Source organism: Malania oleifera, chromosome 6 (genome assembly GCF_029873635.1).
Source record: "Malania oleifera isolate guangnan ecotype guangnan chromosome 6, ASM2987363v1, whole genome shotgun sequence".
NCBI classification, from domain to species: Eukaryota; Viridiplantae; Streptophyta; class Magnoliopsida; order Santalales; family Ximeniaceae; genus Malania; species Malania oleifera.
In genome coordinates, this window is record NC_080422.1 from 6,214,798 (window position 1) to 6,286,886 (window position 72,089).

General features: G+C 35.1%; 2 protein-coding genes and 1 long non-coding RNA gene across 5 annotated transcripts; all 3 read right to left on the reverse strand.

The window, feature by feature from the left end:
* Positions 1 to 37,667: 37,667 nt before the first annotated feature.
* LOC131158193 (putative anthocyanidin reductase) lies at positions 37,668 to 46,369 on the reverse strand. 3 transcript variants are annotated; one of them, XM_058112879.1, is made up of 6 exons: positions 45,828 to 46,369; positions 45,575 to 45,747; positions 39,672 to 39,884; positions 38,547 to 38,658; positions 38,273 to 38,447; positions 37,668 to 37,987 (listed from the first exon to the last, which is right to left on the reverse strand). In XM_058112879.1, the coding sequence occupies exons 1-6, from the start codon at positions 45,946 to 45,948 to the stop codon at positions 37,816 to 37,818; spliced, it is 966 nt and encodes a 321-aa protein (XP_057968862.1). In that variant the 5' UTR covers positions 45,949 to 46,369; the 3' UTR covers positions 37,668 to 37,815. The 3 variants fall into 3 exon arrangements, with proteins under 3 accessions (XP_057968862.1, XP_057968863.1, XP_057968861.1); XM_058112880.1 differs by having other exon boundaries at positions 37,668 to 37,977; positions 38,273 to 38,658; XM_058112878.1 differs by having other exon boundaries at positions 38,273 to 38,658.
* LOC131158194 (uncharacterized) lies at positions 43,105 to 44,993 on the reverse strand. Its single transcript, XR_009137427.1, has 2 exons — positions 43,888 to 44,993; positions 43,105 to 43,456 (listed from the first exon to the last, which is right to left on the reverse strand). It is a non-coding gene; the product is annotated as an uncharacterized LOC131158194 (long non-coding RNA).
* Positions 46,370 to 47,455: 1,086 nt separating the features above from the next.
* Positions 47,456 to 56,366, reverse strand: LOC131158195 (protein SEH1). The gene is made up of 8 exons (XM_058112882.1): positions 56,081 to 56,366; positions 53,437 to 53,548; positions 52,991 to 53,091; positions 52,259 to 52,336; positions 51,572 to 51,727; positions 49,962 to 50,074; positions 49,521 to 49,647; positions 47,456 to 48,042 (listed from the first exon to the last, which is right to left on the reverse strand). The coding sequence occupies exons 1-8, from the start codon at positions 56,246 to 56,248 to the stop codon at positions 47,911 to 47,913; spliced, it is 987 nt and encodes a 328-aa protein (XP_057968865.1). The 5' UTR covers positions 56,249 to 56,366; the 3' UTR covers positions 47,456 to 47,910.
* Positions 56,367 to 72,089: the final 15,723 nt, after the last annotated feature.

Consider the following 72,089-nt stretch of genomic DNA (forward strand, 5'->3'; position numbering starts at 1 on the left):
TTAACTGATAAATCAAGAAAAACTGAACTTATACATATACATATCTGAGGAAACATACTTTTCTTCAATTTTCAAAACATACTTTGGTTTAATAAATTTCTCTATGTGAGTAAATCATCATAAAAATATATATACATACATACATACATACATACATACATACATACATAAAACTTTCCCTGGGACATTCATATATCTTGTCATGTAATAACCCCACATTACCTGGTTGTACGACCCGAAGACTGGACTTAACCATGGATGACTTACCGGCTAAGTCAAACGTGTCATGTTTGTAGTACGATTTCCCACCCAGTCTAGTTCGAACCCATCCTACTCTCTACAACACTTCTCGGGTCGGACTTAGGGGTATCGTGCTCTCCCCAACACTTCAGGCTAATCAACTCTATTACCAACACTTCCTCAATAGTGTGGTTGCACTGTCAGATCTGTACACCTAGCTTGGTCTGAACCCATCCTACTCTCTGCAACACTTCTCAGGCCAAAAACAGGGGGGTTACACTGTTGGATCTTGGTAGCTAGCTACGGTACTGTGCTCTGAACATAATTAGTCCTTCGGGTTGAAAAGTCTAAAGGTTCTCAATATATATATGTGAGAAATATTATTATGGCAAGTAGTGTTTAAATCTTTGCAATACTCAAAGTCTTTTATTTATTCAAAGATTCAACTTCACAAATTATTTGATAGCAAGAACTTAGATCTTCATAATATTCAAGACCAATTTTTAATAAGATCACATTCGATATTCTTGCATCTAATAAGTTGAACTAAAACCCTAAGTTCTCCAAAACATTTACTTATATAATTATTTTGGGAGATTTGATTAAAGGGAAATTTTTTGAAGCATATAATTCATATAACGATTACATTGTTGCATACATACTGAGTTTATCATATGGATATGTGTGAGGTTTTCCATTGTACTCACTAGCTTTGTTAGAAGTAATATTGAGTTGTTTTGTAGATTTGAAATTCTATATTGTAATCACGGTTCGGGTTGTGAACCGGGTGAAGAGGAAGTTATGTCTCTTGTAAGCAGCATATGTAAGGGAAGCTCCATCCCGGTTAAAGGAGCAGGGATTTAGTAGAATCCTTAAGTGGGTTGCTCAAGGCGAAGACGTAGGCCGAGTTGGCTGAATCTCGTAAAAATTATGTTTGTCTTCTCTCTCCCTTTACTCCTTTTTTAATTTCCGCAACGTATTTCATTACCTATCTTGCATGTGTGTATGTTGAATAACCCCACATGCACTTGATAATTAATTGGGTAAAATAGAATTTATTGAGATAATAATTTGAATCAATTTCAAACCCTTGCAATTAATTTGTTAAATATAGAAATAAGGATTAAGTGATAAATAATCTTAAAAATTTTTAAAATACCCAATTCACCCCCCCCCCCCCCCCCCCGCTTTTGGGATTGCACCTAAATTAACCAAAAGATTCATAAATTGAAGGCTCAAATTCGGAATTGGGATCAATAATAATTTAGTAGTGAACGTAGGATGAGCACAAGAGAGATTGAGAGCTTTGAGAGAACTTTGATTACTGGAAAATTTCTTGGTATAGAAAATCATTGTATTTGGGGCTATTTATAGATGTTTAAAAGATAATTCATTGCCCCCTAAGTTTACTTGGAGTAAACATTAAGTTTTCAAAAAGAGTAGAGCTCAAGACCTGGCAGTCGCCCGTCATAGTCAAAACTATATATCCAAAAGGCTAGCAGTCACCTGACTTGACCACCCAGGTGCCTAATAGGGTTCAGACAGTCGCCTGGGACCCTACTACCTCCCAAGTTAAATTCCCTTTATTTTTGGCAGTCTACTGCCTATATTGGGTAGTCGCCTGACTCTCAGAAACTCCCTTTTTTTACTTTGAAAACTTTCTTCCTTGGAGACCTTTTTCATTTTGATTTAAAAACATATTTTAAGGTCTTTCAAAAATGTGTTTCTTAGTTTCTTTTTATTTGTAAGAGTTTTAATTCAATTTATATTAAGGTTTACATGAAATACTTGCATAGAGACATCCTTAAAACTCTAATATTTTGATCTTCATGTAAATCCTTGCTTTTCCATGATCATATATCATCTTTGAGCTTTCAATTAACTTTCATTCTTTAAAGTATGTCCATCATGAGCTTTATTTTGGCTTTGAAATGCTTGAACTTTATCTGCTTCCTGAAACAATTTAACTTGAAAACCATATCAAACTTATCTTGATTTGTTATCATCAAAATAAGAATTGTAAACTTTGTTAGGCCAACAATCTCTCCTTTTTTGATAATGACAAATCTAAAGCGAAAATGAGAAAATACTCCTTAAAGTACTCCTTTTTGTACAATAGTTATGACTCCCCTTTTCAATAAGCATGAATGACAAATGTTTTCAAGCATGAAGTACAATCATATTTCTCAAGTATCAAGCATCAAACATATGCATCAAATTTCATCAAGTATCGAGCATCAAAGATATGCATCAAGTATCAATCATACTCCCATCAAACATAAGCATAAAGGATAAAGCATTAAGTACTTCAAGTAGTGAATCATATGTCAGCATAAAGGATCAAGCATTAAGTACTTCAAGTGTTGGGAATTAAGAACAAATTCCAAAAACCCGTGAGAAACAAAATAGAGAAAGAGCACGCCAAAGAAAAAAATAATCAATCACATGCACAAGACAGTATTTATGTTGTTTGGCAATTTTGCCTACGCCCACGGAGTTGCATGGATTTCACTATTATCAGGAAGAAAATACAGAGAGCACGGTGGTACAATGCTCTCCCTCTCGCTCTCTTGCAAGTGCGACCGCTAAACCCTAATCACCTGAAAATAATGATTTTATATGCTGTAGACAGGGTTTTGAACAGGCTACAAAACAAGCCCAAAAAATTTTCCCGAGGTCGTTGCCCTCGGACCCCTACGAGTACGGCCCCAAGCCTTCTCTCCATGGACTAAGCCTTAGGATAGGAATCTCTCGTTAAAGAAAGGTCGGGTCAGAATCCAAAATTAACGTAACTGGGCTCCACAAAAAGCCCAACATCAAGTAGTCAATCATATGTGTCTTTTTGCTCTCTCTCAAACACTCTCCCCATTTGGACATCAATCAAAGAGGAAAAGAGGGTGATTCATCATAAAGCATAGTGAAGTTTTGAACTACAAAGTACTTAAGTTCTTCCAGAATATGATACAAACATAAAATGTTGTCCGGTGAAATACGTAGAAAGATTAAGGACTAATACATAAGATAAAGCAATAAGAACATCATAATGATCAAGCACATCATTCACAATCTTCCTTGGATCCACTCCTATCTTCTTCTTCTTCTTGTCCCTCAAAATTTTCAGCAGATTCATCATCACTAGATGGAACGGAGCTGATATCCATCAGTGTCGTACCTTTAGAAGAGTTAGCCAAATGCTTTTCAATTTTATCAACCCGCTGAGTAAGAGTGAAGCAATGAGTTTCCACAGTGGAAACCTTCCCCTAAAGTATACCAAGACCAAATTGCATCCCATCGCTGAAGTTCATATAGTGAGTGTAAAATGGTAGAAACCAAGAGGGAGCATCTGGGTCTGGCTATGCTGAAGTAGTTGGCATAGAAGGCTGGGGTGGAGGCGTAGATGTGGGGTTTCGATGACCCTTGTGAAACCATCCTTGAGTGGTTTTCTTATAACCCATGCACTTAAGAATTGTGTCAGAAAATATGTCGTAATGGGTTTTTCGAATGAAGTTGAAAGATGGTGTGAGTATGTTAAAATTTGCAAACACCATATTCAAAATTCCAATATATGGTAGAATAATGCGAGGAGCATCAACTTTCATATTAATCCATTTTATGAGAAGATTAGGAAGATCCAGCTTTTTCCTTTTCAAAATACACCACATGATGAAAAAATCTAGAAAGAAAACATGATCATGTGAACCAGATCGTGGTAGGATATTATACGTAATCAGTTTATGCAAAATTATAGCTTGAAGATTGAGCTGTTTGTAGATGGGTGGATTTCCAAAATAAGTGGGTGTATCATTCATTACAAGAGGTAGAAATGCCTCTGGAGTGAATCCTTAGACCATTATCCATTATTTTTCAACAATTTGAATTTCAAAATCTTCTGGTTTAACACGAAGGATTTTTCCTAAAGATATGGAAGTGAGATGGATACTATGCCCTAGGAGATTCATTTTTAACCCATGGTCTTGTTTCTCCATGTTAGCATAAAAGATCCTTAGCAAGTTGGAATAATACCCTTTGGCTTGATATGCGATAAATCTTTCCAATCCAATTTCTTTAAAAACCTCTAAGATTTTAGGAAAATCAGAATTGAAAAATGCAACATTGAGTACTTTGCCTAGAATTGGTTCCGATGAAGCGATTTTATTTCTATAGAGAATTTTGGTTTGAGGAGTCACTAACCATTTTTCTACTTCATCGTTGTTGATGCGTGCGGAGGAGGAAGCACCCTTGTTAGCAACCGATTTTGTTCGTGGCACGTTTTCTTTGAGATTTGAATATAAGAAACCCTAGGAATTTGGCGAGGATGATGTAGGTTTTGGTTATGGATCTTGATCTTGGACGGATTTGGAGGAGAAATAGGTTTGAAGAAGAGTAAGAATGAGAGGATTTATAGTGGGAGGAGGAGTGGCAGGCGCTTGCGGGCTGTTAAAATGAAACATAATAGGGTTTTAAACCCTTACCCGCCGTGAGGCAGTCGCCTGCCACGAGGAGGTAGACGCCTGTCAACCCAAAAGGCACCAAGTCAGTAGCATGACATTCGTCTGTCACCTAGGTGGTAATTGCCTACCAAGCAGATTTTTAAAAGCTTTTCTTCAGACAACTTCTCAAACATGCATCATTCCTAATTCTCGTCTAATGATTATAAATTGATCCTCAGAGAGTGGTTTTGTGAATATATCTGCTAATTGATCATTTGTATTGACAAATTCTAGAATTATTTCCTCGTTTTGTATGTGATCCCTCAAGAAGTGATGTCTTATGTTAATATGTTTTGTTCTTGAGTAACACACCAAATTTTTTGAAATATTTATGGAACTTGTGTTGTCGCACTTTATTGGAATTGTTTGATATTGAATTTTGAAATCTCTTAATTGTTGTTTCATATATAACGATTGGGCACAACAACTTCTAGCTGTTATGTATTCTACTTCAACTGTGGATAATGCCATAGAATTTTGTTTCTTTGAAAACTAGGAGACTAGTGAGTGTCCTAAAAAATGACAAGTCCCTCTAGTACTCTTTCTTAAAAATTATTTCAAAACCTTTGTCACTTAGTTGACTAATACTCAAAAGATTATGTTTCAAACCTTCTACCAACAACACATCATCAATTGTAAGAGAGGGTTTTTACCTATTTTACCAATGCCAACAATTTTACCTTTGGCATTGTCACTGAAGGTCACGTATCCCCCTTCTTTTTGTTTTAGTGTGGTGAACTTGGTCCTATCTCCGATCATTTGTCTTGAACACCCACTGTCCAAGTACCACTTTTCCCTTGATGGTGTTGACCTAAAGCACAACTACAGTGAAGGAGTCATGGTGTTAGTTTTCGGAACCTAAATTTTCTTAACTTTCTTTGAATTATTTCTAGTTCCATTGTTTAATTTCCATTCATTTTGAACTTTAACATATTTCCTTTTGAGTGGGCAGTTAAACATCACATGTCCTTTATTCTTGCACATGTAGCAAGTAGTATGTTCATGTATATTGGTTGAGGAAGTACTAGCATAGTACTTTACTTCTTTAACAAAATATCCCATGAATAACTTCTTACTTCGTTTATTTGTTTTTCCATTATATCCAATTCTTTCTTTATTTCTATGCAATTTTTGTTGTCCAATCATCTTTTCAAAATTTTCTTTGCCTTTGGTAAAGTTATAAATGGCTTTCTCTTTATCTTCTATTGACTTCTTAAGTTCAATTATTTCTAAATCCTTTTTATTTTGATCATCTACTTCTATTTTGACTATTTCTTGAGTCATATCTTCTATTTTTTTCTTCTAACTTTTCAATATGAGATTCTTTCTCCTTTTCAATGGATTTAGAAAGTTCAAGTTGTTTCATTAATTTTTTATTTTGTTCTTTCAAGTTTATGTTTCTTTTGGAGACTTTGATAAACCTTTTATGTAAAGCAAATAACTCAGCTCGTAGTTCTTTATAGGAAGGCATGCTATCACAAGATTTATAATAAGATTCGTTAGTAGATTCCGTTGATGAGGAGTAGTAAGATTTTACCTCTTCATTATTTGCCATGAAGCACATATTTGCTATCTCTTGTCCGCTTGACTTGTTTTCTGTTTTGCTTGAGCTTGAATCATCCCATGTAGCTTTCATGGCTTCCTTCTTCTTCTTTTTATCCTTCTTGAGTAAAGGGCAGTCCGGTTTGATGTGTCCTAGTTTCTTGCAATGATAACATGTAGGAGGGTAATTTTTACTTTTGTTTTCTTTCTTACTAGTTTCCCCTTTTTCAAATTTCTTTTTACTAAACTTTCTAGGGAACTTTCTATTTCTCCTATAGAACTTACCAAGTCTTTTAGTGATGAATGCTAATTCATCTTGGTCTAGATCACTATATTCACTTTCATCTTCACTTGAGCTTTCACTAGCTACTTTTAAGGCAATGGACTTTTTATGTTTAGGTTTAAGGTTTCTTTCTCTTAATGTCATTTCATAAGTTAGTAGTGAACCTATAAGTTCATCTTGTTAGGTAGTCTTAAGGTTCCTACCTTCAGTTATTGCAATGACATTTGGTTCCCATATGGAGGGAAGGCCTCCTAGTATTTTCCAAATCATTTCATAGGTGGTATAGGTTTGTCTTAAGGCACTTAGAGAATTTATTATGTGAGTAAATGTAGTATACATACTAGTGATTGTTTCATCTGGACTCATTTTGAAAGCTTCATACTCACTGGTTAGCATGTCAATCCTATTGTCTCTAACATCTATCATTCCTTCATAAGTTACTTCTAACTTGTCCCAAATTTCTTTAGCTATTTTGCAAGTCATAACTCTATTGAATTCATTAGCATCTAAAGCACAATACAAGGCATTTATGACACTTGAATTTATTTATGGCATTTTGTAGTCTATATCGGTTAAGTATTTTTTCTCTTTAGGAATTTGTTTTTCATCCACTATTTTTGTAGGAAATAGATCTCCATCCATAACAACTTCCCAAGCTTTCCAATCCATATATTAAAGATAGATTTGCATTCGCTCTTACCAAAAAGTGTAGTTATGTCCACAAAAGATAGGTGGTCGGGTTGAGGATTCGCCCTCTCTGAAGGGAGCTGCTCCTAAATGAGTCATTCGATCTTTTTATAGCTTCTTGCTAAGATTTACTATAACTAGGCTCTGATACCAATTGAAAATAGGATATAGTTCCCAAGAGGGGGTGAATTTGTAGAGATCCAAATAATTAACGAAATTTAAATAATAAGGGAAAGGAGAGAGAAGAAAATCATAATTGGAGTTTAACAGGGGTCTTGTCAACAAACACAAGACGTTCGTCAACGAGCACGCTTAAGGGGATCATCGATGGGGAGGTGTCTCATCGACGAGGAGATACCGAGAGGCTATTTTTCAGTTCTGAATTCCGTCAACGAGGAATAAGTGTTTGTCGACAAATTTCCTTCATGACCTCGTCGATGAAGTGACGTGTCTCGTCGACGAAGGCCAGTATATAAATAGCCTAAACTTGAATTTTCTGCAGAATTTTTACGCGCAAACCCTCCTCTCTCTCTCTCTCTCTCTCTCTCTCTCTCATGTTCGTCTCTCTCCCCTTCTTTCTAGGATTTCGTGTTGGATTCTCGTCGGTTCGACGATCCGAGGCCACCATGACACTCCTGGGAGAGTTCTCTTCAATTATGCTGGAGTGGATCGCTAGTGGGATTAACTTGGATTTCATTCCAACTTCAAAGTAAGGCTTTTTACTCAATATTTTTCTTTCCTACAGTTGTAGAAAATGTAATACTCGAAGGAATACTGAAGTTTTGTTCTAAAAAATATTGTTTTCAGGGTGTTGAACGGGGAACCTTGCGGGTGTAGGGCTAAGCACTGTAGGGGCTTTTAGTAATTAGGTAAGAGGATACACTAAAGCAGGAGTTTTTCCATGAAAATTATTATTATTTATTAATAGATTTATGTTTAGAAAGCATGTATTACATCTTGGTATTTTTGAGAAAAAATTATATTTGAAAATATACTGCTATTATACAAGAAATACAATTTCAGAACAGTGTGTATGATTTTATTTAGTATTGTGTGGAATGAGTATTAATTTTACGCACATTGTATTATGTTAAGTCAATTGTACAGATAAAACATGTTTCAGAGATTTTCAGAAATAGCAGGATAATGCAATACATTATGATTTCAGAATACATGATAAATAGTACAATTATACAAATCAATATGTACGTTATATTCGGCGCAAGGCCGTGATTGATAGTTGGCGTAAGGCCGCAGTTATGAATGTTATCGGCGCAAGGCCGTATTTATTTATGTATTACAGAAATCAGAAAATGCTATCAACCTATTTATGTGCAAACAGTATATTATCATGTCTTATATCTTATCAGAACCCGGATGGTAGTTCAGTTCAGTTTCAGGAGCACGATATCGTAACTATACAGATCAGTTCAGTTTAGACTTGTGCTAACCGCCCTAGCTAGTAAAGGAGGTGGGAGATGGATAGTCGATGTGACTTTCAGTGTAGAGTTGTAGACATCCACCTAGCAGTCCAAACTAGAGTGTGGAGGGCCCATCGTACTTACAAACATTTTTGACTCGGTAATGGTCGGTTAGCCATTGTCGGGTCCCGCCTTTGGGCTACACAACCCGTCATGGGGTGATAATACATGACATCAGCTAGCTATTCATCCTGGGTAAATTTCAGAATTACTAGTTATTTCAGATGATTTCATGAACAGTGAGATACAATATGATTTAGCAAAATTATGAAATTCTGTGCTTACTCAGTTATGTTATTATCAGTGTTTTCAGGTATATGACATGTATTTTATAATTATTATAGCACTAAATATTCATGTTGTCACACAACTGTATTTAGTTTATTTCCCTTACTGAGAGGTGTCTCACCCCAGCTTAAACCATTTCGGGGAACCCAGAAAGACCGGCGGACAGAAGTCGTTGTTGAGGTAGTGATTACTAGCCTACTAAAAGGGTGAGTCTTTTGAACTAGGGTCGATAGGTTTTTGATTTTAGGTCCTAGTTTTATTGTAGTGACCCGAAAAATATTAGCATTTTAATAATAAAAAGGAGAGAAAATAGAACTAGAAACAGAAGGACACAAGACTTCGTTGACGAACACAAGGTCTCGTCAACGAAGATCTTCAGAATTTCGTCAACGAACACAGGGCTTCGTTGACGAATTTTGTGAAGGGCTCGTCGTCGAAGTGACGTATCTCGTCGAAGAACACAGTTCTATAAATAGTGGAAACCCGGGATTTTGTCATTCACTTGCCGCTCTCTCTCTCTCTCTCTCCTACGACTCCCTCTCCCTTCTCTCTTCATTTTCAGCCCCACTCGTCGCCAGATCGACGATCCGAGGCTACCACGACGCTCCTGGCAGAGTTCTCTACGCATCTACCGGAGCGGATCGTCGGGAAATTAGAGTTGGAAATCATCCCAAATCCAAAGTAAACCCTTTTAGTCTCCTTTTGGCCTTGTGGCAGTTAGAAAAAATGTTATAGACAGAAAAATACTGATGTTTAGTTCTGACAAATATTGGTTTCAGGATATTTTGTAGGAGGCCCTGCGGGTGTTAGGCTTGTATTCCCTAGGGGCTTTCCACTAGTCAGGTAAGGGAAATATGCTATACTTGGAAATTTTTAAATATTATACAGTTTATTTATTTACGAAAATTATATATTTTAGTATGGTGTGGCTTATAATTATGTATATGGTACGAGGATATGTTTATGAATTTAGTTTCATGATTTTACAAATTTCAGTATTATGATTATACGCATTTCAGTTCCATGATTATACGAACTTCAATACCATGATTTTACGATATTTCAGTACCATGATAACACGAATTCCAGTATTACGAATATGCAGTTTCATGTTATAATTATTCAGATTTCAGTACGTTATGCAGTATCATGATTATTTCAGTATTTCAGAACCATGGTAAATCAGATAGACATATATATAGAAATATATTATACGATATCAGACCCTGTTGGACTTGCAGCTACAAAGTATGGTACCGTTGCTACAGATACTATGTTACTTTATGAGTGCAACCACCTATTCAGATATACGTGGTACGGTCGACCACCTAGGCTCTAGAAGAGGTTAGGCTCCCCATCCAGATATGGGTCGAGGAGGGCAGGTCGACTGACGGAGTTCAGTGATTTATTCCTGGTTGGCCAGCCAAGGTAAATCCCGCCTACGGGCTGTACAACCTCGTAATGAGGGGCATGTCATGACATAGATAGCCATAGGGAACAGTTTCAGTTACTATTATTTACGTATTGATTTACAGAAACAGGGATCCTACTATATACACTAGAAGTATTTTGAATTATAACCATAATACTGATATGTTAAGCAATAGGGAAAAAGGGGTGCTGAGCTTTATTATTTATACTGTACTCTTGTACTCAGTTATTCATGTTTATATGAAACAGATTTCATAATATATAGTAGCTCATTTGCCATACAAATAATAGCATATTTTCTCTTACTGAGCGTTGACTCATCCCAATGTTGATATATTTTTCAGGTGATCCAGGTACGTGAGCAGATTAAGCTCGCAAATAGAAGGGCTTCAGTAGTGCCCTGACAGAGAGTGAGTATCATTTTTAGGAGCATTTTTGTATTGCCCTAACTAGTTGAGGGCATTTTTGGAGATACAGTTATGTTGTGTATATATATATATATATATATTGCAAAACATTTCAGAACTCTGGTAGTGAATGTAATGGTTCAGGTTATGTTTATATGATTATGCTTCTCACTGCTTAGGATAATGTTATGGTAATTATTACAGTAGAAAAAAAATCAATTAATTAAGCAGGTCGTTACATTTATCTTTAAGGAATGTATATTTAAATAGTATATGGTGGAATATAGGTACTCTAGTATATTTTGTTTTTATGGTTGAGTGTATGAAATTTATATTTACTACTGCTTATGTTTCCGCTGTATATGACAGGTGTGTCCCCTTTACCCACGGGTTCGGGTTGACTTCGTTATGTTTTAAGCTAATGATAATTAATATGGTTGATTATGTGGTAAGTTAAGTAAGTTGTTACAATTTGGTATCAAAACCTAGGATGCTAGGTTCTGTAAACTCTAGAATACAGCAGTAACAATACCAGAAAATAGGATAAGGGAATTTGAGGTCTGGTCTTGTAGTATAGATGCAGGACTTCCATGATGGTTTGTGTGTCTTTCTTGGGGTGACGATTTCAAGAAAGCCATGATAAACTATTGTCAAGTTGGGTATCTAAGTTGTAGGATTGAACCTTGAATTAATATTATGGATGATGAATCAGTTAAGGATATAATATATATTAGTTAGATGATATGTTATAGTAATAGGGTCCTAAGTTAAGTTTATTGTATTTTCGGGATGGACCCTGGAGATAGTAACACCCATGCCAGTGGTAAAAAAGGTGCTAGGTCCTCAGGCACTGCGGGTGGTGATTCAGATGCAATACTGCGCAGCATGGCACTGCAAGTCATGACTGAAATTGCTAAGAACTCCAGAGAGTTGGGTGGTTCGTCTGCAGGCCACGACAGCTCGATCAAGAAGTTTATTAAGATGAATCCTCCGACTTTCTCAGGAGGAACTGATCCTACCGTCGCTGAAAACTGGGTACAGGAGATTGAAAAAGTGTTTGCAATGCTGCAGTGTACTGAGGAGCAGAGAGTGTTGTTCGCTACATATAAATTGACTCGAGAGGTTGAGAGATGGTGGACGGCAGTGAAACTCCTAAAACAGCAGAGGACAGTGCCCATAGAGTTGACATGGGGGCATTTTAAGGAGATATTTTTTTATAGATATTTTCCAGCCTCGTCTAGGGAAGTTAAGATTGAGGAGTTCCTGAATCTGAAGCAGGGACAATAGACAGTGCAGCAGTACGCAGTGAGGTTCATTGAGCTATCTCGCTTCGCCCCGTACATTATTCTAGATGAAGCGAAGAAGGTACGATAGTTTGATAGGGGTTTGAGGAGTGAATTATATAAGCAAGTGTTGATACTGAAATTGTAAGATTTTGTCGAGCTCGTAGACAGGGCAACTATGGCGGAAGTTGGAGAGCAGTTGGAGGTTGAGGAGCAGAGATAGAGAAAGAGATCCCTGCCTTCTGGTTCCCAGCAGGGATCCAGTCATGGTTCGTGGAAGAGAGGTAGCTACTACAGAGACTAGAGGCGAGGTTGGGGAGTCGTGGTTTTCAGGGTATGCAGCCTTTTCTAACTTGCCCGACTTGTGGAAAGAGACATCTGAGCGAGTGTCGTGTTGGGCAAGGTATCTACTACCGTTGTGGGGAGCCAGAACATATGATGTGAGATTTTCAGGCTCAGATTGGAGCTACTCCCGCTCCTAGACCTGCTCGGGGAGGCTATCTGGCGCCACGTGGAGGCCAGCAGAGAAATATGGCTCCAGCCAGAGTTTTTTCTTTGACACCGGGTGATGCTAAGACAACCGGTGACGTGGTGATAGGTATGATTAGTATGCTTTCATTTAAAGTTATTATATTATTTGATTCAGGAGGCACACACTCATTTGTGTCTATGGAGTGCATTAGACTGTGTGGGGCAAAAACACAGTTATTAGACACTGAGTTGCTAGTAACTACAACGACCAGGTCAGCAGTGAGGTGTAGTAGGGTGCTTTGAGGCTGTCCAGTTGATATTTAGGGAAAAATTTTGTCTGCTAATTTGATAGTGCTGGACATGCACGGGTTTGATGTCATATTTGGCATGGATTGACTAGCAACTTACTTTGCCAGTATAGATTGTAGTTCAAGAGAAGTGATATTCAAACCTCCCGAAAGATCAGAATTCAATTTTATCGAGTCGCGAGTGTAATCCCTACCTCAGTTAGTATCAGCTATTCAGGCGAGGAGAATGCTCCTGAGAGGTTGTCAGGGGTTTGTGGCCTTTGTGAAGGAAATGTCAAGGAATGAATTGAAGCTCACTAGTACGCCAGTAGTAAAAGAGTTTATAGATGTTTTTCCAGATGAGCTACCAGACTTGCCATCTGATCGTGAGGTAGATTTTCTTATTGATCTACTTTCAGGTACAATGCCGATTTCTAAAGCACCTTACCGAATGGCGCCAATAGAGTTGGCAGAACTAAAAATCAGTTGCAAGATTTGCTTGATAAAGGTTTTATACGGCCTAGTGTATCTTCATTGGAAGCTCTAGTATAATTTGTGAAAAAGAAAGATGGGTCAATGAGGATGTGTATAGATTATAGGGAAATTAATAAGGTGACAATTAAGAACAAGTATTCTTTATCCCATATAGATGATTTATTTGATCAACTCCAGGGTACACAGGTATATTTTAAGATTAACCTCAGATCAGGCTATCATCAAGTAAAGGTAAGGTCAGAAGATGTATCGAAGAAGGCTTTCAGGACCTGGTATGGGCATTATGAGTTTCTTGTTATGCCTTTTGGTCTGCTGAATGCTTCTGCAATATTTATGAATTTGATGAATAGGATCTTCCACCAATATCTAGACCATTTTGTTGTTGTTTTTATTGATGATGTACTAGCCTATTCAAGGAGCTATGAAGAGCATGAGACGCGTTTGAGGCAAGTCTTACAGAAGCTCAGGGAAAAGAAGTTGTACGCCAAGTTCAGCAAATGTAAATTCTAGCTTGAAAAGGTTGTGTTTTTGGGATATGTCATCTCAGGGGATGGAATTTCTGTGGATCATAGTAAAATTGATGCGGTAGTGAATTGGGCTAGACCGAGGAACGTTCGGGAGATCAGGAGTTTCATGGGGTTGGCTAGTTATTACCGTCATTTTGTTGAGGAATTCTCAGCGTTATCAGGGCCTCTGAAGTGACTGATTAGGAAGAACATCATATTTGAATGGGACGATAGCTGTGAGCAGAGCTTCCAAGAATTGAAGCAAAGACTTGTTACGGAACCAGTACTGATCATCCTGTCAAGTGGTGAGGGTTATGTTATCTATAGTGATGCGTCCTTAAAGGGACTTGGCTGTGTATTGATGCAGCATGGCAGGGTGGTAGCGTATGCTTCTAAACAGTTGAAAGAATATGAAAAGAACTACCTTACCCATGATCTTGAATTGGTTGCAGTAGTACATGCATTAAAGATTTGGAGGCATTATCTATATGGCAAGCGATATGAAATCTTCTCCGATTATAAGAGTTTAAAGTAATTTTTTCACTCAGAAGGAACTGAACACAAAACAGAGAAGTTGGTTGGAGCTAATTAAAGACTTTGATTGTACTATCAATTATCACTTAGGGAAAGCAAACGCGGTAGCTGATGCGTTAAGCAGAAAGTCTGTGGGACCAGCGCTGGCAGTTATGGAGATTCAGTATCCAATTATGATGGATCTGGAGAGACTCAACATAGAGTTGGTTGATAGTGATCCTCAAGTATGTATTGTCAGTTTAGTAGTGCAGCCTACTCTGCAAGAAGGAATTAAAGTTGCTCAAATGGACGATCCAAAATTAGCAGAGGTAATAATCAGAATACAGAGTGGTTAAGGAAAGGAATTTTGTGTGTATTACAAAAGACGGAACTTTGCGATTTCATTCTCGGCTGTGTGTTCCTGCTGATGCTGATATCAGGAAGACCATCCTAGAGAAAGCTCAAAGATCTTTGTACACAGTTCATCCCAGCAGCACGAAAATGTATGAGGATCTACGAGAGTCTTATTGGTGGAGTGGTATGAAGAAGGAGATTGCCGAGTATGTAGCACAGTGTTTGACGTGCCAGCAGGTAAACACTGAGCACCAGAGGCCAGCAGGTCACTTGCAGCCACTTTTTATCCCAGAGTGGAAATGGGATCACATATCTATGGATTTTGTTTTAAGACTGTCGTCGATATCGCATGGCTAGAATGCGATCTGGGTGATTGTAGATTGTTTGACTAAAACCACCAATTTCCTTCCTATCAAGATCAGCTACTCCATGAACCGACTAGCAAAGTTTTATATTCAATAAATAGTCTGTTCTCACGGTTTTATAGTGTCTATGGTGTCAGATCGAGACCAGCATTTCACGTCATGTTTTTGGAGGAGTTTACAGGAGGCTCTAGGGTCTCAGTTATCCTTCAGCACGACGTTCCATCCTCAGTCGGATGGGTAGACTGAGAGGACGATTCAGATATTAGAAGATTTGCTTCGAGCATGTGTGTTGGACTTTGGGTGTAATTGGACATAGTTCATGTCACTAGTGGAATTTGTGTATAATAACAGTTATCATGCCAACGTTGGCATGGTACCATTTGAGGCACTTTACGGTAGGAGATGTCATTCTCCTTTATATTGGGATGAGATAGGAGAGTGATGTGTTGTGGGACCAGAGTTAGTGCAGCAAGCGTATGATAAGGTTCGGCTCATCAGAGATAGAATTAGTGCAGCTCAGAGTCGACAGAAGAGTTATGCCGATAACCACCGCAGGAAATTGGAATTTGATATTGGTGATCATATGCTTTTGAAAATAGCTCCGTTAAAAGGGGTTATAAGATTTGGGAGGAAAGGGAAACTTAGCCCTAGGTTCATTGGCCCGTTCGAGATTCTAGAGAAAGTGTGGCTGGTTGCCTATAGGTTAACTTTATCACTTGTATTGTCTAGGATACATGGCGTATTCCATGTTTCTATGTTGAGGAAATACATCCCAAACCCTTCTTATGTGACAATTATGGTGAATTAGAGTTTAGTGATTCACTAGTTTATGAGGAGGTACCATTACAGATTTTGGACAGGAAAGAGCAGGAATTGCGTAATAAGAAGATTCCTCTAGTGAAAGTCCTGTAGAGAAATCACGTAATAGAATAAGCTTATTGTGAACTCGAGGAACAAATAAGACAAAAATATCCACAATTGTTCCATGGGATTCAGTTATAATCAGGTACAGTATAAGTAAATATGTAATATTTCTTTTGCACGTTAGTTAGTGTATGTATTAGTTTAGTTAGTTAGTAAGTAATATTTTGGTATTGGGGAATTTTATTTGATTATATGTAATCTCTCTGAACTCTGAATGTAATCACAGTATTCCCCCGCCATAAGTGAGAGTAAGTAATAAAATAAGTAGACTGTTTTCTTTAAGGGATGATGAATCGTATGGATAGCAAATTTTGAGGACAAAATTTTATAAGAAGGGGAGAATGTAGAGACCCAAATAATTAACGAAATTTAAATAATAAGGAAAGGAGAGAGAAGGAAATCATAATTGGAGTTTAAACAGGGGTCTCGTCGACGAACACAAGATGTTCGTCGACGAGCACGCTTAAAAGGATCATCAACGAGAGGTGTCCCGTCGATGAGGAGATACCGAGAGGCTATTTTTCAATTCTGAATTTCATCGATGAGGAATAAGTGTTCATCGACAAATTTCCTTCATGACCTCGTCGACGAAGTGACGTGTCTCGTCAATGAAGGTTAGTGTATAAATGGCCTAAACTCGAATTTTCTACAAAATTTTCATGTGCAAACCCTCCTCTCTCTCTCTCTCTCTCTCTCTCTCTCTCTCTCTCTTGTTCATCCCTCTCCCCTTCTCTCTAGGATTTCGGGCCAGATTCTTGGCTGTTCAACGATCCGAGACCACCACGACACTCCTGGGAGAGTTCTCTTAAAATCTGCTGGAGTTGATCGCTAGTGGGATTAACTTGGATTTCATCCCAACTTCAAAGTAAGACTTTTTACTCAATATTTTTCTTTCGTACAGTTGTAGAAAATGTATTACTCGTAGGAACACTGAAGTTTTGTTCTGCGAAATATTGTTTTCAAGGTGTAGAACGGGGAACCCTGCGTATGTAGGACTAAGCACTGTAGGGGCTTTTCAGTACTCAGGTAAGGGGATAAACTAAAGCAGGAATTTTTTCATGAAAATTATTATTATTTATTAGTAGATTTATGTTTAAAAAACATGTATTACATTTGGGTATTTTTGAGAAAAATGTATATTTGAAAAAATATTGCTATTATACAAGAAATACGATTTTAGAACAGTATGTATGATTTTATTTAGTATTGTGTGGCATGAGTATTAATTTTACGCACATTGTATTATGTCAAGTCAATTGTATAGATAAAGCATGTTTAAGTGATTTTCAGAAATAATAGGATAATGTAGTACATTATGATTTCAGAATACATGATAAATAGTACAATTATACAAATCAATATATATGTTATGTTCGGCGCAAGGCTGTGATTGATAGTCGGCGCAAGGTCGTGGATTATATATGTATTTGGCGTAAGGCCGCATTTATGAATGTAATCGGCGCAAAGCCATATTTATTTATGTATTATAGAAATCAAAAAATACTATCAACCTATTTATGTGCAAACAATATATTATCATGTATTATATGTTATCAGAACCTGGATTGTAGTTCAGTTTAGTTTTAGGAGCACGGTACTGTAGCTATAAAGATCAGTTCAATTCAGGCTTGTGCTAACCGCCCCTGCTAGTAGAGGGGGTGGGAGATGGATAGTCGATATGACTATCAGTGTAGAGTTGTAGACGTCCACCTGACAATCCGGACTAGGGTGTGGCGAGCCCATCGTACTTACTGACATTTTTTACTCGGTAGTGGTCGACCAGCTTTTGTCGGGGCTCGCCTTCGGGCTGCACAACCCGTCATGGGGGGTAATACATGACATCAGCTAGCTATTCATCCTAGGTAAATTTCAGAATTACTAGTTATATCAGATGATTTCATGAACAGTAAGATACAGTATGATTTAGCAAAATTATGAAATTATATGCTTACTCAGTTATGTTATTATCAGTATTTTCAGGCATATGACATGTATTGTATAATTATTATAGTACTAAATATTCATGTTGTCATACAACTGTATTTAGTTTATTTCCTTTACTAGAAGGTGTCTCACCCCAACTTAAACCATTTCAGGGAACCTAGAAAGACAGGCGGACTGAGGCCGCCGTTGATGCAGTGATTACCAACCTGCTAGGAGGGTGAGTCTTTTGAACTAGGGTCAATAGGTTTTTGATTTTAGGTCCTAGTTTTATCTTTTGGTGACTTTGAGGATTGTATATTTAAACAGTATATGGTGGAATATAGGTACTCTGGTATATTGTATTTTTATGGTTGAGTGTATGAAATTTATATTTACTATTGTTTAGGTTTCCGTTGTGTATGATAAGTGTGTCTTCATTACCCACGAGTTCAGGTTGACTTTGTTATGTTTTAAGTTAATGATAAATAATATGGTTGATTATGTGGTAAGTTAAGCAGGTCGTTGTAGAATAGATTTTTAAAAAAAAATTATATTCTTTTTTTTTAAAGGCTTCTGAATTATAAAAATAAATACAACCCAAATACAATCACAAAATACGTGTAAAACAGTCAATCCAAATTAACCACAATCAAAACGAAATAACCAAGCACTTGATTCTTGTAACAATAGCCCTGTAGTAATATGCAATGCTTGTTGGATTTGTATAAGCCCTGTGTTGAAAATCACAATCACATTCTTCCCAGTCCTTCGATTAGGCTGGAGCCTGCCTCTCCAAACGATATCCCCTCTCTTGGCACAACGATCCAACAGTCTTGAATCGTCTATAAACAAAAAATAAGTAGAAGGAATTTTGTGTACAAGAAACACTCTTACAACAGAGCTTGATCAACACAAATATACTTCAATGTAAATCAATATAAAGAGATTGAAGTTCAATTGAATTGAGATCACCGAATATATCTTTCGTGTATTGAAAGATTCAGACTTTGAAGGCTCAAATTAATAATTGGGATCAGCAGCAATTCATCAGTGAACGTAGGATAAGCACAACAGAGATTGAGAGCTTTGAGAGTACTTTGATTGCTGGAAAATTTCTTAGTGTAGAAAATCATTGTATTTGGGGCTATTTATAGATGTTTAAAAGATAATTCCTTGCCCCCCAAGTTTACTTGGAGTGAACATTAAGTTTTCAAAAAGAGTAGAGCCTAAGAAATCCATTTAAAAAATCTTCTCATTGATTTTTTAAAAATCTATTCGAGTAGCAGTCGCCAACCACGACCTGGCAGTCACCTGTCACAGTCAAAACTATATATCTAGAAGGCTGGAAGTCGCCTGCCAAGACACAGGCAGTCGCTGACTTGACCACCTAGGTGCTTGACAGGGTTCAGGCAGTCGCCTGGGACCCTACTGCCTCCCAAGTTTAATTCCCTTTATTTTTGGCAGTCTACTACCTATATTGGGCAGTCACCTGGCTCTCAGAAACTCCTTTTTTTTTTTTTTACTTTGAAAACTTTCTTCCTTTGAGACCCTATTCATTTTGATTTAAAAACATATTTTAAGGTCTTTCAAAAATGTGTTTCTTCTAAGTGGTGAATATTCATCAAGGTGGACATTGTTAGGTTTGTGGCTCATATTTTGAGTAGAACACATGTATCAGGAAAGCATCGTGAAGAGAGGAACAAGAGAGAAGTTTGCATGAAGGCAATCATCATTGATTTACTCGACGGTTTGAGGGCTAACCGTCAACAATTTTGGTGTAACCATCAATGGTTTCAAGCATAATGCAGGGAAATCTTCTCGGCTTCAAACCGTCGATGGTTTAACCTAAACTATTGATGGTTTCGTTTAGCGCAAGTCACAAATTTTGAATCGGAGATCAGTAGATTGGGAGATTTTTTAGGATTTTCCTCTGGGAGATTCCTACGGAAGTGTTTTAGATATATTAGAAGTTTTCTATATGCATAGGATTAGTATTTAATCATATTATATAACCCTAGTTGGGTAAGCTTGATGTAAGCTTCATTGTGATAGTGATAAACAGCCACTACTCCCGTGGATGTAGGCAAATTTCCTAACCATGTAAATTCTTGTGTCTTTGATTATTACTTTCGTATATTCTCATTGTTGAGTAATTGCTTATTTAGTATTGTTCACCATTGAGTGATTGCACTGCTTGTTTGTTGATTAATTCGAATTTGTGTGAGGGCTTCCGCTGGACATTCGCGATCAACAATTGGTATTAGAGCGCCGATAGTGCACCAACAATTTCAAATAGGAATTTTGTTAGGTCAAATTGGGTTCTTAGTTTTGGCTTCTGCTTCTTGAAACTTTGTGGTTTTGTCTGGGGCTTTTTTTAGACACTATTTAGGGGCTTTTTGAAATTAACAATTCAAAAAAATCAAAACTTTGAACCCCTTATAAAATGATATTGAATAGACCAATGATTCCACCCAAAATAAAACAAAGTTATAGGAGGAACTAACCTCCGGACCTTCTCTTTTCTATTTCTGCCCAATGCACTTCCTTCAAAGCTTCTGAATTATGCTCTTAAGACTTCTACACTGTTGCACTCCTTCAATTTTTTTATTTTGCTCCTTTTATCTTCATTTGCCTTCTTTCTCAACAGTTCCCACCTATTCCTCCTGCACTTCAATCTCTCTACCTCACTTTCTTTCCTTCTTAATATGGAAAATCCATTTTTTCTCCTTCCTCTTTTTGTTGAGAAGCTTCTATTTACAGGCAAAAGGGAAACAACCAATCAATTTGATTCATCAATCAATTTTAAACCAATTGATAGTGATTAATCTAATTGATTGGTTGATTTTTATTTATTTAAACCAATTGAGAGTGATTAATCTAATTGATTGGCTGATTTTTATTTAATTTATTTACATTCATTAACTCACCACTACCTGAAAATTCCATCCTTTTTGTGCATGCAAGTATAAACATTGGGAGGCTAGCCCACTAGAAGGTAAAGTGAAATTGATTTTCTTCTTGTTTTCTTTTCTATTCCTTTTTTTCAAGAAAAGTCCTTCATTGTTGTAGGAAGTCACTGCTTTTCATAAATGACCAAAAATTAGTTACACTATATTTGATGACTTAGGCATAATTCATTTGCTGAATTTTTACAACTAATTAAAATATGCAGTTCACTTCATTTGATGATTGCCCCCATATATTACTATTCTGTATGCATTGTGATCATTAATGAGCAGAAATGCTCTTGATATTTGAATCCAAAGAATCTAAGTGGCAAGCTAATTAAACCACTTCTGCCCTTTCAATTCATAGATTAAAGTCATTAAACTACATCCAAACAGTCATTAAATTATATGTTCATTCAATTGGTTATCAAGTAGGCTTGTTAAGATGTGGTTCAATATTAAACCCATCAGCATCAAATAAGATGCAGGCTGCAGACTCAAATTTTCACATTATTCTGCAGACATGGCACTTTCTGAACTTTAAAAATGGCTAATTTCTTATAAAGAAAATTCAAAAGTACTAGCTACAACTCCTAGGAAGTAGCCTGGCAACCCATTGAAACCCAAGCCCTCCTTCGCAGAGACAGTACACATTGCACTAGCTTGAGACAAGAATGTCTTCTAGACTAATGCAAAACCAAGTTATCTGATGGCTGCTACATTTGCTTAGTTTAAGGGGAATATATATTGTCCTCGTGTTATTCTAGCTAGCAACTTATAGGAGATTGAGGCCAAACGATCCATTCCTCTTTAATAAACTAAAAATAATGGTCTTTCAAAGAAGTGCCCATTCTGATTGAGCATCTGGAACAATCAACTTCCACAGAATTATGAATCATAAAAATATCAAAAGACAACTGAAAAATAAACTGCCAATCAAGTTTGGGATATGGGCTTTCAATGCTGCTGCAAATGCTAAACATCAAAAGATATGATAGGGTTAGACATTATGTTAGCTCCTGTACTATTAGAACAATAATAGAAAGAGAATATTATATTTGTTGGGGTTATATTCATGCCATGAAGAAAGAAAGCACACAGAAGAATGCGAGCAAATAATATGATTTCCCTTGGCCTACTCCACCAAATGATCCACTTGGAAGGTCCTAGAGTGTATCTATCATGCCTTCAGCAGACCATTTAACAAGTAGCCCACTGATGTTTTTGGGATTCCATGGAACATACAAATGGATAGCATTATACTGGGCAGGATTGCTAAACTACATCTCAGTCATGGAACATAGAAACTCAATCAACATGGGAAACTTGAGAAACATTTGAAGAAGCAGAGCTTCAATGAGGAACCAAAAAGTTTACTAATTAATTTTAGAAAAATGCTATAACAGTAACGTAATCAATGCATGCATGGAGAAGGGAAGCAAGGGCACGAGCCATGAATTGAACTAGCAAGTGGCTAAACTACAGCTCATGGTTGCACTGTTGAATTGAGCCATTAAGCATTTAAGCCCTATCTTAACAGTGTTCAGATTATGTGATAATTATCATAAACATTAGAATTTCATTCATTCTTTAATCAAGTAGGTTTGTTAACACAGGGTTTAATTTAACTAGGAAACCTCCCACATGGAGCAGTATTGTGAATTGAAAAGTACCCATCAAAACCCTAACCATAATTTGCAGAGAATCTAGCCTGTAACAAGGATATCTTATAGACTTTTGAGAACCTAGGCCATGACAGCATGAATACAGTATTAAATTTCTCCACCTATACTCATTACTCTTGGCTTAGGATGGACCCTAGAAGGACATGAATAAATGTGAAGCCGTCAACTAAAAGTGATTCAGTTTTTGGCAAGGGAATTCTCGAATCTATATGACTATTTAATCCTCTAAATGGCTTCGTTTGTAGTGTTGCAAAATAACTTTTCTTACCAGCATTGAGAGCACAATATTTGTAAGATGCCAAGAAAATTGTTCTTTGTTAACCTAATTAACTTTGAATACACATTACAATGACCTGATAATCTATTTAATCAAAAATTTGAACCAACCAACTTCCACAGAATGATCAATCGTAAACCAATCAAATAAGATTGATAAATGAACTGCCAATTTGTTTGAACCAACCAACTTGCACATGCACATATGTTTTTAGGTTCAAAGAGGCACTGAACCCATGAAAATTGTATTTGAGATTCTCTGGTAATTCCTTATTCAACAGGTGTCATGTTCTGTAAGCCATGACACTTATTCGGGAAGTGCTTCGTGTTAGAGATGGAGCCAGAAACACAGCTGGAAACGCGTTGAGCTGAGTCAGAAAACGCGTGCTTTTATTCTCCATACTTCCATTTGTGATTAATTTGATTGTTTTGTATTTAATCATGATGTAACTTCCAAGCCTATATAAAGAGGGCCGTGGAAAGTGAATTAGTATAGCACAGAGAGAGTGCAGAGAGAGCAGAGAAGCTCAGGAGAGCTGAGAGGAAGAAGGGAGGAAGTGAGAGAGAGAGAGAGAGAGAATTGTAAAAATTTTTCCGGAGAGTTAGTGAATTTTGGTGTGTGCTCCGTGGACATAGGTCGTTCTTGACCGAACCACGTAAAAATCTTGGTATCACTTTGATCTGAATGCTCACAGGTTCCTAACACTTCGAGTCATGGGCCCATGATGGTCAAGGGCTCAAGATTAGTATTACTCCATTTATTCCCATGGCACTGATAAGGAAATAATATGAATGACCAAAGCAACGTGTCTGCAGAGCCCGGGGCAGGCCTAGTTTTGTCATTGTCCATCCATATGAACATGTTAAGAGCCTTTTCATTTAATGAACCATTTTGGAGGCAAGCATGTTAGTTGTACAATATCACAAACAACAGTCACTAACGGGTTTTATCAATTTTTAGGAGCCAAAAATGAAAGGGATTTCTACTGATTCACAAGTCAAAGGAAGTGCTTTCTGCAGAAAGAACTCTTGTTTGTCCACACTTAGACAAGCTGCTGAAAGTCTTAACCGATGGCAGCTAGAAATTCTCTGAGAACATCTTCTCCCAATTCAGTTGATATAAAGGCTTTGTTTCCTAAATAATTAGGTCAAGATTGCTTTTGCCAAATGTTCCTAAATGGAACAGAAGCAAAAATCCACTGTAGTTGTTGCTTTTACAAAAAAAAATTTCCAAGAACTGAACTTTTATAGCTAAAGATGAAGCCCAAAAAAAAAAAAAAAAAAAAAACTGAATTATTGCAGATTTCTCCAAATATTATGACATATGAAATAAAGGGCTAGTAACTAAATTATGAAAAACTGATTAAAGCACACAAAAAAAATGTAAAGCAAAATCCATGATGCACCATAATATTGAGTTGAAATGACAAAAAAAAAAAAAAAAAGGATGAAAATGCATTATTTGTTATTCTGCTAGGTACCCTCCATTAAGTTGCCAAGAACAAAGATCGCCTTCCTTCACATTCTCGAAGGCAAAAGTCCTTGCGCTTGAAGTCTTTAAGGAGAAGCGAACCGTCCACCATGGAGATGAAGAACTTCAAAGTTGCAGTGAGACTCAATTCCATCTTCGATCTTCGGGTAACTTTTTTCACACACAAACCCTTGAGTTGGGCATCAGCCAGTAGTCCTTTATATAGACTTGGGGGAATTTGGAAAGCTTTGAATGGGCAGATTTATTACTACTATTTCAAAAATATTTTCTCATCATTTCATTCAATAACTAAGCTGTATTTTTCCCCTTTCTCCTCATCCACATGCATGCATCCACAAAAAATTTCTATTTTTGATCCAGTAATGTAAAAACTTTAATGTGATTATTAATATTTTTTTCTCATTTTGAATAAATTTTTCTTTTAAGTACCTTCTAAAATTAATCAATACATTTATTGATTCAAATGAAATCTTTTATACCAAGCCAACGTGATTGGCAAGAAAACACCAACTCAGAAATTCTCAAAATTTTATTCCTTGATGAATGTTTAAGGAAGCATGCATTCCGAATTCAAATGTGTGTATTATTTTCTCAGAGAAGAATTTTTTAAAGATAATTCATGAAATATAAGTAAGTTCAAGTAAGATTTGTATGAAGAAGCTTATAATATAACCTATGCATTTAAAGTATTAGACTCCTTGGCAGATTTTCCTATATTAGGATTTAGGCAAACACATTTGCCAAATAAACATTTGAATAAGAAATTTGTTTTCATATTTTTTTTGAAGTTTTTAATAAATGATATTGGAAACTTTTTAAACAACTTTGTAATTAAAGATATATTTTCTTAAATTAGCATTCACTAATTGGTAGTACGAATTAATACATTGGGCCTATGACGCATTCATTTGCTTAAATTGATTTAAGCTCTATTTAGATCAAGGAGTTTTTTTTTAAATATAAATATTTTTTTGTTCACTATATTTTCTTTCTATTTCAAATGCCATTAAGAATAAAAAATAGTTTTAATATAATTTAAAATTAAGAAAAATACATGTTAATTATAAATTAAATCAAATTTTATTTTTTTAACATGACAACAAATTTTACTTTTTCTCGCTTTCCAATAATTAGGCATGAATTCTTTTTTTTTTTCTTTTATTTAGTATTTTTCCAATTAAAAATGAGTCTTATCGTTGTTTGGACGAAGTCACTATCTCTCATAAATGACCAAAAAATAGTATTACAATATAATGATTTTGGTCCTATTCATTTTCTGAATTATTACAATTAATTAAATTATGCATTTCCCTTTATTTGATGATTACCTCTATGTACAACTATTTTGTTACAAATGCATCATGATAATTAATGAGCAAAAATGCATATGCAAACCAACAAATGCTTTTTTCTTTTGTTTTTGTATCAATTGTAAGTTTACAAGCAACTCGTTTTTCATTCTACAACCCTTTCTACTAAACCTTCATTATAAATGTTCTAAACTTTAATGATTCGAATATCCCTAAAAGAAACAAATACATGATTTTCTCATGAAGATTATACATTAGCTTTACAAAAGTCATGTACTAGCTTAAATGAAACCTTGAGACCTATTTTATTACATAGTTTTGGCAACATCCAGGCATGTGTATGCCTTTTATAATTATAGATTAGTATGTGATGTAAGACAAGAAACAAGACCTTGGGAAGATCTTTGTTGGACAATACTTAAGAAGAATTGGATCAAGGAAAGTTGGGTTTAGTTAGTATTTTATGTTGTGTGTTTAGTATTAATTAGTATAGGATTATGTGTATTTAGGGGGGGTTGTTTTTATTATTTGTGTAAAAAAGGGGGTTGTTTGTAATCTATGTATTTATATGGGTATGTGTGTAATTTTATGTGTTTAGGCTTTCTTATAAAAAAGTGTTTGAAAACCACATTATAGACAATTGTTGATGAATTTGAGTTGAATTGAAAGTGAGATTTCCTCCCTCGTATCTCCCCCCTCCTCCCTTCCCCTTCCTTCTTCTCTTCTAATTTTTCCGTGGCTACAAAACATTCATGCTGCTCCTACATCATTTGGTATCAAAGCCCAAATTTGATTTCCATACTCCCATTTCAATCCAACCATTTTCCCTTCATTCTTCTCCTTTTCCCTTCTTCTTCCTCCTCTCTTCTTTTTCTTTCTTTTCTCTGTTCTGATCTCCTATTTTGGCCCTAATCCCCTATTGCCTAGCAGCATTCTGCCTTCTTTCTTCTTCTTTGTTTCGATTCTCCTTTTCTCTATTTCTCTCCCCGTATCTCTCAATTCTCTTTGCTTTCTTGTTTGTTGATCTCAACTATCCTTTCTACTATGATTCTCAATTCTTTTTCCTCTTCTCACCTTCTTCTTCCCTCTTCTCTGTTTTCATATTCATTCTATGTCTTTCCCTTGTAGTGAAAAACAAATTGCACAAGAGAATAAAACGATCATACAACGCAACACTCAATGGTGAAATATATATAACAACAAGCACGCAGATTATAATGAAAGTAATAACAATAACACAAGGAATTACGTGGTTGGCAATTCCTACATCCACGAGAGCAATAGGCAATGTGATTTTCACTATCCTGTGTCCAAAGACACGAAACATCATAATAGTTACAACATATAGAACGTATATATAAACTTCCCAAAGGCTTTCCCTCCAAAACCCAACCTCTCCAACGTCCTAATTCAAAATTTAAAAACAAACGCCGAGTTCCCGAGCCAAACCATCGACGGTTTGTAGAGATACCATCGACATTTAAATACCGAGAGCAAATAGTCAATGTAAAAGATTTAGAACCGTCAACGATTTCTTCCCGCAAGTCAGCATTCATATTTTATTCATGTTTTATCTTTGTACGTATCTTCCACTCAATCATATGAGCCATATATTATAACAATCTCCACCTTGGAATATATGCCCCTTAGGAGAAACTAAAAACATAAACATGCTGCTCCACCTTAACCTTGGGATATTAGGTTGGGACCATCTCTCATCTAGTTACTGGAGACAAAAACCAAGTCCAAGCTATGTGTAGACACCCTAATTTTTACCAGGTCTCCCTAATTGGTGAGGTACATGAGATCAATGAAATTTTCAAGCCCCCATTTGGAACATTCATTTGAATCCTAAATCTAAAAACAAGATCCTATCCATGGACCCTTGAGAGCAAACTTAGTTATAAAGTCCCTCACATTTGGGTTCAACCCATAGTCCATGTCTACGAAGAAAATGATGTCTTATTTCTATATGTTTAGTTTGTTGTTTTTTGTCCCACATTGGTAGAATATTTCCACATTAGTATAAAAGGTTATTTTGAATTTTTTATATTATTTGTCCCACATTGGAGAAAAATGTTTTTTTAGACTTGAGGTTGAAGCTATATAAAGAGCTCAACTCTTCATTGGTAAAACACACCTCAAAGTTGTACTTTGTCAAGAAGTAGTGGATTGATCATTGGCGCCCGAGGACGTAGGTAATTCTATACCGAACCTCGTAAATTTCTTGTCTTATTCTTTTTATTGCTTTATTATTAGTTTCTGAATTACTTTAATTTCTTATATATTCAATAGCAATAGTTGTAATATTGGTTTGGCATAAGTGGGGTGCCCGTCACAACAATTGGTATCAGAGTTAGGTTGAATAGTGTTGATACGGAGGTGTTCCTCTGTTAGGATCCTCGATTCCACGTTTGATGCCTAAGAAAGACTTTATCTAAGCGAGTGCTCAGAGACCATTGCGGCTCAATCGCTCCCTGGAGGTCGGCCTGGTCAAAGTGGAATTTCATAGGATAAAACAAAGTAAACACAGTTGGTACGTACTATTCATCCTAAGCCTTTTGCTTTATTGGTTGCTATTAAATATATAGAAAATGGCAGAAACTAGTGCAGCAGTAGAAAAAACTTTGTCCACACGAACTCCAACCCCTTCGGCTTCGACATCACCATCGAAAACGATAGATAATGCTCGGTTTGAGGTGGAGAAATTTGATGGTACCAATAATTTTGGTATGTGGCAATGTGAGGTGATGAACATCTTGTATCAACAATAACTAGATATTGCTTTGGATGATAAACTGGTAGATATAGGTGACAGAGATTGGGAAAAGATCAATCGTCAGGCATGTGGTACGATTCGTCTGTGTCTCGCTAAAAATCAGAAATATTGTGTTATGAGGGAGACATCTGCAAATAAATTGTGGAAGACATTGGAAGATACATTTATGACCAAGAGTCTGGAAAATCGGCTCTATTTGAAAAAGAAATTGTTTCGCTTCCAATATCAATCAGGTATTTCGATTAATGACCACATAAATGCTTTCAATAAAATTTTGGCCGATTTGTTAAATTTGGATGAAAAGGTGAAAGATGAGGATAAAGTCATATTGTTACTGAATTCTCTCCCTGATGAGTATGAACATTTGACCACCACTTTATTGTATGGGAAATATAAAGTTACTTATGATGCTGTTTGTATTGCATTGATTAGTACTGAATGCAGAAAGAAGGATCAGAGGGTCCATAAGGAAACAGCAGAAGCACTAACAATAAGGGGATGTTCTCAGAGTCGTATACCTGGAAGGAAGAGTACATCTCATGGGAGGAGTAAATCTCGTGGGAGACCTGCTAAAGATGAATGAGTCTTTTGTCGTGAGAGAGGGCACTGGAAGAAAGATTGTCCTAAATTACAGTAGAAGAATAAGGGCAAAGCACATTCTAATGCCAATATAGCCAATGATGATAAAAGTAAGTTAGATTTTTCTCTTGTTGGAACATCTTCGTCACATTATTTTGGTGAGTGGATTTTGGATTATGGTTGTTCCTATCACATGTGTCCCAATAGGGAATGGTTTTCTAATTTTGAAGAATTAGATGGTGAGGTTGTTTTTATGGGAAATGATAATACTTGTAAAACAACTGGAATAGGATCAATACAGTTGAAATGTCAAGATGGAACTATTAAAACCTTGACTGATGTTAGGTATGTTCCAAGCCTAAAGAAGAATCTGATTTCATTGGGTGCTTTAGAATCTAAAGGGTTCACTATCACTTTGAAGGATGGAACCTTAAAGATTAAATCAGGTGTGCTGGTGGTGATGAAAGGAATAAGGAAAAATAATTTGTATTATTTACAAGGTAGTACAGTTATTGGCTCAACAATTGTTGTTTCTGAGAAAGATGCAGGTTTAGATACAATCAAGTTATGGCATATGCGATTAGCACATGCAGGAGAAAAAGCTTTGCAACAATTAGCTAAACGAGGTTTGTTAAAGGGTGCAAAGGTGTGCAAACTTGAATTTTGTGAGCATTGCATTCTGAGAAAATAAACTAAAGTGAAATTTGGCACAGCAATCCACCAGACTGAAGGTATTTTAGACTACATCCATACAGATGTATGGGGGCCCACAAAAACGGCTTCGTTGGGTGGTATGTATTATTTTGTCACTTTTGTTTATAATTTTTCCAGAAGAGTTTGGGTGTATTCTATGAAGCATAAAAATGAAATGTGTGATATTTTCCTTAAGTGGAAAAAATTAGTTGAAACTCAAACTGGAAAAAAGATTAAACGGCTCAGATCAGATAATGGTGGTGAATACATGAGTGACCCATTTATGAAGGTATGTCAGGATGAAGGTATTGCTCGACACTTCACAGTTCGAAATACACCACGGCAGAATGGGGTGGCAAAGCGCATGAATCGAAATTTTCTGGAGAAAGTTCGATGTATGTTGTCTAATGCTGGGTTAGACAAAAGGTTTTGGACTGAGGCTGTTAGATATGCGTGTCATCTCATCAATCGTCAACCATCATCTGCAATAGGGGGAAAAACACCTTATGAGGTATGGTCTGGAAAGCCTGCTAGTGATTATGATTATCTACATGTATTTGGTACTATGACTTATTATCATGTTAAAGAATCTAAGTTGGATCCAAGAGCCAAGAAAGCAATATTCTTGGGGATAAGTGTAGGAGTCAAAGGATACCGTCTTTGGTGTCTAGAGACGAAAAAAAGGATTTTAAGTAGAGATGTAACTTTTGATGAACTTGCGATGATGAAGAAAATAATACGCAAGGAGTCACGAGTTGAAGAGAAAACCAGTGGTACTCAACAACAGGTTGAGGTTGAGACAATTTTGGGAAACCTAGTGAGAAATGAGACTACACAAGATAACTCTCCAGTTACGGTGGGAAATATTGTACAAGAAGAGGAGATTTCAATTTGAGAATCTTCACAACAACAAGAATCAATTGTTTCTCAAAGGCCAAGACGAGAAATTCGAAAACCTGCTCGGTATACTGATATGGTGGCCTATGCACTTCTAGTTGTAGATGATAATGTTCCTTACACTTTCAAAGAAACAATGAGGAACTCTGAATCAGATAAGTGGAAAAAAGCAATGGATGAAGAAATGCAGTCTCTTCATCAGAATTAGACTTGGGAGCTAGCCTAACTGCATAAGGGTAAGAAAGCAATTGGTTGCAAATGGGTTTATGTAAAGAAAGAAGGATTTCCAGATGCAAATAATGTTCGCTTCAAAACTAGATTGGTAGCTAAGGGATACGCACAGAAGGAAGGCATTGATTATAATGAGGTATTTTCTCCAGTCATTAAACATTCTTCCATTCGAATTTTGTTGGCTTTGGTAGCACAATTTGATCTTGAACTAGTTCAACTCGATGTAAAAACTGCATTTTTACATGGTGATTTGGAAGAGGAAATCTGTATGACTCAGCCAGATGAATTTTAGGTTGCTGGAAAAGAAAATTGGGTATGTAAACTGGGTAAATCGTTGTATGGTTTAAAACAGACTCCAAGACAGTGGTACAAACGATTTCATCAGTTTATGATGGGTCAGAAGTACATCAGAAATAAACATGATCATTGTATTTATTTTCGTAGACTACAAAATGGATCTTTTATATATTTACTCTTATATGTTGATGATATGTTGATAGCTTCGAAGAATAGGGAAGAAATCAACAAGTTGAAAAGTCAGTTAAATCAAGAGTTTGAGATGAAAGATCTTGGTGAAACAAAGAAGATACTTGGCATGGAGATTCGCAGAGATAGAATGAGAGGAAGAGTTAGTTTGTCTCAAAAACAGTATTTGAAGAAAGTAGTACAGAGTTTTGAAATGTCTAAGCAATCAAAACCAGTAAGCACTCCTCTTACTCCTCATTTCAAACTTAGTATTGCTTTATCTCCTAAATCAGATGAGGAATGTAAGTATATGTCACAGGTTCCTTATGCAAGTGCTGTTGGTAGTCTGATGTATGCAATGGTTTGTACTAGACCTGATATTTCACAAACTGTTAGTATGGTGAGTAAGTATATGCATGATCCAGGTAAAGGACATTGGCAAGCTGCGAAATGGATTTTGAGATATATTATGAATACGATTGATGTTGGTATAGTATTTGAAAAAAATAATACTATTGATCAACGTGTTGTTGGATATGTGGATTCAAATTTTGCAGGTGATTTGGATAAACGTCGATCAACTACTGGATATATTTTTACATTTGCTAATGGTCTAGTGAGTTGGAGGTCTACCTTACAATCTACCATTGCTTTGCCTACAACAGAAGCAGAGTACATGGCAGCTTCAGAAGCTGTTAAGGAAGTTATTTGGTTGCAGGTTTTACTTGAAAATTTGGGAGTTGTTCAGAAGCACATGGTTGTATTCAGTGATAGCCAGAGTGCTATTCACTTGGCAAAGAACCAAGTCTACCATGCACGAACGAAACACATCGACGTTCGGTTTCATTTTATGTTGGATATTATTGATGGAGGCAAGATACTTCTTCAGAAGATTGCTACAACTGAAAATCACGCAGATATGTAGACCAAGATTATGACAACAATCAAGTTCAAATATTGTTTGGACTTGATCAATATTCTGCAAATCTGAATATTTTTGGAAGGCGCCGATGATGTAGAACTTCAGAAAATGTTGGCGACTGAAAAATTTGTTGAATTTATCGTCAAGGTAGAGATTTATTGTTTTTTGTCCCACATTAGTAGAATACTTCCACATTAGTATAAAAGGTTGTTTTGAATTTTTTATATTATTTTTCCCACATTGGAGAAAAATATTTTTTATACTTGAAGTTGAAGCTATATAAAGAGCTCAACTCTTTATTTGAAAAACACACCTCAAAGTTGTACTTTGTCAAGAAGTAGTGGATTGATCATCGGCGGCCGAGGACGTAAGTAATTCTATACCGAACCTCGTAAAATTATTGTCTTATTCTTTTTATTACTTTATTATTAGTTTCTGCATTACTTTAATTTCTTAAATATTCAATAGCAATAGTTATAGTATTGGTGTTTGGCACAAGTGGGGTGCCCAGTACAACATAGTTCGTGAATGTAATACAAGATTCTTTGAGATGTTTATTGCACTTGTATCATCGCATCTTATAGGAATTGTGTCATAACGTAATCCAAAATCCGTCAGCTGTTGCATTATATATAGCGTTTGAGCACAACAACTTCTTGCTGCTACGTATTCTGCCTCAACTATGGAAAGAGCAACTGAATTCTACTTCTTGGAAAACCAAGAGACTAACAAATGTCCTAAGAAAGGACATGTGTCACTCGTGCTCTTTCTATCCACTTTTCTACCAGCAAAAATCAGCATCTGAATAGCTGATAATCTGAAAGGATGTATACTTAGGATACCATAACCCCAGTTCAATAGTTCCTATCAGGTATCTAAATATTCGTTTGACAGCTAACAAATGTGACTCTTTTGGTGTAGCATGAAATCTTGCGCACAAACATACATTGAACATTATGTCAGGTCTGCTGGCAATTAAATATAGTAAGTTACTGATCATTCCATGATAGAGCTTGACATTTACTGGTATACCTTGTTCATCATTTTTCTAATTTCAAGGAAGTGCTCATAAGTGTCCCTAGTATTGTTCCATCTTCCATATTAAAATTTTTGAGCAGATCTCTAATGTACTTCGATTAATTTATAAAAATTCCATGTTTCGTTTGTTTGATCTGAAATTCTAGGAAAAAATTTAGTTCACCCTTCATACTCATCTCAAATTCATTTTGCATAGTGCTTGCAAACTCATTGCACAAGTCTTTATCTGTTGCTCCAAATATGATATCATCTCGGTCGACCAAACTTGGACACTCAGTCAATCAAACCTCACCTTCGGTCAATCAGCGGTCTCGGGTTGCCATAATATTTTTTACCGTAGTTAAATTTTTAAACGGGGTTAATTGTGTTAAAATGTTTTTAAACATGTCCTGATAATAACTTACATGTCCTGAACGGTTATATTTTTAGGAAACTCTACATATACCCCTTCATTTGCAAAAATTAGCAGGAAATTAGCAAAAACAATTAGCAAATTTTCTCTTATTTTCAAAAGTTCTATTTCTCACATTCAAGCTTCATTTCTTCATTTTTACTCATTCTCATTGCAAACCTTACTAAGTAAGAGTGCTATTGTGAGTTTCTAATTAAGCTTACACTCTCGTTAGTTCTAGTTGATTGATATATATTTTTTATCCGAGAGTAAGCTTGAGTTTTTCTAGGAGACTTCATTAATAAGTCTTCCGTAGGAAAACTTCATAGAGCTTCTGAGTTTTATATCATCATTGCAATACTCAAGAGTTTGTATTGTTTTTTATTTGTGAAATAAATTTTTATGAACCGTTTTCAAATATTTCATGTGCTTATTTTTGAGAAAAATACTTTTGGGATATTTTGCTTGTGAAGATTTTTGTTAGTGTACCTCTTGATTGATAATATCATCTTAACACAAAGATTAAATAATTTTTACAAATCGATTTCAAATATCTCGTGTGATTTACTTTGAGAAATATTTTGTTCAGATATTTGTGCATTTGTAAAAAGATCTTTGTTGAAATATCCTTAGATTGATTTTATCTTATTAAACACAAAGATCAAATCATTTTATAAATTAAATCTGAATATCTCTTGTGGTTTATTTGTACAAAAATATTTATTGAGATATTTAAAGTGTGCAGGATCCTTGTTTGTGCATTATGATTGAAATCATCATTTGACACAAAGATCATATCATTTGTACTCTCACGCACTGATTGTAATATTTGCATAAATATTTGAGGAGTAGACACTTAGACTACACTGATCATATCAAATCCTATCTTTTGGCAGTGCATTGATTACATTGTACGTATTGTAATACATATCTGCTTAGTTGAGAAGTACATTTATTGTACACAAATTTTATTAAGAAATTTGTTGTATTCTAGGCATGGCCTAAGAGGGCGGCAATCCAGTCCAAGAAGAATTGTGTAGGTTGAGATCAGCCCTGTGTTAATTGACCTGATTGTAAAGGTTGAGGTCAGCCTTATGCTAATTGACCTGGTTGTTTAGATGTCGCTTCACCCGTTAAGTGAGCCTATAGTGGTAATCCTTGTGTTTGTTAGCTAAAGCGAGGACGTAGGCACTTTGGTCGAACTTCGATAACATATCGTGTGTATCATTTACTTTTTCCACACTTTGCTTTATTGCACGTGTATGTTTATTTATTGATTGTATAGATTGACCTTAAGCTTGTGTAATACTGTTGTTAGTGGATTGACCTAGGGAAAAAAAATTTTAAATACCAATTCACCCCCCCCCCCTCTTGGGATTGCACCAAAGCTAACACATTTTCTCTCTGCTATCCCTTTTCCCTTCTTCCCCTTACTCTTCTTTGCTGAACTTCTTGTGCCCCTCAGATTATCAAACCAGCCACCATCCACTGCACACGTGAGCCACCCCTTGTTCCAGCCACCATCCAAAGCCTACTGTTTCTTCCCTACTCCTAGTTCCTGTTGCTGCTACCACAAGTCCGAGAAGCACCTGCTATCAGCCACCACCACCTCTGCTACAACTCTCCTCTACTGAAACACAGCCTCACCAACACCGGCCACTTTCCAGTAGCTGCTCATTTTTCGAGTAAGTCATAGGCTTTGCAGCATCTTAGTTGTATGTTGTGTGTGTTTTTCATTGTCTGCTAACATGAAACTCTTGTGCACTCACAAAATTCACTACTGGTTGGATTATTGTGAACTGTTTATTTTAAACAATCAGGTTTGGAGCATATCAATATGAAAAGTGTCCTATTTACAGATGAAATGCTGTCAAAATTTTTCTAAACTTCTATAATTTTGGAAAACGTAATCCTATGGACTTTCATGCATATCATTGTCATTATTTTTGAGTCCTAAGGTTGTCTTGAGTACATTGAGCATCTGTATGATGCAAAAATCTTGTGAATTGCATGCTTTTATGACTTACAAGTTTTGGAAAAATGTTCTATTTACAGACAGCATGTTACCGAAAATTTGTTAATTTTTTTTCAAAATAATCAAAGTCATATACCATATTTGTGAGAATGATTATAATGTGTTCAATGTTAAAACATTTTTGAAAGCATGAGTAAAGTTCAAATGAATTTTGAACTTCATTTCTAAATTTATTTTTGCATATGCTAAGGGAAAATTCTATCAATCATGGACTCATTTACATTATTTGATTATTATACTTGTTTTTGAGTCCTAAGGAAGTCATATAAACCACGAACATCACATTATATTTTTTCATAAAACTATATGTTGATATAAATTGTTTGTGGGATGCATGAACATATTACATTATTTAATGTTTATTATATGAAACTCTTGTACACTCATAAAATTCATTGCTAGTTGGATTATTGTAAACACCTAGGTTTGAAGCATATCTCTATGGAAAATATTCTAATTACATATAAAATACTGCCAAAATTTTTCTAAACTGATAAAATTTAACTATTTAAAATTATATATATATTTTTTAACTATATCCAAATGTCCGATTATTTTGCTATCAAATCATTGATACTTATAACAATACACATATATATGTTCAAAAATCGTATACTAATTTTTTTTTATATTTCTTGATTTGTAGGGTTTGTGACTATCACAATATCAGCACGATACCATGCAATACAGTCAGATGCAGCTTTTGATTATTTTCTTGTTATCTGAACAGATGAAATTTTTATATTTTAATTTGAATTTGTATAATGTTCTTGTATTTGAATTTGAATTTGAATGTTGAATTTTTTTGTATTTTTTTTGTTATCTGAACAATGAAATTTTATATTTTAATTGAATATATTTGTATTTGTATATGAGTTTGAATTTTGAATAATTTATGAATTTTTTAGTAATTATGGTTTAATGTTATGTTTGCGAAAATGTAATTACATATTTTAACAAAACTTAATTATTAAAAAAATTATTAATTTAAAATTATTAGTAATAGTTTTAAAATCGTCACTAATAATTGTCCATTTTTTAAGTATTAGTGACGAATTTCAAAACCGTCACTAATATTAGAGTATTAGTGGCGAATTTCAAAACTGTCACTAATAATAGAGTATTAGTGACGGTTTTAAATTCGTCACTAATAGTATATTATTAATGACGGTTTTAAAATTCGTCACTAATAGTAGAGTATTAGTGACGGTTTTGAAATCCGTCAAATACTCTACTATTAGTGACGGTTTTGAAATTCGTCACTTTTACTCTACTATTAGTGACGATTTTAAGTCGAGCCAAAGTAAAATTTATAGTGACGGTATTAGGCTTTTAGTAACGGTTATAATCCGTCACTAATATTCTATTATTAGTGATACTTTTAAAATTCGTTACTAATAAGTATTAGCAACCACAGTTATGGCGACTAATTCAAAACCATCACTACTATTAGTGACGAATTTTTGATTATTAGTGGCGATTTTGATCCTTCACTAATAGTTTTATTTTTTGTAGTGTATATTTATTTTTAAGACCACCTATAATTTCGAATGGTGATTTTTTTTTTCTCTCTCTCTCTCTCTTACGCACACGCACACACATACTCACACACGATCAATCATATATGAAGAAGCTCAATTGTTGCTTCTTTTTTTTTTTCTTTTTTCTTTTTTCTTGTTTTGTTTTTTGTTTCCAAATCTCCTTACGTACTCTTTTTTTTTTTTTTTTTTTGAATTACGCACTGGGTATCCACGTGTCCGTTTTACGATCTACGTGACTAATCCTGCACCTCTTGAAGTTGACCCCACAACTCCTAAGGGAGGGTAAATTCAGGTGTCCAGGAATAGACGAATCTGGGAGGATTTAAATACCTGACCTCATGAGAGGCACTCTCGCAACCCGCACTACCACATGAGCCACACCCTAGGGGTATCTCCTTACGTACTCTTGAAGATATCCAAAGAAGATTATCATGGATGGATTTATTCATTATGATCCAAATGGGGTAGCTTGCAAGAAAGATTTTAATTTATTTTTTCTCTCCAAATCACTCAACACAAACAAAGTGCTTGAAGTTCACTAAAATGTACAGTGACCTCTTTGATTATTCCGAAGATGTCACTTTATTTGTTGGGATGTTGATGGCTCCTAATCGTCTTCCACACTCCACGCTATCTTTTATTATCTTCTTCACGTCGTATTGGTACTCAAAACCTATCTTCATCAGCTTCGTAGAATCGCATATCGTCCCCTTCTCCATTCTTTCCTGCATGAACCTAAATTCATCCGATTTCCATAATATGTTAAGGACTCGTTTGAATCAAGAATTTTAGTTGAGAAAAAAAATTATTTTTTATTATATTTTCTCTTTATATCAAATATTATTAAAAATAATTTTTTTTTTTAATATGATTAAAAATTAAGAAAAATCAAATATTAATACCCCGGGAGTGTCCCGGCCACTCGCATGACCGGGCGAGCCTCACTCTCGGCCATCCGAAAGACCAAAAATTCTAATAAAACCCATTAAAAAAGGAATAAAGAAAAGAAAAAAACTTAACTCTCCAGCTATCTCCAAATCTGGGAAATTTTCTTGGAACTGTGCTGCAATATCTGTGATTGTGGGATTGGCAACTGCACATATGAACCTACCCTTCAAGTAGGGTTTCTCCATGCAAAAGATATGTGCTTCACACACATCTTCAATGTGCACCAGAGGCACTGCCCCAAGAAGCCCTTCCAGGAATTTTAAAGTGTCGTAAAATGAGTAATTGCCAGTGAGCTGTGACACAAATGTTTCCATGCTTGAAGGCAGATAGGGAAGAATGGTGTCACCTCCCACTAGCCCACAAACAAGGCTCACCACCTCTAGTTCATTTCCAGCTTCTTTTTCGTTGTTGTAGCTCAAGATCTCCTGCTCTGCCAGTGTCTTTGATCTAACATATCCCTACAACACAATTGAATCCGATATTTTTTAAAAATAAAAAAAGAAAAATTTGTATTGGTTAATGGGTTTTCGAAATATGACTTTGGGATTGTGAATTTGAAGTCATTTGATTTTACGTAAAATTTAATGCAAAAGTGTACGTATATGGTATTATTGGAGTTCATAAAATTTCAAGTTTGTAGTTTCGAATTTGTTCGTAGAAATAAAATCTTGGATCGAATTTCTTTACGCAGCATTATGGGATTATGGATCCAGGACTATAAATTTGAGTTTATGAATTTGAAATCCAAAAACAAGTTTATTTATTTTGATATAACATTAAATCCCTTTAATTTTTATTAGAAATAATATGCCACATACACCTAAACAGCATTTGAAAACATAGAGTTTAAATTTGAGAAAATTATGAAGAAACCCAATATAAAATTATATTAAACTTCTTCCGAAAAAGCAATAGAATAGAAGCCCGTGTTTCGAACAAGGGAAAAAAAAGTGAAGGAACCACATTTTCATGTTTTGATGCTTTAAAAAAAAAAAAAATTAACCATATTTGAAGAAAATCCCATTCTTAATTGTCATAGATAGAAGAGAAAATGCCAAAAATGATCTAAACAAAGCTTAAAATTTATCGAATTCCACACCATTTCATATTCAAACTTAAAAGAATTCAAAAATTTTGCTCAAATTTTATGCAAATATAAGGTTGTATTTGAGAACATGAATTTCTTGTATCGGATTTAGATTTGTGCGATTTTGGACAAAATTCATATAATTTTGTACAATATTTGATCAGTCTAAATTCACACAAATTCAATTTAAGTCCGAACTCCAAGCTTCCGAACATAGAATAAGAAAACATTTGGGAGCATCCATTCCAAATTTTGAATTTAAATTTTATATAAAGTTAGAAGCAATTCTATGAACACCTAAATTCAAATTCCGGAATGCATGCTTCCAAACCAAAACAAAAGTAAATTATTTTGATTCGTGGAGAGTATGGTTTAGTGGTGTACCAGTAGATGATCATTACTATGATTGAAGGGAAGAGAGAGAGGGGACCAACAGGACTCGTCCATGGAGGGCTTGAAGCCACTCCCATCTTCTTTCAAGGGAGATGCCGCCACCACAGAGGCAGTGTATATGAGTCGCTTCACACTCTGTGACCTAATGCAACACTCTGCAATTCCCTGCACCCCACCAATGGCAGCTTCCACTGTGTTCTTGTACTGTTTTCAATTAAGCTTCAACGGCACATGTTAGCGACAATCAAATTTAACATTAAATGTTAAATCACGAGTACGGTTTTGAATCTATAAATCCAGTTTTGCACATAATTACAATTTGATTTTACGAAATAACTATTTATTGAAACAAAATAAAATATAGTTTAAATTTTGAAAAAAAGAAAATCATTATTTCTTATATATTCCTAATTTTTTCATTCAATGCAATGAAAAGGAAATAATCATCCTCATGATTTTATTTAAAAATAGTTATTCTATATATGTTCCTATTATATGGACTAATAAAATGTTTCATTTTTTTTTTTTTATTACATAACAACTCTATCCACCAACGAACCCTTCAAAACCCCTAGTGCGGCACCAAACCTACGGATGAGCGTCTTCCGCTCTCAGATCTCGCTAATCAAAGTAAAGTTTGGATACAGACACGGCTTCCGTGCATCAGTTGGACGTTCAGTCAACCCGACCCCCAGGACACATGTTCATTGTCATCCACGGTCCCCGCTAACTCACCGAGAGTTCTAACAAAAATAGCTTTTGTTGACCACTTATAAGTGATACTATTCATAGGTGAGATTAATTTTATAAATATAAGAAAACTTAGTGAATATATTATAATTTAAAAAACATATTAGAAGATACTCGTATATTATTTTACTATGCATCATAATATATTAATTATCACTGAAACATAATTAAATTTTATAATAAAGAAGAAAAATCATTTATTAATTTAAATTAATATTAAAAATTAAAATTTCTGATTTAATTAATAATATTACTTTAACATAAATTAATATGATAATCATATGTTATAAATATATATTAAGAACAAGATTATTATTAATCGAAAAATAATATTTTTTTACTTCTTAAAAATATTTAAATATTAACTAAAAAATATTTAAAATTATTATTAATTAAAAAGTAATCATATATCATTTTATTATGCATTATAACCTATTAATTATTAATAAAAAATAATTAAATTCTGAAATAAATAAAAGAACCATCTATAAATTTAAATTAATATTAAATAAATAAAATTTTTTAATTTAGCTACTAATACTATTTTTAACATAAATTAATGTAATAATTATATGTTATAAATATACATTAAAAACAAGATTATTGTTAATTAATAAATAATATTATATTATTTTAGTTAATAGAAAATATTTAAATTTTAATTAGAAAAAAAATATAATTATCATTTGAATTTTTAATTATAAAAATATTAATATTTTTATTTAAAATATATTCAAAAATACATATTAGTTATTATAATTCAATTTTAGATTAAACAATAATTTTTTTCTAATTCAAATTAATTTTAAATAAATTAAAATTTTAAATTTAATCAATAATACTACTTTTATCATAAATTAATATGATAGTAATATTTTATAAATATACATTAATAATAAGATTATTATTAATTAAAAATAATAATCTTATATTATTTTTTGAAAGAAAATATTTAAATTTATTTATAAATAATTATTAATGAAATTGTCAATTAAAAAATATTAATAGTTTTAATTTAAAATATATTAAAATAATCTTATAATACCCTATAATAAAAGTAAGTGTCCTAATACCACTTATTTTAAACATAATTAAACACAAATTACAACTTTCAACACTTTTTTAGTTTATCACTTGTTATCAACACTTTTTTGAAAAGTACTTTTGTATAAGTGGTTCCAAACGATCATTAAAAACTAGTCTATTCCTGAAAATAGGCATTGTGCGAATTAAATGTAATGTGAGTGTTTTTAGTGGTTTGAACATTAATCGCCACAATGTTTTACATTTTTTCATAACCAAAAATATCTAATAGTCTCTGAAAGACCTCGAATAGAATCATCAATAAGAAGATCTCTAGTTCAATCAAAATGTATTTGGCACCAATTAAGCGATCTGCTAAAAAGAACAATCTATAGCCAATCTTTATGGAAGTACAAACAAATGAGATTGTGAGGGTAGCTCTAAGGGTATGCAATCAGTTGGTTCGCCCAATTAACCAAATTAATTAAAAAAAAATTAGTTAACCATTCATCATAGCCGAACCGACCAAATTACCTTTCTTACCCAAAACCTTACCTAACCAAACCGGATTTTCAATTTATTCAGTTAACCAAATTAAATTATAATTAATTATATAAAAAAATATAATTGTATGCTTTCGATATTTAATTTATATTTAATTATTAATTATATAAAAATTATGGAATCCTAATTATAAATTATATAATTTATATTTAATTATTAATTAATTGCATAATTCGTTTAAATCGGTTAACTGGAATGTAATTTCTCCATAACCGAATCAAAAACCGAATAATCGATTTTACTGAAATATAAAATCGAACCGAACCAAACCAAACCACACTGAACCAACCGAATTTGATCGGTTATTTTGGTTAATTCAGTTTTCACCGAATTATGCACACCCCTAGGTGGACAAATAATAAGAGTTGATTGTGTTGCTATTTTTATATATAATAGTGCATACCTGTGTACAGCTCGAAAGCGAGACCTAACAATGTCTGGCCGACTACTGCCAAGTCAAAAGTGTTCGTACGTACGATGGGCCTGCCCCACCCTGGTCTGGACTGGCAGGAACACGTCTACAACACTACATTGAAGCCACATCTCCCACACTCTCTACTAGCAAGTGTGGTAACACTAGTCTGAACTGAACTGAATAACTACGGTACTAAGCCCTGACTACTGATCTAAATTAAACCATTCGGGTTCTGATAACATATAGTATGTTTACATATACTAATTTAACATGGAACTAGATTAATAGCCATTTTCTGAATTCTGGCCTTACGCCGAATAACATATATAATTGCGGCCTTATGCCGGCTATCAATCACGATCTTGTGCCGAACATATTATAACATATTGAACTGATATTTGTACTATTTATCATAAAATTCTGAAATCATAATTTCCTATATTATTTATAGTATTTCCGAAAAAACTGTTGTAAACATGTTTTTACTGAAAATTTGACATAACATAATATTCATAAAATGATACTCAGGTCACACAAATTTAAATAGAATTGAAACTGAATATCTAAACTGAATATATTTCTGTTTAAAAATTTTAAAACGATTTTCATATTCAACAACAGTATTTTCAAATATTCTGATATAACACACATAATTACTGTAAATACATGCTGTTTAAAAATAATATTTTTTTATAAAAATAAACTGACTTAATTTATCCTCTTACCTGACTACTAAAAAGCCAACAAATTTAACTAAATCTGCACATGTGGTGTTTCCAACTTAACACCCTAAAATTCACATTTTTCTCTAACAAAACTTCAGTATTATTTCATCTACTATACCTCCTTAGTCCAGAAATACCAAATACCTTATAAAACTTAAAAGAATTAACTTACCCAAATTTTGAGATGGTACCTAAATTGGCCTCACAAACGATTTATTCCTGCAGATATGAAAGGAAACTTCCCAGGAGTAGCATGACGACTTCGAATCGTCAAACCGGCGAAGAACTAGGCTAAAAACCTAGAGAGAAGGCAAAGGGAGACGGGGTTAGAGAGAGAAAAAGAGAATCTGCATGTTTCTCTCGCAAAAAAGTGATTCTTGGTCTTTTATAGAAATGCTTGTCCACATAACCTCATTGACGAGTCACATCTCTTCGTCGACGAGTCCAAGAAGAGTTTCGTCGACAAACACCTTCTCCTCATCGACGAGTTTCAGGCTCTGAAAACAGACCCTCAGTAATTTCTTGTTGATGAGGCACGCATCCCCGTTGATGAGCCTAGGAGCCCTGTTCGACGAGCACTTCTACACTCATCAACAAGACCCTACTGAATTTCCCTTTTAAAATTTTTTTTCTTTCTTCTCCTTATATTATTTAATTAATATAATTCATTGAGTCTCTACATAATAAGCTTCAAAAAATTTCATGCTTGAATATTCTTTGAAGTACTTACAAAGCATGTCCCATTGACTCTTTTGACTCTTCAATTCTTAAACTCCTTGAAATCTTGAATTTATTGCTTTGAGTTCTTTTAATGTAGAGCCTCATTGTTCTTCAAGCTTTCAATTTTGATCACCAATATTGATGTGAGCTTTCAAAACTATTCCTTGTGATCATGTGAAGAATGCTAAGCTCCAATATCTATTTGTCCTAAAACATCACAACTTTGAAGCATGTTAAATAACCTTACTTTATTATCATCAAAATTAAGAGTCGTAAGCCTTATTTAGGCCAACACAAAGAAGTTTATCTACATGCCTATTCTTAGTTTCTCATGACCTCAGTCAATATAAGAATAAAAAAAGAAAAAGAAACCAGAAGAGAGAGAAAGAGAGAGAGAGGATTGACTATGTTTAATAGCTAATCATAAATCTACTACTAAATTTAATAGTTAATTAATAAACTGCATCAGAACTTTGAATTCTCAAATTTAAATGAATCTTTCCCAAATTTAGCTAAGTGTAGAAAGGAAGTTGTGGTCGACTGCGGCAATTAGGGGTGTGCAAACAATCCGTTCGGCCAAATTTGGTTAATTAATTGAATTATCCAAATTTTTTGATTAACACTAATCCCTAACCGAACCGACCAAGTTAATTGTTGTAACTGAACTGTACCCGTCCGAACCAACTTTTTGAATAATTCGATTAACCGAATTTGACCAAATAAATTTAAAATTAATTATAAAAACAAAATATGATTACAAATTTTATTTCTAATTTACCAATTCCAACTTAATTAATAAAAGGGTTTATTAATAAAATAAATATTTTAAGATTAAATATTTAAGATTTAACATATATTATATATTAATATTACTAATTTATATTAATTAGTAATTCAAGTAATTTGGTTAACTGAATTAAAGATTCCTCGTACCCAAATACCCAAAATTATACAAATCTCAAGCTAAACCAAACCGAACTTATATATTAACCGAGTCGAACCGATCAAACTCGGTTAGTTAATTTGGTTAAACGCAAATTATGCTCACCCCTAACGGTAATTGATACGAATACTAATTACTTTTAATAAAAAAATGAAATAAAAAAGGATAAAAAAAAAAAAGCATACCAAGATGCTGCAAAAAGGAGAGGGGGAGAAGAGGATTTGGAGGAGGAGAAAGAAGAACGTAAACTGAAAAAAGAAATTAACTCCACTTTTAGTGGGATTTTTGGAAGTATTTATGTCCTCATTAGATAATTTATTTAGTAAATAAAATAAATATTTATAAAAGGTTGATATGGGGATTTAGAAAGATGATCCCCGGTAGAATAATAGAATACAAAAAAACAGAACGGAGGAGAACAGGATTTGGAGGAGAAGAACATAAACTGAACTCCACTTTTAGTAGGATTGTTAGAGGTCGGTGATATGATTTTTTACTTTTATGTCCTCAATAAATAAATTTTTTAGTAAATAAAATAAATATTTATAAGAAATTAATATGGAGATTTAGAAAGATGATACCTTTGGAATCCCTTCATAGTAGTAAAGAATTACTGAAAGCTCAAATTTCTAGTGGCTTATTAAACAATTTTATTGATAAGAAAGACAAGAAAAGGTCTAAAATTATGCATTCATGTACTAAATTTAGGCCGTAAATTCCCATCATGCACCGGAGAGAGAGAGAGAGAGAGGACCTGAGAAGTGGGAGAGGGGATGTGGAGCAAAGGCGTAGCAACATGGAAAACAGAGTGGCAGTGTTTGATGGCAGCTTCAAACTGGGTGGGATTGTAAATATCAGCCTGGAATAAAACAAGATTGGTCTCTGCATGTGGTAGCGACTTCAGAATCCCAACTTTCTTCTCATCCTCTGCACACACATATTTAATTCCAATATCAAATTAATCTGCACAGAACAGAGAGAGGACAGAGGAGAGAACAGAGAGAGACCCAGATTCCTGAGAGTAGCATGAACAGTAAAGCCTTTCTCCAGCAGCTTCTTGACGAGGAAAGAACCTATATACCCTGACCCCCCCGTCACACACACCCTTCTGCTGTTCTTTCTCTCCATTAATATTCTCTCTGCTCCTTCCGCTATCAGGTACTGCTCCTACAAGCTTCTTTCCTCTTCTTCTTCCATCTCCTTTTTATTCAGTTTCTCCTTTTTTTTTTTTTTTTTTAGATAACGCTCCGCTGTCCAAGTCTGTTTTAGCGGCCCGCGACTAATTCTGCGCCCCATGCCAGCCTGCCCCACAGTCCACGTAGAGGATAAATTCAGGAGCAAGTGGCAGGAATCGTACCCGAGAGAAGAGAAAGCCCCGACTTCGTGAAAGGCACTCCAAGGTCCGTCCAGCCAACTGAGCCCCGCAGTGAACGAGTGAGAGAGAGAGAGAGAGAGAAAAAAAAAAAAGGGGAATAGAGAATCTCTACTTCTAACCACCCTCCTACATATAAATCCAAACATGACCCAAGCCCATCACCTTACAATCCAAACATATATATATATATATATATATATATATATATATGTGTGTGTGTGTGGGGATTGTAATTCGGTGGGCTTGTACCATGTTTGGATTTATATATAGGTGGCTAGGAATAGAGATCCGTCTCTATTCTCCATTTTATTTTTTATCATCTCTTAATCTCTACTCCTAGCCACCTATATATAAATCCAAACATAGTCCAAGCCCATCGGATTACAATCCCCATACACACACACACACACATATGTATGTATGTATATATATTTATATATATATATATTACTTTAATTTTCAATTTTATTCCTATTTAAGTTATTGTTTTCATTAATTGTGTTATTTTTTTTATCATTACTTAATTTATTAGTGTGTAACTCATTCCATCCTAGTTTTTTTGGAGTGTTCAGAACATATAAAAACTATATTTTTCAATGTTTATTATTGGTCCAAATTAAATGACTCGACAGTTAACAATGATTTTTTTGGAGGTGCAGAACAAGTGGTGAGTGCATGCAAGTTGGCTGGCAAGCATGAATACTTGGGCCATGTTTGGACTTATATATAGGAGGGTGGCTCCTTCAAAGGCGAGTAGGTAGAGACGTACCTCTATAAAGGTGATAGGGACAGGGGATAGAGAGAGTTGAAAAGCCATGTGCGGCCCAGAAACACCGTTAGCAGACAAGTGGACTGAAATGTCCTCATGCTTTTGCCCGTCCAGTACGCATGATGTGCCCTTTAACTTTATCACCGTCCATTTAATAGAATTCGATCAATTAAAAATCTGTTGATAACTTACCAAAAATTTTAATTTCAACTATTTATCCTGTAATCCCACTATGTGATTATAGAATGTATATATTTTCTTTTGAAATTTATTAAGTTCAGATGTATTAAAAAAACACAAACCTTCCAAAAAAAAGGCAAATCCTTGGAGGAAAGGCTTGTGTCTTTTTAAGAGACGGTTCTGATATTTTTAAAACCTCAAAGAAAACAACCTTAGGACAGATGATGATTTCTTTTGATCTTTTTTTTTTTCTTTTTTTTATTTCTAGGAAACAGAAAAAGGGGTGCGTAAATTTTGTCATAATAACTCACTTAAGAGACAATGATCTTTACTTTTTGTTAATACTGTGTTTGAGAGCATAAATTTAGGATCTTAAATTTGAACTTGGGTGAATCTGAATAAAATTGTATAACATCTTATCTGAATTCACACAAGTTCAAATACAAGATCTCTCCCACACAGAGGATAAATTCTTTAATGAATATACAAATTTTAAACAACAAATAAGATCAAGACAAAGAAGAACACAAATCATCAATTCCATAAAATATGCAGCTGTACGCCAAAGGCACTGTCAACACAAGTAGGCAGGAACAGAACTGATGTCTTCATGTTTGCCATACTCTGCCAGTCCTCATCAAATCTAACAGCTCGAAAAACCACCAGGTGAACCATAGCATTGGATTATATGAATTCTGGAAATTTAGAAGCACAATATGGTGATGCCCACTTCCTAGACTTGCACAAATAGAAAAGGAAAGGCAGATTAAGATGTGGGTTCTAATGCAGCTTGCTCGTGCCAAACACCGTTTAAGTTCGACTGCCACAAACGAACCACTCTGTCACCCCCAGTAGATGCCAGTGTCATTCCACTCATGTCCCATTCCATTTGCCAAACCTAATTGCAAAAAAATAAAAAAATCAACTACATGTTTGGCATGAAAGAATGGGATGAAACTGGATGGAATAGAATTGAATTTATAAATTCAAGTTTTCATTCTATTCCATTATTCACCCCACCATTCCATTGTGCAAAGGAAACAAGATAATTCATTTCCCTCTTTCAAACTAAACATGCACTCTAGAAATGCATTGCTAGTCTGCCACTATCTTTCAAATTTACAAAAAAATTAAAGATACTATGGTTTCAAACAGAGGGACCCTTAAGACTCGCGTAAGAGGGTTGCAGGACTGACCAAAGTAACCTACAATATAGAATGTCTATGTTCATGAACGAGGACAGGGTCGCAGTGTAATAAGTTCAGGGTATACAATTATATGATGTAAACCTGTTAATGGCACTTGTACTTTTAAAGAGTGAATGTTTGGTGAACTATTTCAAAGACCGTAAGAAAGATTATAATGCAGCAAGGCTCCTCCACTTTTACCACAAAAAAGGTCATAGAGAAGACATTGAATTAAAATTTTAGATCATCAGATTTAATATTCCAAAACAAAAATGTACCATGTTTTAGAACGTTCATACCGATCTGTGGTTTCCCATGCAGTTGGCATTTTCTGGTAACTATGGGTTTGATATTCTTATGTACAGTGGAGAAATTCAAACCATAGTATTACAGTGTTAAAGATCCACCATTAGATAACTAAATGAGTACATGAGATGATGGGTCCTGAGTTTAATAATAACATAACGTGATTTTATTGATCACTAGATGATAAGAGCATTTATTCAAAAGCAGCAAGCCAAGCCCTCAGAGCACACTGTTACCATGACCAATCACCAATCAGTTTTATTTAGTTATTTATTTTTGCTATGCTACTAGTAGATACAACTGAGTACATCATATCATAACCAAGTTCAATTCACTATATTCATACAATATTTTTATGAGGGGAGCGTTGCCCTAAGAATCAAGATGGCTTGAACCCAAGACCCAAGGGAAAGGAAGATTGAGAAATCCCACAATTTAAGAGCCAGAGCAAAAGCTCTTACGAATTTGCAATTACTTAGAAGGCACATAATTTTCATCACCCTATTCTTTTCTCTTGCACACCCCTTATACATCTTTCCAATCTAATTCAGCATGCTCCTGGCAAAGTTTTTATCTCCCCCCTCCCCCTCCGCCCCTCTGCCCCCCTGCTTTGTTCTCTGATATCATGTGCTTTAAAGTACAAACTCTGAAATCTTTTCAAAAATATATTATTTCTTGCTGGAAATTATCTCTTTTCTATTTCAAAGAAACTTAGGTGAGTCACTTCACACTTCAACTAAAGCTGACGTGATATTTAAATTAGTGTAGGAAATTTAACAGTCACTTTGAGTGTCTGGAACTCTGTCCTCCGCAGAATTTAAGCACTAACCTAGTAACCATAAAATAGAGAAAATACAACAAATCTAAAAGCGGGTATTGATACCTCTCCTTCATGACCAGAAAGCAATGCCACCTTCTCTACAGAAAGCCTTCCATCATCATCAGGGTTCAAACCCAGATGCCATATTGCAATACCCTTCTGACTTGCAACAGCTATGACCTCATATGGCCTAAAAGAAAATAATACAACTTCATTTATCTGTTTAAAACGTTAATAGGTCTTATTTCAATCTTCTCATCAACAAATGGAAGCACAAGTAGCAGAGGAGATCAAAACCTAAGGGCATTTTACACGCAAATATCCATCATTGATCATTCCATCATATTTGATGCCTATGCCACCAACATGGAAGAAGATCCGATGCATGGGATACAGGAACCAATCATATTAAATATCAAACATATGATGAAGAAGAATTATTCTGAAAGTAATTCACCAGTTCGTACAAAAATGTATTTATGAAAGAAACAGATGCATAATCACCTGCCAATGTTTGGTGCCCATGCAACCGCATAAACCTGATCACCCTTGTCCCCAGGCAAAGCTAACTCGGCAACTGGAAGCCACCTTTGATGGGCCTCATCGAATTCCCATACCTACAGAAATGTATTATGAAATTAACTAGGTCATTTTACAGCCCTGAAATTGTTGAATGAAATTGCCCAATATCGTGCAAATTGGTGGAAAACGATTCATGTAACTGACTCCACCAGGTGAGACTTAAAGCCAATTTGTCACCGTTATTGTATTTTGACATCCACTCGATTTATTATTTCACAAAAATATACTCTTTTATCTAAACTTAAGTATGCTTCCATTAATAAGGCAGCATGGTTTTAAACAGGCGTAACGGGAAGCAAGAGTAGCAGATGTTACATTAACGGGAAACGGGTGTAACGGCTGTTAAATTTTTTCCAAGCACGTTGTGCATATTATTGTATTTGCATGTTTTAAGCTTTTAATCCTCCTCCGAAAGAATTTCAGTGCATTTTGGATTCTATAGATCAACTAAGTTGTTTGATAAGGGCAAGAAATTTACGTTTGTTTTAAACCACCATTGATAGAAAAATTACACGTGTGTGTATTTATACTTTCTCATTATTCTTATGCATGACAAATTCTATGTGTGAAAAATTAATAAATAAAACAAAATAAATTATACACTCCATTAATTTATTAGACACATAAGACATGCGATTATACGAATAATACAAATATACAATAACTAGAAAAGAAAAGAAGGTTGAAGTTGAAAAATAATTTTTGTCAAAATAAAATATTTTCCTAACAAATTAGTATTTTCATATTATTAATTAATGCATCTCTTGTGAGTATTTTAAAGAATAGTAAATTTTGCATCATTATCATCCTCATTATAATCTTTTCTCCCTCTCGCCACAAAAATGAGAAGGAAAAGTTAAAAAATAAAATAAATTTTTGTTGACGCAACAGTCCTGTAGCGGTTACGTTTACATAACGGTCACAATCCATAACAACCACTACAGCCGTAATTTTTCTTCCCACCAATTTCAGTGTGCAACAGTATCGGGAACTCAAAAAACTGTTACATAACAGTCACAGCCGTTATTTAAAACCATGTAATGCAGGTTTAAATAACCAACTAAAGTGCTTGAGAATATTTGCAACCTCATGAATGTCCTACAAACATTGACTGCAGAAGCAAAGTCCTCAATCACACAAGTCCCAAACTTGCCCTCTACACCCATCGTCAAGAGTCATATAAAATAAAGCAAGTCTGTATCAAGAGACGATTTAATCATATCAAAATCAGGGTGTACCAATTACCAAACGGCGTTTTGCAACTGCAGCCATGACAGATGATTTGGATGCACGATATTATATGAACAAAGCTATAATCTCTAATTGAATCAATTTCTAAAATCTTAAAAATTTTAGTCAAGTCAACTATGGAGCCCCTGATGTATCAGGTTCAAACAAGAAAGACAATAACATCTTAACTAATTGGGAAAATGAACTTCAAATTCAAACAAAAAATGAGAGTGAAAGAGAGTGTGTTAAAGGGAGAAATGACCAATAACATCAGCCCACAGCCAAAGGCAGTTTAAGAGTACCTTGGAGGAATTGAACTGATGTATATTTGAATTAAAACCCAGAACAAAGCTTGATTGCCGCCTTTCAGCCCTTTGTGGATTCCAAGAGATAGATGCAGAAGAGCATGATGCCTTTCCAAATGTAGAAACTGAATCAATAACATTCTGAAATTCGGCCTGCAAACCAGAAAAGGGAGCATAATGATTCTTAATAATTAGACTCAAAAAATCTAATAAGCCAAGATAGATGTCAAAAATTCCCCACGCTCTCCCCACCCCACTTCCCCCAGCTAAAGGTAGAAGCTTGGTGGCAATGGTTAGCACACACAATTCAGACACTGCAGAAGCAGCATGAGTTACAATTCTTTTGAGAAAATTGGGGGAGTATAAATATAGAAATTATTTGGTTGAAGCATCAAGCCCACACAAAATTTCAGCATTTGCATTTTCTATCAAAAAATACAAAAATAGAAGCAGCCCAAAAATCTGGAATTCATATAGGACACCGAAAGGTCCAAAAAATTATTCCCATGATTAATGACGTCCAAAAAACGAAAAAGTAAAATGGATTTCAAAATGGAAAATAAATAAATAAATAAATAACTCAGGAAAATAATTTAGATACTGCTGCTTTCCAGCCTAGGCATCCTTTCTTCTAGTTCATCATGCCCAGCCTAGCATGCATCATTAATAAGATGGAGTAATCACCTGAAGTTGCCAATTCGTCAATTCTAATGGGTCATGGAGCTCATAAACTTTCACATGGCCATCTGTATATGCTGCTACCTGCAGAGTAAGCCCAAGCAACAGGCTTTAAGAAAAACGTAAATTATAATTGACAAATAGTACCCCAGAATAATAATGCAAGAATTTTTACCAACAGCCTAGATCATAGCAACAATATAAAAAAGACCTCCATCCACCAATGTTATCTAGAACAAAAAAGGGTAACACGTGTTTCCCTAACAAGATTTACTGTGATGCCAAGCTATTATGGAAAGTCTATCAAAAGCATTTATCAGCATAACTAAAAGAAAGAAATCAGATTTTCTCATTGGCAGGACCTGACTATTCCCAAACTTCGTTGTAGGAACGTCTTTTCTTATGCTATTCTATTTGGGGAGCAATAACAACATTTGCATAGTCATTTTCTTTGGAATGAAGGTACATTACATTTTCTCTCTGTTTTTTTTTTTTTTTTGTAAACTATTATATCCCTATGCAATTATATCCCTATGCAGTAGCCATTCCCTTCCTATCCTATTCAAATATGACCAAATATAACATCAGTTCTTCACAGCTTAGGCAATTTAATTTATATAGTTATAATGCATCAAATGGCCATATGTAGCAAGCATAAGAAGCTATTAGCAAATTGGCTTTGAAAGCTTGAACAAGAGAACAGATGTATAGGAGCAATTAATCAGATTAAAACCTCACCATTTTCAAACTTGTTTGGGAGACCCCAAACGCAATGTCTAGCACTTGACTTGAATTGCTTTTGAAATGTTTGCACAGCTTCCATTGTAAAGGTTCAGCAGCTTTAAAAAAAATGATTAATAATAAAGATCTTACATTTTTTTATCAAATAATGGCTATCCAAAAAACCATTTTCATTAAACAAGAGGCACTGTAGCATATTTACATTAACTATAACATTCTAGTAATTAAACTAAAAAATTTAACGGAAAAAAAAAAATGAAAACTTACATGAAAAGGGAAAAACTATAATGCTACACATTTTTGTAGTACCATGTTGAATCAATAATAGAAACTTAATGATTAAAATTCTATTAGACAGTCTACAAGACATTTTTCAATGAAGACTCGGTCGGCATCCATCAAAAGGCAAGAAGCCAAATTTAACACAGTTAACTCAAAAATACCTTCTGCAACCTCCTCCCACAATGAAAAAGCTCCATCTGCACAGATGCACGCTATTGCATCACCATATCCTGGAGGAAACCAAACAACCTTGACAACACTGGCCTCATGTACCTGAAAGGTTCAAGCTTATTATAAAAAATATGCAGGGGGAGAAGCAGGGAGTTAATGCAGATAAGTTCATGGGGATAACAAGAGCTTATCACTTCATAGAGAACTATCTTTCATGTTCAATTTCTCAGTGAATCCCTAATAGTCATAACCTTATGCCTTATGGCCACTAGTCGTGGACCATTTAGCAAAGATACAGACATAGCCACAACCATCCAGAATGTCGGTAAACCAATTTTTATTTTGCTTGTTTATTGTAGATGTCTATTCCAACTCACTGCTTTCTTACTTTAAGAGACATTATTGTGGATCTGAGTTTTCTTCTTGTTTGGAGAAGAATGAGGATATATATATATATATAATATTTTACCAATAATATTAGGTCTAGAATTAGTTTCAATTGTCCTAATCGATGCTATTAAAATGGAAAATTTTCAAATTCACTTAGTTTTTTGTATTCGCATCAGTGTTTTAAAAGGTGTTCCTGAGGCACGCCATGATGTGTTTTGGGCATAAAATGCACTAAGACGTAACTTAAAAGGCAGAACTCCTCAAATGCATTCGCCTCAGGGTCTGATGCTTAAGCCTCAGACCAAAAGGCGCAACTTTTACGCTTCATCTGGAAATGTGTATGCCTTTTGGGAGCAGACCTAATAATATAAAAAATATTCCAAAAAAAAAAAACACAAGAAGATATGTTAGGGCTTGACGAGCGTCACCCCCTCCCCCTTGACAACTAAAGGACCTGCGCAGAGCTTTTCCTTTTCCAAGTTGTTGTCTCTGTCTAACAACTCCTTCCAGCCTCTCGTCTCTCTCCAGCAACCCCTTCCGACGTATCGTCTCTCTCTGACAAACCCCTACAGCCTTTCATCTCTCTCCGGCAACGCCCTACAGCCTCTCGTGACCTCGTCTCTCTTTAGTGACCTCCTCTAGTGTGCCTTTTTCACTGATTGTCACTCTCTGCTTTGAGGTCTCTTCTCCAACTAATTCAACTCTCTCTCTCTCTCTCTCTCTCTCTAGCCTTGTTCGTCTCAGGAGACTCTCCGCTAGTCTGTCTCAAATTTGGCTTTTTCTCTTCTTTTTGTTCTGTTTATTTAAGATTTTAAACTTTAAAGCATGAAAATGGCGTCCATTTTGTGATGTTATGGCTCATGCTTATCTTTTAATACACATTATTTGAGTTTGTTAGCTAAAATTGGCCTATATGATACCTAAGAATTATGTTTTTATTTTTTTCTCCATTATTCTAAAATTTTCTCAATTTATACTCTATATATATATATATTTATTTTATTTATTTTTTTTAAAAAAAATACAATTCAAAAAGGCTTATGCCTCGCCTTACACCTTCACCTTTTAAAACATTAATTTGCATTATAAAAATCTTACTAAGATTTAACGTTTGTTTTTGAGACGGATGTAATAGTTTCATACTTTCATTAAATATTTGGAAACCTCATAATAATGGGGCTTTTAATAATGATTGTCCAAAAATTGGATAAATCTCATAAATATCAGGAACCTTTTAATTTGAAGATTGTTGGACTAACTTCTTTCCATGGGAGTAATTTTTCAGATTTTCTTTGGCTCAAAAAAGAGTTCAGGCATATTGTGTCGTCACCCCTAAGAGGCGTACCGGGTAGGCTATATGATGAATCAGGGATTGGTATTTTTGGATCATGTTCGGAAAAAAAAAAACAAAATATTATGAGAGATTGGTTTGGGCAGGATGATAGTAGAAAAACCTAATAACTTTGGAAATATAAACAGTTTGGTGACTGGAACACTTGCTTTGAGGGCTGTACTCCACTAGAGACGCCCATATTGACAAATTAGAGCTGGATGGAAATTGAAAGGTTTGAATGTTAATAGAGGAAATTAAAGGTTTAGTGCACAAATTGGAAGGAAGAAAGTATTGTGCAGAATACTAGAATGATGCTAGGTAATAAGGTGTGTTTGAGTAATCACGTTCGTCAGGCCAACAGAATTGCTGATAAATTAGCTAATCACTTACTTTTCAGGATTCAGTCATGTAGTTACATCACATTTGATTTATAATCAGGTAATGATACCTTTAATGATGTGTTGTATTGTGCACCCATAAATGTTTTAATTGTTGTAAAAATAATAATAAATTAGTAAAAACATAGAACGCAACAAACCCATTTGGTTCTACAATTAAGACTAACAATTAACTCCGCTGCGGTCAAGATACTTACAAAAGAACCTCATTGCAATCGTCAAAATCACCATTTTTAACCGATGTAGCAAAAATGTTGTATCAAGTCTGACTATTGTCAATACAATCCAATACGTGTTGAAGACATTGCAGCCCATAAAGATGACATACTCTTCTATCCATCCATCCATTGCATTTAGTCTACTCAAATGATTCCTAGCCCTCCTAAAACACATCTTATCCCCCAAAAGACTCCAATATCAATGTTCAATTCCAGAAATTACGGATTACTAAAATCACGATAAGTTAATATCTCAATGCTAAGCAAGCACATTCGTAGGAAAAAACTTACGAACCCTAAATCGGGAAGTGCAGGTGAGAGATGAAGACGAAGAAGAAGCTGGGTCCACCGTATCGAAAATGGCAAGCGTCCCGTCCGTCGAACCCGTCGCCAATCTCTGGCCGCAGTAGTTCCAGGTCGAGCAGGTTGTGTCTTTATCAAGCGTCGCCAGACACTTATCCATCTCTCTCTCTCCCTCTCTCTCTCTGAAGCTTTCCGAGTCACAAATGGAACTTAACTAGGGTTTTGCCTCAGAGGATGACAGTGGCGCTGCGTTGTTTCGGTTAAAGTTACTCCCCTGTGCATTGGAGGTTCTTTTTTATCTCTCTATATTTTTCAGTAATTATTATACTAATTAATAAAAACTCTTTTATTCAAAGAAAATTCAGATAAATTACTCTAAAAAATTACATTTAACATATCATCCATTTTCTTTATTTAATTTATTTACAAATAATTTTTAATATGTAACGACCCTATTATTATTTAAATAATAAAGAGGGAGAAAAATGGAAACAATAAAAGAAGGAGGCAATCGACTTCATCGACGAACGCTTTGCGTTCGTCAACGTCATTGCACTTTGAAGGTAATAACGGAAAATTTTTCCTTAGTCCTCGTCGACGAATACAGGGGATTCGTCGACGAGGGTATAACAGGACCTCGTCGACGAGGGCGAGCTTCATCGTCGAGAAAATATCGAGAGGATGTTTGGGCGACTCTGAATTTCGTCGACGAAGGGTAGGGTTCGTCGACAAATTGTCTATTGACCTCGTCAATGAGATGACGTGGCTCGTCGATGAAGGCCGCAGTATAAATAGCCTAAACTTGGTTTTTTCGCGTTATTTCCAACGTAAATCTCTTCTCTCTCTCCTAGACGGTTTTCCTTCCAACTTTCTTCGATTTCGGCCCCGTCAATCGCCGAATCGACGATCTGAGGCCACCACGACGCTCCTGGCGGAGTTCTCTTCAAATTTGTTAGGGCGGATCGTCGGTGGAATTGAGTTGGATTTCTCCTTAAAATCAGGGTAAGGTCTTTTATTCAGTTTTTGACCTTCTAGCAGTTGTATGAAATGATGTAGGCCAAGAAATATTGATATTCTGTTCTGGCAAATGTGGTTTGCAGGGTGTGAAATAGGAAGCCCTGCGGGTGTAGGATCAGTATACGATGAGGGCTTTTCGACAGTTTGGTAAAGGAAACATGCTATGCTAGGAAAACCTAATATGATTTCAGTACGAAGTTTATGTTTTTACCATATTAATATTTAGAGCAAAAATTTATGCAATTTATTATTGATGTTAAAGTATTTTAAATTATTGTGTGGCATGAGAGTATGAATACAGTATAGAAACATGTTTTTATAGTATTTTTAGGAACATGTTTTACAGAATATACAGACAATGAAAATGTGTTTACAATACCTTTCAAAATATCATGATTTTATATAGTTTTATAGCACCATAACAGGTAGAATTACAGTTTATCTCAAAAAAATACAGTTGATATAGTTACAGCTTATTACAGCGTTATGGTTATACAGTTATTACAGAATCATGGTAAAACAGTTAGTTGTATATAGAAACGTATTATATAATATCAGACCCAGATGGATCAAACAACAGAACACGGTACCGTAGCTACAGATATTCAGTTCAGAGTGCAACCACTTAACTCAGATAGTAAGTGGTATGAGGTCGATTGTGCCTAGTTGTGGCAAACTCCCCATCAGATATGGGTTGAGGAGGGTTGATCTGACCGAGGAGTAGAGTGGTTTACCCTGGTCAGCCAGCCAAGATAGATCCAACCTTCGGGCCGCACAACCCTGTCATGAGGGGTTAAATCATGACATACAGCCATCCAGGGAAATATTCTCAAATATTATAGTATTATCAGATTTTTTGAAATAGTAGTATTATTATGAAAAGTAATTTCATACAATTTGACATGCTAAATTATGTAGTTAAAGGTTTTATAATATGTTATATAGTATCAGTATTTTCAGTCTTAGTATTTGTACTACTCTTATCTCTGATTAATTTTTACAGATCCACATCTCAGTAGCCACACACTAGTAATAGCATGTTTCGTCTTACTGAACTTTGACTCATCCCAGTGTTGAATTATTTTTTAGATGAGCCAGTTGGGCGAGCGGAGCAGGCTCGCAGATAGAAGAGTTGTTAGTTTGCCCTTTTTTAGGGTGAGTGTTTTAGGGTTCAATTTTGTTAGCTCTAGTGTTAGTAAGAGTAGTTCTTGAGAGTACCGTGAAATATGTAATATTTGTGGAATTTTTAGACACTCTAGTATTATGTATATATATATATATATATAGGTTGTGTTTCATGTTATTTGCTTTCTGCTGTGTAGGAAATTGTTTTAATTTAAAATAGTAGAGGAGAATTTTATTTTTATAAGAAGGTCGTTACAACGTGATATCAGAGCCTAGGTTGCTAGGTTCCATAGACTTTAGAGTACAGCGGAAGTTATACCAGAGTATAGGAAAGAATTTGAGGTTTGTTCTGTGGTCTGGGTACAGGATTTTCCGTGGTAGTTTCTGTGTTTTTCCTGAGGTGACGATTTCAGGAAAACCATAGTAAACTATCGTCGGGTCGTGTGTCTAGGTTGCAGAACTGGATTTTGAGCTAAGATTGGGGAGAGCAGTTAATTATAAATATAGGATTTGAGTAGCATGAAATAAATAAGGTATGTGCAGAAGATAAGGTTCTCAAGTATGTTTCTTGTTCTCAGGATGGATCCAGGAAGCAGCGGCACAAATGCTGGGGGAGACAGCCAGGACCTTCCAGTATGGGAGGTGCCGATACAAATGTCATTCTGCGTAGCATCACCCAATAGGTGATGGCTGAGATGGCCAGGAGCTCCAAGGAGCGTAGCTATTCGATTGAGCAGTTTATGCGAATGAAGCCCCCATCTTTTGTTGGAGGGGATGACCCGATTGTAGCTGAAAATTGGGTCCAGGATATTGAAGAGACGTTGGTTGTGCTTCCTTGTACAGATGAATAGAAAGTGGTATTTGCAGCATTTAAATTGATAGGGGAGGCGAAACGCTGGTGGAGAGCAGCACGACTGATAGAGGAGCAGAGGCTGGTTCCAGTGCTAGTGACGTGGGACCGATTCAAGGAGCTGTTCTTCGAGCGATATTTTCCTACTATCGTTCAAAGTGCGAAGGCAGTAGAGTTTATGCATCTGTTACAAGGGTAGATGACCGTATCTCAGTACGCGGCTCAATTTATCGAGTTGTTGCGTTTTGCTCCACATTTAGCATCTGATGAAGAGAAGAAGGCGAGGAAATTTGATGAGGGACTAAGGCAGAATCTATTTGCACAGGTGATTCGTTTTAAGGCTCAAACTTTTTCGGAGGTTGTAAATAGAGCTGCGATCATTGAGAGTGGTATTTAGAGGGGTTTAGTAGCTCAGAGTCAGAGGAAAAGGTCTATGCCTTAGGGTTTCTAGGCTGGCTCCAGTAGGGGTCCATGGAAAGGAGGTCGTGATAGAGGAGATCAGAGGCAAACGACAGGACCGCGTGAGAATCAAGACACGTTGTTTTTCCCGATATGCGAGAGATGCCATTCGAGGGAGTGCTTGGCTGGGAGAGGTGTATGTTACCACCGTGGGAGACTCGACCATATGGCATGTGCATACCCAGGACCGTAGGACTAGGTTCCAGCTCCCAGGCCCTATCGGCGAGGATATCAGGCAGCTCAGGGAGGATATTAAGTGCCTCGTGGTGGCCAACAGAGGAATGTGGCCTCAGCGCGAGTGTACGTTCTGACACCAGGTGATGCTGAGGTTGCAGCAGATGTGGTGACAGATACATTTACTATTTTATCATATCCATACATTATTCTTTTTGACTTAGGTGTTACTCATTCTTTCATCTATGCATCTTATGTTAAATTATCTAAGAGTGAGACCCAGTCATTAGATTTAGCACTGTCAGTAGCTACACCCTCAAGGTTAGTGATCAAATGTCAGAGGGTACTTAGGGGCTATCCGATAGAAATTCAGGGGAAAGTGTTACCAGCTGATCTGATTGTATTTGATATCTGTGGGTTTGATATAATACTGGGTATGGACTGGTTGGCTGCCAATCACACCAGCATTGATTGTCATCGGAAAGAGGTAATTTTCAGACCCCTTGGCACGCAGGAATTCAGATTCGTTGGTTCACAGGTACGTGCTCCAATGCAACTGGTGTCAGCCGTGCAAGCAAGCAAATTACTCCTAGACGGAGGTCAATGGTTTATAGCGTTTGTAAAAAAAGTATCTGAAAATGAATTAAATATTGACAGCACCCCAGTGGTACGAGAATTTTCAGATGTTTTTCCAGAGGAGTTACCTAGGTTGCCTCCTGTGCGCGAGGTGGATTTTCCTATAGATTTACCTCCAGGGACTGCGTTTCTAAGGTTGGCTCTAGTCGAACTGGGGGAATTAAAGGAGCAATTGCAAGGCTTGCTGGACAAGGGGTTTATACGACCGAGTGTATCACCGTGGGGAGCTCCAGTGTTGTTCGTAAAGAAGAAATACGGGTCTATGAGGATGTGTATCGACTATAGAGAAATCAACGAGGTTACTATTAAGAATAAATATCCTCTACCCCGTATAGACGATTTATTTGATCAGCTCCAAGGTACACGGGTTCTATCAGAGATTTGACGAAGTGGTAACGTAATCCAATATGCTTAGTTCTGGAATGAAATGTTGAGTTCTTTACTAGATGTATCGCATTCTGACTGTCACTATAGAAAACATTCCTTTCCTACTTTAACCCAAGCTCTGTTAACAAACTCTAAAGCCAAATCATCTCTTTACTGGTTTCTGTCACTACTACATATTCAACTTCTGTAGTGGGTAAAACAACAATCTTCTATATCTATGACATCCAACTAACAACTGTTGTGCCAATAGTGAATATGTACCCGGTGGTGCTTCTGCGATAATCAATTTCACCTGCAAAATCAGCATCTACAAATCCTTATATTTTCATATCACTTTTGCCAAAACATAGGCACTTATCAATAGTTCCACAAAGATATCTCAAAATCCACTTCACTGCTTCCTAGTGTGTCTTCCCTGGATTTGACATATACCTGCTGACAGCTCCCGCTGCTTGGCCAATATCCGGTCTGGTACCAACCATAGCATACATTACACTTCCAACGGCTGAGGCGTATGGTACCTTAGCCATGAAGTCTTTCTCTTCATCTGTCTGGGGAGACTGATCCTTTGAGAGACGGAAATGACCTGCCAATGGTATATTTACAGCCTTGGCACTGCTCATGTTGAACCTCTGTAAAACACGATTAATGTACTCTGACTGAGATAACTGCAACGTGCCTTGTTGCTTATCTCTAGAGATCCGCATCCCAAGAATTTGCTTTGCAGAACCCAAGTCTTTCATATCAAATTCCTCTTACAATTGCTGCTTCAATTTTATGATCTCTTCTATATCTGATCCTACGACTAGCATATCATCAACATATAACAGTAGAATAATATAGTTAGCATGATACCTTTTGAAGTAGCAACAGTGGTCAGCATTACACTTCTGAAAATTGTTCCTTTGTATACAGCTGTCAAATTTCTTGTACCACTGTCTAGAAGCTTGTTTGAGACCATACAAACTCTTTTTCAATTTGCATACAAGATTTTCTTTACCTTTTTATGAGAAACCTTCTAACTATTGCATATAGATTTCCTCATCAAGATCACCATAAAGAAATGTCGTCTTCACGTCCAACTATTCAAGATGTAAACCCTTTGAGGCAACAATACTCAGAATAGATCTGATGGTTGTCAGCTTCACAATTGGTGCAAAGATGTCGGTGTAGTCAATTCCTTCCTTCTGCTTGAAGCCTTTAACTACCAACCGAGCCTTATACCTCTTGGATCCATCATGTTCTTCTTTGATCCTATAAACTCATTTGTTGTGAAGAACCTTCTTACCATTGGGCAACTTAACTAGTTCCCATGTTTTGTTAGAGTTAAGAGGCTTCATCTCGTCTTTCATTGCAAGCTCCCACTTACTCGCATCTCCTGCCTGATATGCTTCAACATAGCATTCAAGTTCTCCTCCATTTGGTTCACATACCTTCTGTTTGGTATGTGCTTTTGAGAAAATCTCCTAAGCTCTGGTGTTGGAGTAGGAGGTGTTGGTGCAACAATCTGGTCCACATGTTCCTCTGCCTAAGAAATCTTGATATTCTACTGAGGATTCTTGGTGTTCTGCTGACGTGTCCTTACACCTTCTAAAACATCATCCACATCTACAAAGGTCATTTTAGGCTATGTAGATTTTGTTGTATGTCTATCTTTGTACATCACCTTTTCATCAAAAATCACATCTCTGCTTTTGATCACCTTTTTGTTTTCATCATCTCAAATGCGGTATCCATATTCATCTCCACCATAACCGATGAAACTGCATTTCTGGGATTTCAGATCTAGCTTATTCCTGACATGATCATTGATATGTACATATGCAACACAACCAAAAATTTTTAAATGTGAAAGTCTTACCTCTTTGTTACTCCAAACTTCTTCTGGTAGACTATAGTTCACTGGTATTGAAAGACTTCTGTTAATCAAATAAGCTGCTGTGTTAGCTGCTTTTGCCGAAAACATCTTTGGCAAGCCTGACTGCATATGCATGCTTCTGGATTTTTCTATCAACGTTCTGTTCATCCGCTCAGCTACGCCGTTGTGTTGAGGCGTACCTATCATAGTTCTTTCCATTCTGATACCATGCTCATAGTATAATTTCTTGAACTCGGTGTCAACATACTCCCCACCATTATTTGTTCTCAACTTTTTGATTTTCAAACCAGTTTCGTTTTCTACCATCTCTTTTCAAATTTTAAAATAATCAAAAACATCAGATTTATACTTCAGGAAGTAAACCCATACCTTTCGTGAATGATCATCGATAAACGTGACGAAGTAATGCTTTCCACTTGTGTACGAAATGGTTGTTGGTCCCCATACATCTGAATGGACTAGCTTAAGTCTCTCCTTCTTCGGGGTACTGATGTTTGTCTGGAAACTAACTCTCTTTTGTTTCCCAAATATGCAATCTTCACATGTGTCAATCTTCAGTGACTATAAATCACTCAACTTACCCTTTAAGTGTATTACCCTGAGTCCCTTCTCACTCAGGTGTCTGAGTCGTTGATGTCATAAGTTGCTATCATCATTTCCTGTAGCAACTGTAATAGACACGCATGCATAAGGAGTTACATAAAGAGTACCACTTTTCTTACCTCGAGCAATTGTCAATGCACCCTTCGAAATCTTTCATTCATCACCAATGGAAGATGTGTTATATCCTTCATCTACCAATTGACCGACTGAGATCAAATTCTTCCTTAGGTCTAGAATATACCTGACATCTCTCAGTTTCCATACTGACCCATTCATTTTGATCTTCATTGTCCCCTTGCTGGCAATGTCGTAAGGTTGATCATTGCCCAGATATACTTTACCAAAATTACCTGATGTATACTCCTCTAGGCAATCTCTACTGCAAGTGGCATGGAATTAAGCTCTAGAGTCTAACACTTAAGACTCCTTTTTGCTCTCCAAAGAGTATACCAACAAAACATCCTTTTCTGAAGCAACATTGGCTTCTGTATTTGCCCTCGTCTTGTATTATTTCTTCTGACTTCTGCATTGGTTCTTGTAATGACAGTTTTTCCACAGTTCCAACACTTAATGACTTTTGTGCTCTGGGAACCTGTGTCCTGAGAACCTCTGGAATTTCTAGATTTAGACCGCTTGGGTCTAAATCTACGGCGGTTGTTTGATTGTCCATGCATGTTTCCTTTGCCTTGACTCTCCATATTCAAGGCTGAACTCGAAGTGGAGCCATGGTTTGACTGCATTCTTATTTCCTCCGTAAAAATCATGTTGACAACCTCACCGTATACAAGTTTCGATTTTCCTGCGAAACTACTGATGGCAGTAACAACACCATTCCAACTTTCGGGCAACTGACCAAGAATTAGCAGGGCACGAATCTCATTATTAAATGTTATCCAAACTGAAGCGAGTTGATCCGACAACTCGTTGAAATTATTCAAATGCTTGCTGAAGCTTTCACCTACAAACATGCTCATAGTAAATAGTATTTTCATGAGATGTACCTTGTTTGCAGCTGAATGCTGATCGTACATATTAGAGAGCGCATCCATCAGAGACTTTGTGGATGATATATGCTTAATATTGAATGCCACAGACTTTGACAACGTCATTCTGATGGCTCCGAGAGCTTTTCGATCAAGCAACTCCCACTCGTTCTCATTCATAGATGCTGGCTTACCCTTCAATGGTAAGTGCAATTCCTTCCTAAACAAATAATTTTCTATCAGCATCTTTCAGAAACCGAAATTATTGTCATTGAACATTTCAATTTTTGAACTCTTTTTGTTTGACATCTCTATTTGCTGATCTAGAGATGAAATTAACTCAAATGGATAGCACGGTTGGATCCAGAATGATCGAAAACCTTAGAAATGGTTCAAGTCACTTGAAAAATAGACCCAAAATGACTCCGAAAAGTTCGGTCAAACTTGGTCAACTATGTTGACGTGGCAGTGTTGGCATGGCAAGGAAGCTGACGTGGCAGGGGTGCTGACGTGGCACAACTCTGCTGGCATAGCAAGGATGCTAATGTGTCAGTGGGGTCCACCTGCTACAGTGTTCGTGTGGCTCACCTTATGACGTGGAATTGGGCCCACCGGTTGACGTGGCAGTGACATGGCGCGCTGACGTGGTGACTGACTCAGCGACACTGACGTGGCCGAGTTCCGAGACAGTAAGTCGGGGATCAATTCTCAGGTTGATCGGGTCTGAGTGAGACGCCAAGTCACTTTGGTTTTTCTCGGGTCGGGTTGAGGCGGTCCGGGCGAGGAAGATGCCTGGCAATGCGTGGGGCGGGTGAGTAGTAGGTCACCAGCGCATGATCGGCGCGTGGCGAAGCGTCTTGCCCCGATAAGGCACATGGTGGCGCGTGAGGCTTCATCTGAACTCCTTTTAAGCTTCGGTTTGCACGGTTCTCTTCGTCTCGACGAGGTGAATGTGATGGTGGCCTCAAAACTCAGTTTCGAGCTATTGGACAAAGCTCTGTTTTTGGTGTATGACTCCAATCTGGCTTTTCCTGCTCCAACCGGGCTCTAATACCACTTGTTAGGACCCTGTGAGCAACCAAAAAATATGACACCAGAAATTTAATGTGGTTTAGTCAAGATCGACTTACGTCCACGGAGCACACCACAAATTCACTATTTGCCAAAAAAAAATACAACTCTCTTACTCTCTTCCTCCTCTCTTTCTTCTCTCTGCTCTCTGAACTTCTCTTGTGCATATCACAACTCTCCACAGCTTTATTTATAGGGTTGTTAATCAATCACAATTTAATACAATAAATTAGAAATTTGGGAGGTTACAATCATGGAAATAAATGGAGATAAATGGCAACTTGCATAGCTTGCAAAAAACGCGTTTCCAGCTCAAGCTCTAGCTATGTCTCCTAGCTCCAGCCACAACATTGTACACCCCTAGATAGAAGTAATGAGGAATAGTCCTCGTACTGAAAGAAGGAAGGTGATAATCTATTAAGTCAAATGACCACATATAAGTATTATAAGTTTGAAAACTTTTACACATAAGTTTTGAGGGCTTCAACTTCTCATTTGAGATAATACCTTAACATTTAAGTAGAAAAGGATTGAGAGGCGGACTTATTATTCTGGTGGATTAATCGAATGTCTAAAAAGCATCGAACACCATCATTTAAAAAAAAAAATGTTAAGTCTGTTTTAGCTCACCAAGTAAAACTCACAAAGTAATTAATGAAATAATAATAAAAGAAAAATGTGAGTAAAAAGAATATATGACTTACTTTATTTGAATAATTACAAATGATGGCCCTACCCTTATTTATGCTACTCCACCTCTTTAATCAATGGTGGAGACTAAATGGATTCTATGGTTTACAATGAGCACCTAGAATGCTACATGAAATATTCAATATATTTTTAACTATCTATTATAATTATATTTTGAATAAAACATACTAATCTCCCATGAGATTTGATAAAAAAAAGACAATAACCTCTCCTAAGATTTCAAAAATTTTATAGATCTCTCATGAGAATACATATTTATTTTATTTTTCTGATCATGAAGTCATAATTTTTTTTAACATTCATCATGATAATTTTTTTGGTACAAACTATTAAACTCTTTTATTATAACCATTATACTTTTTTATGAATAGATATTTCACAAATCAAACATAATATTAAAAAAATAATAGCTTCCTCCTTACTTTCTCCTTCTTCTCATTCTTCTTCTTCTTCTAGCAATATTTTTCAATATTGTGGGAGTATAGTATGGTGTATTTTTATTTCATTAAAAAAAAAAAGAATATGTCTTTTTATGAAAATTATTCTTTTAATTTCTACTTGAAATAATTTTTTTGAGCAGCTACTTTTTTTCTAATTTTTTAATGATCTATCATTTACATAGTAAAATAAATGAGGAATTTATGTCTATTTTTTATTTTTTATTTTCCAAATAAATATTAAAAAATACTTTTAAAAACTTAAAAAAATAATGAAAAAGTGTTTTAATTGACTTTTTTATATAACTATTTAAAAAATTAAAAATAAGGGTAAACTTTATTTTTTTTTATATTAAATAAACACTCTATATTTCTAAAAAAAAAATATTAATGACAACAATGAAATATTTATGCAATCAGCTTCTCAAATTTCCCCGAGGTGGAATTTAATCGACCTAATTGACTTGAACGTAATAAGATATGTGAATTTTGATCTTATATTTAAATAAATTATAAATAAATATATAAATTATCTTATTTTAAGTTTAGAAAGTTTCAAAAAAATTTAAAACAAGTTAGATATATATTTTTCAAGATTTAAGCTATGCTGATATTTGTAATTTTATAAAATTTAAAGTCATTACTCATAAAAAGGTAGATGAAAATATCACCTAAAAAAAATAATCTTGTTTTTTTTTCATTAAAAATTATTATGAGTTGTCACCGTCTACATTACAACTTGACTCACTTTGTCTTTCTTTAATTATTATTATTTTTTTAAATATTGTTGGGTTTCATCTAAAAAAATGTTTCTTGTTACTTTATCATGTGTACTATTTTTGTTTCAAATTTGATCTCAAGGATACACGTGTATAATTTTGCATCTACATGTTAGGGTTATCCCACATCCGTTATAGAATTTGATCTTATATTTAAATAAATTATATATAAATATATAAATTATCTTATTTTAAGTTTAGAAAGTTTCAAAAAAATTTAAAACAAGTTAGATATATATTTTTCAAGATTCAAGCTATGCTGATATTTGTAATTTTATAAAAAATTAAAAGTCATTACTTATAAAAAAGGTGGATGAAAATATCTAAAAAAAATAATCTTGTTTTTTTTTCATTAAAATTTATTATGAGTTGTCACCGTCTACATTACAACTTGACTCACTTTGTCTTTCTTTAATTATTATTTTTAAAAAAAATATTGTTGGGTTTCATCTAAAAAAAATGTCTCTTGTTACTTTATCATGTGTACTATTTTTGTTTCAAATTTGATCTCAAGGATACACCTGCATAATTGTGCATCTACATGTTAGGGTTATCCCACATCCGTTGTGGAATGGGCTAGTGGTCAATTATTAATTGTAAGAGAAAGTCTCACCTTATGAGTTAGCTTTTGGGATTAAGAAGGCCCTAGACCACCCAACACTGATATGAGAATCGTGGTCCAACATTCTCCTTGGGATGTCGAGCATGTGGTGCCACTAATTTGGAACCCGATGTGTGAGGGGGAGATTGTTGGGGTTATCTCACATTGGTTGTGGAAGGGGTTGGTGGTTAGTTATTAAGTGTGAGGGAAAGTTTCATCCCATGAGTTAGCTTTTGGGATTGAGAAAATCCTAAACCACCCAACACTACATAAGTAATATGTACACACAAACGTATTATTATTAATAGTAATTCTTCAGTCCAAAAATTATTTTGGTTAGGTTATTAGCTAGTCTTATTATTGTATTTTTTATTTACGGACTATGTAGGATCTAGGAGTTCAAAACCCTTAAAATGGTAAGGAATAATAATATTATAAGTTTGATAGAGTCGCATTAACCTGTTATTTTCCTAGATGTAGTTAATTCATCTAGTTACTACTCGTTAATTGATCTTTTGACTAATCCTAAAGCCAAGGAACTAGTAGTCTCAGTTTGCATTTGCCATAACTTGAATCGGGAGTTCAATTATGCGAGGGAAAGATACTAGCACCCCTATCACACTTGTTATGCGAACAATACCTAATTAATTATGAATTATCCCTAAACTAAATCTAATGGTCTTTAATTAACTCTTTAAAAAATAAATAAATATTTTAAAATATATATAAAATAAGGTGCGATTTATGAATGTCTAATAAGACCTCCAAAGAAAAGATTCTTATTAGATAAACCCTCCCTCGAAACTAATATAGGTTAGGTCTGAAATATCATTTCACATATATATAATAAATTCATCAAATTTGATTAAAAAAAGAGTATTTAAAATAACTCAAATAATGTTTATTTATTTTTTTGATTAAAAAAAAATTCTTATTTTTTACCATTTTTCTAATTTTTAATAATAAAAAAATTAAAATTAAATAAATGAATCGACGATTGAGACAAAGTTAAACCGGTTGAACCAACTAAACTGAGTTTGACCCAGTTGAGAAGAGTGGTCCACGTGTCAGCTATCAATAGTGACACGTGACACTATTTTTTATTTTTACATATTTTTTAAATTTTCTACAGAAGGCTGACATCACCCGGCATGTGACATTCTCTTATTAGTTCTAGGAAGTTGGCACACATTGCTGACGTGGCAGCAATCTAGCCGTCCAAAAAAACACAGATTGGACAACCAAGATTGTGTCACGTTGTTCCTTAAGTATATGGTCCTGGTTGTATCACGTATTACCATTCATATGATGATCGATGCCCCACTAATATAAAAGCTTTTTTTTTCTCTCTCTTTCTTCTTTTCTCATTTTCTCTTTCTTCTCCCTTTATCTCTTTCTCCCTCTCTCTTCTTTTTCTCTTACAAATTTATCTTCCTCTCCCCAATTTCTTCTCTTTCTTTCTCCCATTTTTTCTCCTCCTCTCTCTCTCTCTCTCTCTCTCTCTCTCTCTTCTTTTTCTCTTACAGATTTCCCTCCCTCTCCCCAATTTATTCTCTTTCTTTCTTTGATTTTTTCTCCTCTTTCTTTCTCTCTCTCTCTTCTTTTCTCTTACAAATTTTTCTCCCTCTCCCCAATTTCTTCTCTTTCTTTCTCAATTTTTTGTCTTCTCTCTCAGATTTCTTCTTCTTTTCTTTCTCCCTTCTTTGATTTCTTCTTTTTTCTTTTTTTTTCTTTTTTGGAAAAAGAGGGCGGTACCTCCATTTATTTATTAATAAACCCTCACTTTTGGCAGAGGAAAACCGTAGTTACAAGATAACACTCTTCTTTTTTCTCTTCAATTTCCTCTTCACATAGATCCTCTCTCTATCTTTCTCTTTATTTTTTCTCATAAGACCTCTCTCTTCATTATCTTTCTCACGCAGATTTCTCTCTCGATCTCTCTCTTTTTCTATTTTCTTTCTTCTAAATCTAACTTTTTTTTATTTTTATAGGTTTAATCCATAGAAGAAAACTAAAGAACAATCTAATAAACATGAAACCCTAAGATAAGTTCCCTTTCCTTGTTCTTTTCCCGTTATTATATATGAATTTCCTTAAATTTTCCTACATTTTCTCAGGATTCAAACATAGTTTGTGGTACTGATTGACCTAAGGTTCAAGTTAATGATAGGGTTAGGTTGAATTAATTAAGTTTTGTTATTTGGGCTCATGTGAGTTGGGCTATAAAATGTAGCTTTGGGCTATGATTGAATTGACTAGAAGCATGGGTTAATGGGCTTAGTAGGTTAGGTTGCAGGACAATTGGGCTTTGGGGTTGAATCTCATTAAATGTGATTGAAGTTTAATTAAATGGAGCTCAGCCAATTGGGCTGGGCCTGGCCCAAACTAGAAAATAGGTTTATGAGTTTTAGTTTAGTTGAGCTTGGGATTGGGTTAAAGATCAATGGTCAATGGTCAATGGTCAATAGACCTAGATCGATCTAAGTTGGACTTGGGTTGGGTCTTGGATCTTCAGGTCAAATAATTAGGATTTGGATCAAGTTGAGTAGGGTTTGGGTTATTGGATTTGAATATGGGTATGGGTATTCAGGTTAGGGTATCCTAGTCAAGTTGACCCAATTCCTATGCCGGGTCTTAAATCCGAGTTATTGAACCCGAATGTAGACAATCAAATATGGATTACAAATTCCTAATTACATTCAAATCTCAAAATTTTCAATTTTCAATTTTTATAATTTTAATTATTCAAGAAGCAAAACAGAACTTAAACAAAATTAAAGAAAACCAACCTTTTTCTTCTAACTCCTCAAATCTTTAAGTCTGTTTCTTTGAATATCCACTATCAATTTCTCCACTGCTTCTGCAATTCGAGCTTCTTGATCTTCTATCTTCTTTCGCCTTCTCTACCTCAAGCACTCAAACTCTTAGCAATTCCTAAGCAATTCATTTCTATGTCTCTCTATGTGTTTGAATTTTAGTGTCTGCCCGTGTCCTTCTCACCCTCAAAAATCCTCTATTTATAGGCTTAGGGATTCATTTAGTTTAATACTGATGAAATCAACTAGCACCAAATTTAATCAATCAAATTTATTTTAATTTTTTTTCTACATTTTTCACATGTCTAATTATTGGATTTTCTTTTGCAAGCTTGAATTTGAAGTTGAATATACTAGCCCACTTCTTTTATTTCATTTTTTAATTTTATGTTTTATGTGGAAAATGTTGTATTCCAAATTTTTTTCCTATATTATCTCATTTTATGAAATAAAATTGTTGGCCCTGACAAAATGAGGTGCCTACAAGTTTATTATTATTCCTGATAAAAAGCCAAAAAAGCAAAAGAGAGAGAGGCGGAGAAAAAGAGCAATACATTATTTTACTCCACAAATTAAACCCTAAAAGTCATTTCTCATTCTTAGGACAATAGAACAAATTGGAGCAAGCTAAAATCATAATTCTGATTCAAATCATGATTTTACAATTTTCTATGACGTTAGTAGAACATGTGTTCAACTGCAAGATTATTCTTGGCTTTTAATAAGACTTTTTTTATTCCTCTCAAATTTATTGTTCAAAGATTGTTAATCATGGTCTAAATAAAGTAAAAGAACGGTTATTAAGGGAAAATAAGGATTTGTACCAATTAGGGTTATGAAAACCTTCTGTATCTTGTTTTCAACTAATATTATGCCTCGACTATTCTTTATCCATTCGTTTCTTAATTTATCTTTTAATGTTATATCACTTATCTACATTAATATTTGTACTTCAACAATTTTTAACCTTTTGTAATTATCGCAACGTCCAGAATGGCGAGAAGTGATAATAAGATGGATATTTCGATGAAATTGTCACTAGCTCGTTATTTTCTTTGGTGTAGTTTTCTTAAATGCAATTAGTTCACCTAATTACTACTAATTGATTAGTCTTTAGACTCATCATAGGCCAAAAAACCAATAGTCTTGGTCTACATTTACCAAATTTGAGATCATGAGTACACTTAGGTGAGGGGAAGGTACTAACACATCATATATACACGTTCTGCGGTATCTAATTAACTATGAATTATCTAAAATTGAATCATATGATTAACAATTAACTCCTAAACAATCTAAGGAATATTAAAATTTTAAAAGAAAGTGTAAAATCAAGTGCGATTTAAGAATATCTAATAAGATCTCCAAAGAAGGAGATCTTATTAGATAACCCCCCCTCAAAGCTGATATAGATAAGGTATGAAATACCTGTTTATATATATATATATATATATATATATATATATATATATA

Coding starts and splice junctions, on each gene's coding strand:
- LOC131158193 (XM_058112878.1), bottom strand. CDS start 45,948: ATGGAGAGAAAGAACAGCAGAAGGGTGTGTGTGACGGGGGGGTCAGGG. Junction 39,885..45,574: donor TCCCCTCTCCCACTTCTCAG/GTCCTCTCTCTC, acceptor AATTGAAAACAG/TACAAGAACACAGTGGAAGC. Junction 37,988..38,272: donor GATTTGGAGATAGCTGGAGA/GTTAAGTTTTTT, acceptor GGATGAATTTAG/GTTCATGCAGGAAAGAATGG.
- LOC131158195 (XM_058112882.1), bottom strand. CDS start 56,248: ATGGATAAGTGTCTGGCGACGCTTGATAAAGACACAACCTGCTCGACC. Junction 52,337..52,990: donor CCCAAACAAGTTTGAAAATG/GTGAGGTTTTAA, acceptor CTTACTCTGCAG/GTAGCAGCATATACAGATGG. Junction 49,648..49,961: donor TGGGCACCAAACATTGGCAG/GTGATTATGCAT, acceptor ATTTTCTTTTAG/GCCATATGAGGTCATAGCTG.